The 72,089-nt window shown below is 46.5% G+C and overlaps 1 protein-coding gene across 1 annotated transcript; it reads right to left on the bottom strand.

The window, feature by feature from the left end:
* Nucleotides 1-13,587: 13,587 nt before the first annotated feature.
* LOC142312413 (uncharacterized) lies at nucleotides 13,588-46,025 on the bottom strand. Its single transcript, XM_075351350.1, has 4 exons — nucleotides 45,876-46,025; nucleotides 45,695-45,792; nucleotides 45,407-45,497; nucleotides 13,588-23,319 (listed from the first exon to the last, which is right to left on the bottom strand). The coding sequence occupies exons 1-4, from the start codon at nucleotides 46,006-46,008 to the stop codon at nucleotides 21,899-21,901; spliced, it is 1,743 nt and encodes a 580-aa protein (XP_075207465.1). The 5' UTR covers nucleotides 46,009-46,025; the 3' UTR covers nucleotides 13,588-21,898.
* Between the last annotated feature and the right edge of the window lie 26,064 nt (nucleotides 46,026-72,089).

Below are 72,089 nucleotides of genomic sequence, written 5' to 3'. Positions count from 1 at the left end.
CTTCGTACACAGGTCCGGACTGGGTCCCGACAGTCGGCACCGGGGGGCCACTACCCTGTCCCGGTCCACTTCGGGTCCCCACAAGCGGCTGGCCTATTCCTGAGGCCCTCACTGCCACTCTCCCTAGCCCCACACAGGGTCTACTTCCAGACCTCTCTCCTCCTGCAGACTGACTTCAGCTCAAACTCTGCTCTTTTCTAAGCTCCTCTCTCCCCCCTCCCGTTTCCTGAGGAGGGGGTGAGTGGGGCCTGATTGGCTGGTGTGTTTGTGTGTGGGAAACTCCCCAAGGGAGAGTGAGATCTGCACCAAAAAAAAGACAGATGCAGACTTCTGTAACACCCTGGTTTTGCCAGGGCGGCACACTCCCCCTTGGTAAAATACAGACCGTCCATGGGCTGTCCAGCTACCAACATTTATTATTTAACGGGAAAAAGAAAAGTTAAACATTATAAACATGCATCTTCCCACATCGGGAGGTACGTTTGCTCAAACTTTTAACTATCCTGCCACCCCCCACCTGCGGTGCAGATGCCTCCTCTGTGAACCTGAGGACATTCAACAGGGGTGACAGTCCATAAAACAGTTAACTTGAACTTTGAACTTGCGGGTAGCCGTCCATGTTCTGCTACCACTGCTGCTGCTGCCACTCCCAGTACGGGGCACGGGTTCCGTGCTCTGCCTCCTGCTCAGGAGCCAGGCCCACTCGGATGCCCTTGGCGCCGGCTACAACCGGCCTCGCTAACTTCCGAGGACCCCATCGCTCAGTGGCCTGCTCCTCCTCTCTGCACGTGCACCCCAGCTGCTCCACAGCCGGGACGGGGTACCTGGGAGCGGCTGGCGCCGTATCTGGGGCAGACTTCCGGTCGGGTGCCGCCTTCGTTGTGGCCGGGCGGACTGACGGAGCCGACATCATCACCGTTGCGGCCGGGCGGACTGCCGGAGTCGACGTCATCTCTGTTGCTGTTGCGGCCGGGCGGACTGCCAGGGCCAGGTATGATGTCATCAGGGTTGCAGCTCGCTTGTCCAGGAACGGAATTAGGCAAAGTCCTGGTGCCCCTGCCTTTACAGTCCTGGTTACATGAACTGCAGTCCCTTCCTGCTGCTCCCCCTTGGTACTCGGGAGCAGTCCTTCTAGCAACTTTTAAAGTCTCTCTTTCGCTTCCGGTTCTCCGGAGCTTCACTTCCGCCCGTGTTCTCAGGGGCCAGAGCCTTTTTTTTTCGCGCCCACCGCTCGGGGAAGAAGGCTTTGGTGGGAGTTTTAGCTCCAGAAGATGGCGACAAGATGGCGGATTTCACAACGGATCACCGCTGACTTCAAGGCGATCTTCCACCAGTAAGTGGACTTGTTCAATCCTGTTCGTGACGCCAATTTGTGTCGCCCAGGGGTAGGGTACTCAGATCCAGGCCAAGGGGTCACTTTTGTAGGTGTACGGTGGTGAACCCGGTCTGTGATCCCTGGCTCCACAGCAAAAAGGGGATTAGGTAAGGGAAATTGTCCATGACGCCACCCGTGGGTTGTGGTGAGGAGATGGTGGCACCGCCGCTGCCTCTGGGGATCGTGCCCAATTGGGAGTTGTTGATTGGGGAGTGACGGATGCAGTCCACGGCTTGGACCGGGTGCTGCAGGAGTACTCACAGTATAAAGCAATAACTGACACAAGTCCAGGAATTAACCAAGTTGCTGGTAACTGGTGCCCACGGATGCTGTGAGGACAGGTCCCACACCCGTGTGTGTACTTCAGGTGCTCTTCTCCTGCCTGAGGTCTGTGTCTGCTTCGTACACAGGTCCGGACTGGGTCCCGACAGTCGGCACCGGGGGGCCATTACCCTCTCCCGGTCCACTTCGGGTCCCCACAAGCGGCTGGCCTATTCCTGAGGCCCTCACTGCCACTCTTCCTAGCCCCACACAGGGGCTGCTTCCAGACCTCTCTCCTCCTGCAGACTGACTTCAGCTCAAACTCTGCTCTTTTCTAAGCTCCTCTCTCCCCTCTCCCGTTTCCTGAGGAGGGGGTGAGTGGGGCCTGATTGGCTGGTGTGTTTGTGTGTGGGAAACTCCCCAAGGGAGTGTGAAATCTGCACCAAAAAAAAGACAGATGCAGACTTCTGTGACACCCTGGTTTTGCCAGGGCGGCACAACTGCAGCCATAATGTGCCATATACAACATGTGACCGCTGCAGCCCATCACTGGCCTCACAGTATAGGTGATGTAACGCTCATGTGTGATATCGGGTTCACATCACAGCAGAGAAGTAGACTCAGATCAGTGTGGAGCACTAAAGTGTTAGACCTGACACAGCAATGGATTCAGCAGGTGAGTAATGCTTATTTCTACTATGTATCACATTCTCCCTTACCTCTTCTTCTTCTTTTTTTAACAACTCGATAAAATCACTTTACAAATTAATTTACAATTCAAGTTTTCCACTTTCTACAAGGTGGGAGCTTCTTCATACATAATGGCACTGCTCCTCCATCTGCATGTGGCTGTCAGGGATTGTGCCGGACAGACCCCCTAATAGCACTGACTGACAGGCTCATTTACGATTTTCCACTGAGGGTCTTACTACATAATACTGGTGACCGACGCTCTGAGACATGAACCTAGGAAGATGCGAAATACAACACTGCAGGGCCGTAACTACCGCGGTTGCAGCGGTCGCCATTGCGACCAGGCCCGGGAGGTTAAGGGCCCGCGGCTGTCCGGCAGATCAGCAGCCAGCTCCTTTCTGTGAGAGAGGAGCTGCGCTGTTCTGCCGCAGAACTCACGGCGCGGCAGCCGCTATATGATCTGGGCGCTGCTGACATCGGGCCACCCTGCCTGGTGTCAGCGGTGGTGTCACTGCGCTCCAGTCACCGCGCTCCCATCACCGCGCTCCCGTCGCCGCACACTGACTTGATATTGCATAGAGCGGCCGGCGCTGCTCTACGCATCATCTTCCCCCGTGCCTGCGTGGTGACGTCACTCCTGTGCGACTGCTGTGTGTGGTTTGAGCACAGAGCGCAGGAGGACAGGAGGATGCCGACTGGAGCCACGGGGGAACGAGGACAGAAGTGAGGACGAGCAGCGGTGAAACAAGTAAAGGTGAGGACAGAGCTGCGGTGGAAGGAAAAAACAGGTGAGTACTTGTTTTTTTATTTTTTTTTTTATAAATCAGTGAGTAAACGGGAAGGGTGGTTGCAGGACACATGGAGTCCTTGGGGGGGGCTGGCTGCAGGACATATGGAGTCCTTGGGGGGGCTGGCTGCAGGACACATGGAGTCCTTGGGGGTGCCTGGCTGCAGGACACATGGAGTCCTTGGGGTGGGCCTGGCTGCAGGACACATGGAGGCCCTAGGGGCTGGCTGCATGACACATGGAGGCCCTGAGGGGCTGGCTGCATGACACATGGAGGACTGGGGGGACTGGCTGCATGACACATGGAGGCCCTGGGAGAGCTGGCTGCATGACACATGGAGGCCCTGGGGGGAACTGGCTGCATGACACATGGAGGCCCTGGGGGGGCTGGCTGCAAGACATATGGAGGCCCTGGGGGGGGGCTGGCTGCATGACACATGGAGGCCCTGGGGGGGGCTGGCTGCATGACACATGGAAGTCTATGGGGCTGCATGATACATGGAGGTCTATGGGGCTAAGGACCACAGAAATAATACCTCTAACATTAAATATTTTATTTAACAAAATCTAAAATAGGACTTACAATGTCTCTCTTCAACGAACATGAAGGACAAAACAGTGCCAGTGAATATTGGAAAAAGATAGTTTCAGCGTGAGGAAAAATAGCGATAGGTAGGTAGTCAAAGATACGTCAGATCACTAATTTCATAGCCTTTATTGGCCCTTCCTATCGACGGAGGGTGTCGTAATTTGAGGGACACTCCCCGTTCCGGGTGGCTGTCCCTCCCTGTCCCTATCTCTAACCAAGGTGTGTCCACCACCAAAACCAGGTGATACAGTGAAGTAAATACAAACATAAAACACAATAGCGTTATGGATTTTGGTTTCTGACTAGACTAAATGCTTTAGTCAGAATTAGATGGTAGTTGTTAGGTGGAGCTGTAGGAGACCCGCTAAAGTAGCTGTCACCCCACGCTCTCCTGACGCGTTTCTCCCCCACTAACGCAATGCTGGGGGATCATCAGGGGTAAATAAAACACACCTGTGAATATAAAAAAAGAGAGGACAAAAAGTGTCTATCAATAAATCAATCAAGATGAAAAAATCATTGAGATTCTCTTGGATATATTACTCACAGGACAATAATAGTTGTCAATGGGGTAGGTACTAAGTCCACAGCAATAGCCTCTCAGTACACCGTACAGTCTAGGTTTTGATCTCGCTGTATGCTAACAAGTCTTCCCATTCAGAAACTTGTCTCTAAATAACACAGACAGAAGTATCCTGAGGGGTTAAATTGATACAATAGGAAAGAGGGAAGGTGGGGAGGGGGACCGAAGATGAATGGCCAGGGATCTATACCTTGTTGTCCCAAATTGTAAATCTATTTGAGAGCAGATGTTTCCACTAATAGATGGATAGACCTAAAAAGGTAATTGCAATTTAGTATAATATATTATATAGGGGAAGGACTCCTCAGATGTAAAGAGTGGTGCATTCCTACCCTTATTTTCATAGGCTTATGGGTGGACTACTTTCCATATAAAGGTCAGATAAGGGCAACAGGAGCACCTGCATAGGCAGAAAACAGGTGAGATGACACATACATGGAATAAGTTCCAGATGCCTAAAGTGTCCTAAAAAATCAAATAGATACCTATACAGTGCCTACAAGTAGTATTCAACCCCCTGCAGATTTAGCAGGTTTACACATTCGGAATTAACTTGGCATTGTGACATTTGGACTGTAGATCAGCCTGGAAGTGTGAAATGCACTGCAGCAAAAAAGAATGTTATTTCTTTTTTTATTTTTTTTTTTAAATTGTGAAAAGTTTATTCAGAGGGTCATTTATTATTCAACCCCTCAAACCACAAGAATTCTGTTTGGTTCCCCTAAAGTATTAAGAAGTATTTCAGGCACAAAGAACAATGAGCTTCACATGTTTGGATTATCTCTTTTTCCAGCCTTTTCTGACTAATTAAGACCCTCCCAAAATTTGTGAACAGCACTCATACTTGGTCAACATGGGAAAGACAAAGGAGCATTCCAAGGCCATCAGAGACAAGATCGTGGAGGGTCACAAGGCTGGCAAGGGGTACAATACCCTTTCCAAAGAGTTGGGCCTACCTGTCTCCACTGTTGGGAGCATCATCCGGAAGTGGAAGGCTTATGGAACTACTGTTAGCCTTCCACGGCCTGGACAGCCTTTGAAAGTTTCCACCCGTGCCAAGGCCAGGCTTGTCCGAAGAGTCAAGGCTAACCCAAGGACAACAAGGAAGAAGTTCCGGGAAGATCTCATGGCAGTGGGGACATTGGTTTCAGTCACTACAATAAGTAACGTACTCCACCGCAATGGTCTCCGTTCCAGACGAGCCCGTAAGGTACCTTTATTTTCAAAGCATCATGTCAAGGCTCGTCTACAGTTTGCTCATGATCACTTGGAGGACTCTGAGACAGACTGGTTCAAGGTTCTCTGGTCTGATGAGACCAAGATCGAGATCTTTGGTGCCAACCACACACGTGACGTTTGGAGACTGGATGGCACTGCATACGACCCCAAGAATACCATCCCTACAGTCAAGCATGGTGGTGGCAGCATCATGCTGTGGGGCTGTTTCTCAGCCAAGGGGCCTGGCCATCTGGTCCGCATCCATGGGAAGATGGATAGCACGGCCTACCTAGAAATTTTGGCCAAGAACCTCCGCTCCTCCATCAAGGATCTTAAGATGGGTCGTCATTTCATCTTCCAACAAGACAACGACCCAAAGCACACAGCCAAGAAAACCAAGGCCTGGTTCAAGAGGGAAAAAATCAAGGTGTTGCAGTGGCCTAGTCAGTCTCCTGACCTTAACCCAATTGAAAACTTGTGGAAGGAGCTCAAGATTAAAGTTCACATGAGACACCCAAAGAACCTAGATAACTTGGAGAAGATCTGCATGGAGGAGTGGGCCAAGATAACTCCAGAGACCTGTGCCGGCCTGATCAGGTCTTATAAAAGACGATTATTAGCTGTAATTGCAAACAAGGGTTATTCCACAAAATATTAAACCTTGGGGTTGAATAATAATTGAACCACACTTTTATGTTGAAAATTTATTAAAATTTAACTGAGCAACATAACTTGTTGGTTTGTAAGATTTATGCATCTGTTAATAAATCCTGCTCTTGTTTGAAGTTTGCAGGCTCTAACTTATTTGCATCTTATCAAACCTGCTAAATCTGCAGGGGGTTGAATACTACTTGTAGGCACTGTATATAATAATAAATAGGTTTGGTTTCTTAAATTGGTAGTGTTACATCAGTGTACACAATATCAGAGATGTACAGTCCTAAAAAAAGAACAATAATCGTAAGCTCATAAGTAGACTGCATTCAATGAGAGCTAGATCAAAAACAGCAAACAGTCCTGCAAAAGGATAAGTGACACATATACAGTTAGGTCCAGAAATATTTGGACAGTGACACAATTTTCGCGAGTTGGGCTCTGCATGCCACCACATTGGATTTGAAATGAAACCTCTACAACAGAATTCAAGTGCAGATTGTAACATTTAATTTGAAGGTTTGAACAAAAATATCTGATAGAAATTGTAGGAATTGTACACATTTCTTTACAAACACTCCCCATTTTAGGAGGTCAAAAGTAATTGGACAAATAAACCAAACCCAAAAAAAAAATTGTTATTTTCAATATTTTGTTGCGAATCCTTTGGAGGCAATCACTGCCTTAAGTCTGGAACCCATAGACATCACCAAACGCTGGGTTTCCTCCTTAATGCTTTGCCAGGCCTTTAAAGCCGCAGCCTTCAGGTCTTGCTTGTTTGTGGGTCTTTCTGTCTTAAGTCTGGATTTGAGCAAGTGAAATGCATGCTCAATTGGGTTAAGATCTGGTGATTGACTTGGCCATTGCAGAATGTTCCACTTTTTGCACTCATGAACTCCTGGGTAGCTTTGGCTGTATGCTTGGGGTCATTGTCCATCTGTACTATGAAGCGCCGTCCGATCAACTTTGCGGCATTTGGCTGAATCTGGGCTGAAAGTATATCCCGGTACACTTCAGAATTCATCCGGCTACTCTTGTCTGCTGTTATGTCATCAATAAACACAAGTGACCCAGTGCCATTGAAAGCCATGCATGCCCATGCCATCACGTTGCCTCCACCATGTTTTACAGAGGATGTGGTGTGCCTTGGATCATGTGCCATTCCCTTTCTTCTCCAAACTTTTTTCTTCCCATCATTCTGGTACAGGTTGATCTTGGTCTCATCTGTCCATAGAATACTTTTCCAGAACTGAGCTGGCTTCATGAGGTGTTTTTCAGCAAATTTAACTCTGGCCTGTCTATTTTTCGAATTGATGAATGGTTTGCATCTAGATGTGAACCCTTTGTATTTACTTTCATGGAGTCTTCTCTTTACTGTTGACTTAGAGACAGATACACCTACTTCACTGAGAGTGTTCTGGACTTCAGTTGATGTTGTGAACGGGTTCTTCTTCACCAAAGAAAGTATGCGGCGATCATCCACCACTGTTGTCATCCGTGGACGCCCAGGTCTTTTTGAGTTCCCAAGCTCACCAGTCAATTTCTTTTTTCTCAGAATGTACTCGACTGTTGATTTTGCTACTCCAAGCATGTCTGCTATCTCTCTGATGGATTTTTTCTTTTTTTTTCAGCCTCAGGATGTTCTGCTTCACCTCAATTGAGAGTTCCTTAGACTGCATGTTGTCTGGTCACAGCAACAGCTTCCAAATGCAAAACCACACACCTGTAATCAACCCCAGACCTTTTAACTACTTCATTGATTACAGGTTAATGAGGGAGATGCCTTCAGAGTTAATTGCAGCCCTTAGAGTCCCTTGTCCAATTACTTTTGGTCCCTTGAAAAAGAGGAGGCTATGCATTACAGAGCTATGATTCCTAAACCCTTTCTCTGATTTGGATGTGAAAACTCTCATATTGCAGCTGGGAGTGTGCACTTTCAGCCCATATTATATATATAATTGTATTTCTGAACATGTTTTTGTAAACAGCTAAAATAACAAAACTTGTGTCACTGTCGAAATATTTCTGGACCTAACTGTATGGATTTGCTCCAAAAACCCTGCTTTGTCCTGGAGACTCAATAAATACCTGTAGATAATATATAGGTCCAGTTTCTTTCTCACTTAGGTTATTAATATGCACAATCTCAGAAGTCTATGGGGCTACATTATACATGGAGGTCTATGGGGCTGCATAATAAACATGAAGGACACCTTATACATGGAATATAGTGGTGCATTATGTGCCGCCCCAAAGTCAGTAGCAGTCGGGCTGCTCTGATCCGGATCTGCAGTGTGGCTCGAGGGATTCTTCCGGACCCGGGGGTCGCGCGGACACTTCAAATAAAAGGGGACGTATTTGTACGGGATTTTCTGTAGACATTCTGTGACGCCACCTATAGTGTGTGGTGAAGTGTGGCACCACCGCTGCTGTTGTTGGGCACCCGGGGGCGATGGGATGGCAGCTGGATGTTAACCCCTCCGTGGGCAGGGATGGATGCCCCAGGAACCAGTGTCTCTGTACTGGGAAATGTTAGTTTACTCACGAATGACTGACTCACACAAGTCCAATGGTAAACCAAGGTGCTGGTGGCCGGCCGCCGCGGCCGGGTGTATTCTGGTCCCTCACCTGGGGTGATGGTCTGTGTCACTTCCCTCTGCACTGTGTTTTTGGTGTGGTGGACTTCCCGGTGTGGAACACGGGAGTCCGCTCCCGGTACTTTGGTTGGGAGCCTTGCCCGCTGACACTGATCCTTGGGATCTACCAGGCCCTGGCGGATGCCCTATTCCCCTTGGTGGGTGGTTGTCTGCTTTCGGGACTTTGGGTGGGACAGGACCTGTAATCCTGTCCTCAACTGGTTAATTAACAAAGCCGGTTGTTCCAGTCTCTGCTTCAGGGTCCAGGTACCCACTCTGTGCACGGTTTCCGGGTCAGTTCTCCGGTGTCGGTATCCGCGGGCTCCAACCCTGCCTCGGTCCACCTCGGATCGCCGGCAGCCGTCTTCCCGTCTCCTGACAGACACAGACCATCGTCTGCCGCCTAGCCAATAGGCCAAGGCTCCAACCCCGACGCCTTTCCTTTCTGGCTTTGCACTTGAGGTTCACTTCTCCTCTCCTCCTACTCCACTCCACTTCAACTCAAAAGTGAACTGAACTGACTCTTTTCCTGCCCCGGGTTCTCTAGACCCCTAGGTGGGTGTTCTCCATCCGACTGGTCCCGCCCACTGGTGTGCCTGTCCTGCTCTGGAGGGGGTGACTAGGGTTTTTTTGGCTAGGTGTAACCCTGTGAGGGAAGGTATTGTGCGGGGGGGCCTTTTCTGTGTGTCCACCAGGGTGTCACACATTATACATGGGGGAATATAGGGCTGCATAATACAATATGAAGGTTTATAGGGCTGCATTGTAATACATATAGGACTATGGGGGCTACATTATAATATATGGAGGACTATGGAGGCTACTTTATACATAAAGGACTATGGAGGTGTGTTATAAAACATTGAGGACTGTGGTGCAGTTTAATATATGGAGAAATATGGGGTGAATTATATTACATAGAGAACTATGGGAAATGCATTATAATACATGGAGGACTATGGAGGTGCATTCCAATATATGAAGGGTTATGTGGGACCCTTTATACTATATGGAAGGCTATGTGGGGACCATTATTGTATTTGGAGAACTATATAGGAGGGAGGATAAAGATACAAGTATAGGATGGGAATGTTTTGTGCTGAGGGAAAAAGGCTCTTACCCTCAGCACCCAGCTTTCCCATGCTCTAATGTACATCTCTCAGCATCTAGCTTTCCCATGCTCTGATATGGAGAAAACTGGGTGCTGAAGGAATGATGTATAGCAGAGCATGGGAAAGCTGGGTGCCAAGGACCAGATGGATATCAGATCATGGGAAACCTGGGTGCTGAGGGTAAAAGCCGCTTTACACGCTACGACATCGCTAAAGCAATGTCGTTGGGGTCACGGAATTTGTGATGCACATCCGGCCGCGTTAGCGATGTCGCTGCGTGTGAAACCTATGAGCGATTTTGAATCGTTGCAAAAACGTTTAAAATTGCTAATCGGTGACATGCCCCCCTATTCCCAATTATCGTTGCTGCTGCAGGTACGATGTTGTTCGTCATTCCTGAGGCAGCACACATCGCTATGTGTGACACCGCAGGAACCTCACCTTACCTGCGGCCGCCGGCAATGAGGAAGGAAGGAGGTGGGCGGGATGTTACGTCCTGCTCATTTCCGCCCCTCCACTTCTATTGGGCGGCCACTTAGTGACGTCGCTGTGACGCCACACGAACCGCCCCCTTGGAAAGGAGGCGGTTCGTCGGTCACAGCGACGTCGCTAGGCATGTAAGTAGTGTGACGGATCCTCGCGATTTTGTGCACCACGGGCGGGTATGCACGCTAGCGATCTTGCTAGTGAGATCGCAGCGTGTAAAGCGGCCTTTAGAGCCAAGTGTCAGCATCATTATCCTGTACCCCGAGTGTCAGTGTCACTATCCTGTACCCTAAGGGGTACTTTGCAAGCTGCGACATCGCTAGCCGATGCTAGCAATGCCAAGTACGATAGCTCCCGCCCCCGTCGCACATGCGATATGTAGTGCGAGCTGCCTTAGCGAACAATATCGCTACGGCAGCTTCACACGCACATACCTGGTTGGTGACGTCGCTGTGACTGCCGAATAATCCCTCCTTCAAGGGGGAGGTGCGTTCGGCGTCACAGCGACGTCACAAAGCGGCCGGCCAATTCAGCGGAGGGGCGGAGATGAGCGGGATGTAAACATCCCGCCCACCTTCTCCCTTCCGCATTGCCGGTGGACGCCGGGCGCAGGTAAGGAGATGTTTGTCGCTCCTGCCACTTCACACACAGCGATGTGTGGAGCTGCGGGAACGACAAACAACATCGTACCTGCGGACACACCGACATTATGAAAATGAACGATCTGACACAGATCACCAACGATTTTTGACTGTTTCACGCTCGTTCATCTTCTCTCCTAGGCTTTACACGTTGCGACATCGTTACCAGCGCCGGATGTGAGTCACTTTCGATTTGATCCCGACGATATCGCAGGTGCAATGTCGCAACGTGCAAAGTACCACTAAGTGTCGGTGTACGTGGAGGGGGGGGCCCCAGTCCAAATTTTGCACCAGGGCACATCAAACTCTAGTTACGCCACTGCAACACTTGTAAACTGCTAGAGCTGCTCCTGGTGCCTGATATCGTTATCTAGTGTCCTCGCTCCGTGGTCTTCACTTACAATGTGAACTGTTTTGTCACCATTACCTTAGTGAATAACCCCTTCACCCCCAGGCAAGCTTTCATTTACAATTTTTCCTCTCCTTCTTCCAAGAGCCATAACGCTTTTATTTTTCCGTCAATCTTGCCATATGAGGTCTTCTGTTTTACAGGACGAGTTGTAGTTTTGAATGAAATTGTTATTTTTACCATATAGTGCACTGAAAAATGGGGGGAAAAATCCAAGTGCGGTGAAATTGCAAACAAAGTGCAATTGCGCTATTGGTTTTGGAGTCTTTTTTCTCAGTGTTCACTATATGGTAAAACTGACATGTTGGTGTGAAGCCTCAGGTCGGTACGAGTTCATAGATACCAAACATGTTTACTTTTAGACTCTGTGCACACGTTGCTTTTTACATGCTTTTTTCCTTGCAGATTTTAATCAATACTGCAAGGAAAAAGCTTCCCAGCAAAGTTCATGAGACTCCTGAAGTGCTGTGCACACGGGGCTTTTTTCAGCAGCTTCTTTCTGCCAAGACATGCTTTTTCTGCAGAAAAAAAATCTGCTACATGTACACACAGTCTTACTTTTATCTAAGGGGTTAAAAAAAATTCAGAAGTTGTGCCTTTGTCGCCATTTTCCGAGCCCCGTTGCATTCTCATTTTTTGGGATCTGGGTCTGTGATGGCTTTTTTTGCGTCTTGAGCTGGCGTTTTTAATTATATCATTTTTGTGCACATGCTGTGTTTTGATCGCCTGTTTGTGGAAATAATCCCCCCCCCTCACAATTTTTGGTGTTTGGAATTTTTTTTCTCGCCACGCCGTGTACCAATCAGATTAACTAATTTTATAGTTTGATTGATCAGGCATTTCTGAACGCAGCGATACCAAATATTTGAGCAAAAAACTCCGTAACACCATACAAATTTGGATGTGGGCATGGATTCTGCCAAATCCCCACATATAGCACAAACTCAGAACCATGGTATTAAGAGAAAAGGGAACAAGAGTTTTATAGAGCTAAAATTGTTCAAAAAAATTTATTATAAAGAACGTGAACATCCATTTAGTCTAAAAACATATTAAAACACCAGGACAATACCCCGAGATAGATAGACAGCACTTAGAGATTAGAGGCACTTGTCCCCTGATGAAGATTGAAAACCGATGTATCGAAACGTGCGTTGGGCGTTTCGAGGTTCCATTTCCTGTGACCTGTTACCGAATTCAGCTTTACCACCGCCACTTTTGCATGCCCTACTCCAGTATTACATCTTGGTATGCTTTAGGCTTTTTGAGGGGATCTGACTTCATGTTGTCCGTAGTTATACTCCACTATGGAGATACTATATTCTGATATTATGATGATTGTGCCATCTGTACCCTCATAACATGTAATTAGTTTCATGAGTCCGTAAGTGGTGTCTATCAATCTCGGGGCATGGTCCTGGTGTTTTAATATGTTTTTAGACTAAATGGATGTTCACCTTCTTTATAAGAAATTTTTTTGTACAATTTCTGCACTATAGAAACTCTTGTTCTCTTTTTTCTTGATACCAAATATGCGTAGTTTTTTTTTATTTTTATTAACGGTTTTATTTTCAGGAGGGCAAAAGGAGGGTAATTTGAATTTTTAGGCTTTTTTATTTTTTTTTTCCTATTTTTTAAAAACTTAACATTTTTTATTTATTTTCCTAGTCCCCTAGAGGACGTTATCACTGCATAGTCCGATTTCCTAAGCATTTCAGAAATGCTGCGTCCTGTGAGTGCTGGCGATCTGTCGGCTCTCCCAGGAAGTTCACCATGGAAGTGTCAGGGGTCATCAGCTGACCCTGCGCTACCATGGAATGACATTGGCGCACCGTGATCATGTCACGGGACAGCCGATGGTGGTGGGAAACGGCACAATCCCCACTGCGGCCATTTAAGTCGTGCTGTCAGTGTTTTACAGCGCTATCTAAAAGGGTTAACAGGTGCGGGTGGATCTCCGATACACCAGAGCCTGATACCCACACATGTCTGCTGATCAGATCAGCAAACATATGCAGAGATTTCCTCGGGCTCACCACCAGAGCCCACAGTAACTGGAGATAGGCGACCAAAGACGTACCGGTACGCCCTTGGGCGTAAAGGGGTTAAAAAACAAAAGCAATTTATATTTCATTATATATAGAAAATAAAAGTTGTAAATTTATTTACACACAACACTGCTGCATGGACAGTATATGCACGCTCAGTTCTGCTACATAAGCACATTTACATAGCTCTACTAAATACAATGGAGATCAAAATTAGAGAACAATGCCGGATGACTTGCTTTTTTCAGAAACAATGTAATAACTTTGTCACCAAGGATGTTCCAGAGCTTTTCTATTGGGTTTAGATCAGGACACTGGGCAACCATTTCATTGTTTCAATGTTTTCTGTTTCAAGGAACTGCTTTACCCAATTTGTTGTGTGACAGGGGGCATTGTCCTGCATGAAAATTGCTGGCTGATTGAGGGATGAACGCAAGGAAGGAACCACGTGTTGTTGAAGAAGGTTTTGATACACACTTACATTCACTCTGCCATGTAGCTGTATGAGAGGTCCAAATCCTGCTGCAGAAAACATTCCTCAAACCATGACACGTCCTCCACCACCATTCACTGACTTCTTAACACACTTTGGGTTTAGTCTTTCTCCAGTTCGTTGACGAACATAATGTTTCCCATGAGACCCAAATAAATTAAATTTGCTTTCATCGCTATCTATGGAGCACTTCTTCTCTGTCCACACAACATGCTCCTCACAAAAGGTGAGTTCAGCCTTTTGATTCTTTCTGCTAATGAGAGGTTTGGTCACTGCAGAGTGGGCTTTCAGTCCAAATGCTCTTAAACATCGTGACATTGTATGACAAGAGAGATCCTTACCCTGTTTGGTGCTGAACTGGCGAGCAATTCCAGCTGCACTGCTGAAACAATTACCCATGGAGATTCTCCACATTATCCTGTCCTCTCTTGCGAGAGCGACCAGTCTTCTTTGCGGAATTGAAAGACTTTGTGATGTTGTAAAGATGCAGTATTCTCGAAATCACAGACTTGCAACAACCAAATTCTCTTGCTAGAGCTGTTAGGGTCACCCCTTTGGCATTCATATGGATAACCTGCTGCCGGTGTGTTTCAGTCACTTTGTAACGGCACACCATTTCTGCAAAGTCAGTGCAAGCTCAAAAGATAGGCTGCCAACAGGGTTTGTCAGATAATTAAGGAAATTAGCACTAGGTGCCAGATTAACACCAATAACTTGAAGGTATCTGAAAGTGTTCTCTAATTTTTTTTTTTTTCTTTTTCAGTAAATAATTTTATTAAGTTTAAGGCAAAGTGAACAAAGCATCGCTCATACCACATATAAGATGTAAATGTACATCGGTTAAAGTTAATTCAAACATGTGGATCAGGCAAATAGCACTGTATTGTGAATACTTTTACCAAGATAGGAATGGTAAAATAAGAAAAGAAAACAGAAAAAACAGAGAAAGCAAATCAATTCAGATTATACCGTGTCATGGTAAGACTTCTCAAAACAGTATTATGGAAACTATTTTAACTATAAAGACTGAGTGAAGATCAGAAAGAGAGAAGAAGGAAGAAAGAGATAGGTATAGGAAAGAGAAGAGGGTATGAGGAAGGGGGGGGGAATAGATAGATAGATAGATAGGAGTAAGTCGGGCGTCCAGAGAGCTCATACGCACAAATATACGAATCTTCATAAAGATTACAAATATCAGTTAAAGGAACCTGGGGGATAAACAACCACAGTATAGCCCCTTATCTGTGCCAAGACGAATATTCCGGAGTCTCTCGGAAAATGAGCCAGGAAGTCCACGTGCCAGCATGTGCATCCCATTTGTCACTATCATCTGCCATCAGGGATTCCATACGCTCCAATCTATCTCCTCCAAAAATTCCCTCAAAGAGGGGGTGGTAGTTGTCTTCCAATGTCTTGGAATAATCATACGAGCAGCGATGAGAAAAAAAACGCAAGATACCTCTTTTGGTCACAGAGAGAGATCCAGGAATTCTGGACAGTAAAGCTATTTGAGGAGTGGGGATTACTCGAATACCCGACAGTTGAAAGTACACTTCAAAAATTGAATCCCAGAATGACCTTATCAAGGAGCAATCCCACCATATATGTTTCATAGTACCAATTTCGACTCCGCATCTCCAGCAGGTATCTGGTACTGTGGGGAAGATCTTATGCAGTACGTCAGGGCATCTGTACCAGCGTGTAAGAATTTAAAAATTTTTCTCCTGTGCACTACAAGAAATGGACATTTTATGAGAGCGTGTAAAGATTTTGAGATGATCTTGTTCCGACAACGTAATCTGGAGCTCTCTTTGCCAGGCCTCCAGATACGTTGGGGTCCCTTTATACTGGGCTGTACATAAGAGGTTGTAGATCAATGCGATGGCATGCTGCGGCACGGCTTTTAATGAAATTAGGGTCTCAAAGTGTGTAGGTTTGGATAATTGAGCGTTTCCCGGGAATTTCTTTTTTAGAAATGTGGTCAATTGAGTATATTCCAGCCAGGATAATCTCCTCTCCGGGCATGACTCCTGCAAAGCCCCAAAAGACGCCGTTCCAGATAATTTCCTAGCCACCTGTCCCAGTGTAGCTCCGTCTGCGGAGTCCCAACATAAGAAGGTAGATCTCTTCAACGCAGGGGGAAAGTCTAAATTATTAAAAAGTGGGCTCATACTCCCCGGTCTGTGGGATAAGTTTAATGGCTCCAGCTGTCTGTCCCAGAAAAGCATAAACGCCTGAGTCAGAAGTTGAAACCCCGAGACCGCCGGTCCCATAGAAGCTGTGCCAAAGGGAACGGGGAGAGATGGGACTCAACGCCCACCCATTGTTTATTGAGATTGTTAAATCTCCAATCTAAGACCCTCGTGAGGAGGACACTCTGGTAATATTTTTCGAAGTCAGGTAAACCAGCGCCTCCCCTGGATTTGGGTCTCACCAGTGTGGCGTATCGAATCCGCGGTCTCCCCGTCCCCCAGACAAATCTGCTACACGCCCTCTGGAGCTGTCTAAAATACTGTTTAGCAATTTTTACCGGGACTGTTTGGAATAAATAAAGGAACCTTGGGAGTATGTCCATCTTGAGGGCATTGATCCAGCCAAACCAGGAAAGTCGGCCCCGGTTATATCTATTAAGATTTGCAAGAGTTCTAGTAAGCAGTGGGGAGTAATTAGCCTTAAACAACTCATCCGGATTGGCTGAAACAAATATCCCAAGATACTTGATAGATTGGGTCTCCCACTTAAATGGGAAGGCGGATTTTAGTCTATTGACTTGTGTGGTAGGAAGAGTAATATTAAGGGCCTCTGTCTTTGAGTAGTTTACTTTGAAGTTAGAAACCATGCCAAAGCGTTGAAATTCTTGGATGAGAACTGGAAAGGCGATTTCCGGGTTTGTTAGATATAGAAGGAGGTCATCAGCGTATAAGGCAAGTTTATAATCTTTCTGACATATCAAAGCCCTTTATATCGGGGGAGTTTCGAAGGGATATAGCCAAATGCTGCATGGCTTTCACATATAGAGAGGGTGAAAGAGGGCACCCCTGTCTAGTGCCATTATATATTTGCAGGGGAGAAGATAGAGTATTATTGGCTCGAACTCGTGCCGAGGGCTTATGATACAGGGCAAAGATTCTCTCCAACATAGTTTGACCGATTCCCAGCTGTCTGAGGGATGAGTGTAGGAAGGTCCAGTTAAGACGATCGAATGCCTTCTTGGCATTGATCGATAGAAGGCAGGCTGGAGTACCTTGTCTGTACATGTGGGAGGTCAAAAGTAGAGTTTTAATAGTGTTATCGCGCGCCTCTCTACCCCGGACAAATCCTGTTTGGTCAGTATGGATTGAGGCAGGCAACAGCGGGGACAACCAGTTAGGTATTAGTTTAGCGAAGATCTTGACATCTACCCCTATAAGAGAGATAGGGCGGTAGTTGGAGCATAGCGATGGGTCCTTCCTAGGCTTGGGAATCACCGTTATGGTAGCCGCAAGAGTTTGCGCGGCAAAGGGGCAAGCTGAGGATATAGCGTTAAAGGTCCTGGTCAGGAAGGGCGTCAGTTCCAAGGCGAATTGCTTATAGAAATTGGCCAGGAAGCCATCCGGACCAGGACTCCTACCATTGGCTAGACCCCTAATAACCTCAGTGACATCCTGTCATCTAGCATGAGAGAGTCCACATGGTTCAGTGGGGGGAGAGGGGTACCATCGACATACTCGTCCACTTTCGCTTGGAAATTTGTTGGGGACATGTCCGCCACTGGGCCACCTAGGTTGTACAACCCGTCATAATAGTCTCGGAATACATCTGCAATTTCATGAGGTTTATATGTTGAATGGCCAGATGGTGATTTAATGGTGGGGATAAATGTAGAGGGCAGGCGAGGATTAAGAAACCTAGCCAGAGCTCTGCCTGGCTTGTTAGAGAATTCGTACATAAATCTCCTACCTCTGTCTCGGTGACGGGCAGACGCTGCATCCAAGAGGGACCCCAGATCTAGTCTAGCCTTGAGCAAGTCTGTTAAAATCTGAGGGTCATGGGTCCGTTTATGGGCCTGTTCTAGGTGTTGGATGGAAGTCAGTAATCTATCTATTTCGCAAGCTCTATCCCTCATGAGTCTGGTTCCCTGTTGAATAAAAGTCCCCCGGATCATCCCCTTCAGGGCCTCCCATTGGAGCGGTAAGGATGTTGGGTCATTGGCGTGAAATTCGAAGAAGTCCGTGATGGTCTTCCTGATGGCTGACTGACATGTCTGATCTTTTAATAAGTGCGGGTTCAATGACCATACCCACTCCCCAGGGCGCAAGTCTGTCAAGAGGAAAGAAAGTGACACCGAAGCATGATCGGACCACACCATAGGGTCTATAGTACAGGCCGGGTCATGTGAGAGTAGGTGGTGGCTAATGAAAAAAAGGTCTATTCTACTGTACATATCATGGACAGGAGAATAGAAAGTGTAGTCCCGTGTTTTAGGGTGTAGGGTACGCCAGATGTCAATAAGCCTCAAGTCCAGTAATTTACTCCTAAGACCCCGCAGTTTTACTGCAGGAACAGAGGACCTACCCGAGGAGGAGTCAACAGCTCAATCAAAGATAAGATTGAAATCTCCTCCAAGAATCAAGGAGCCTTCAGCGAAGTCAGAGAGGGTGTTCAGGTACTTTTGGCAAGTCCTGGCCGGGTCCTGGTTGGGGAGATAGAAATTGGCAATGGTAAATAATTTGGTACAGATCTTAAGTTTGATAAAAATAAATCGCCCCTCTGGGTCGGACTTAACTGCTAAGAGCTGGGCTGGGAGAGATTTATGTAGAGCGATGCTAACTCCCTTGGATTTTGCAACTGAATTGGTACTATGAAACCAGGAATTATAATACCTATGCTTAAATGTGGGAGTGTGGTCCGTTTTAAAATGAGTCTCCTGAAGCAATAGAATATGGATTCTTTTTTTATGCATGTTATAGAGGATCTTGGATCTCTTCTCTGGTACATTAAATCCTCTAACATTTAACGAGCATAGGTTGAGGTTCGCCATCTTAGAAGCCCTATCTTCTGGGCACCCGAGAGAAGAGTAGGGAGATGGAGAGGGAGAAGAAAGAAACTGAGATTAAAGGAAAGAGAGGAGAGAAAGTAGTAGAACGGAAAAAGAAACCAGAATAATAAAGACTAGTATCAAAACCTGTCTTTACTTAGCCTCCTGAGTCCTAGCTCAGAAGGCAATTAAACTGAGAAAATACTCGTAACTAGTGTTCTAGGAACACACCCTAATGTGGGAGGTGACTGAAAATTATGTCGCCTGAAGGACGGCTGCTACACCACCTAACTAGTTAATACCGAAAAGGGGTAGAAGAAAAGGAAACCACAGATGGTCAGTCACCCGACCAAAATGAAAGTAACATATATAACAGCTAACAGCTCAAGTTCAATATAATTAATCACAGCAACAAGGTGAGGAATGCAGCAAGAGAGATAAACTCCCGTCTCCTGGCTCACAACTCGTGAGGCTTTTAGGAGAAGCATAGATACCCATAGGGGTTCAGGCGTCCAAACTCAGCATTGGAGCATGCCGGGAGGGATGGCAGAGAATCCCAACATTATTAGAATTAGTGATGCCCAGGGGAGGGGGGGGAGGGGAGAGAGGAAAGGAGAGGAGGGGGAGGAAAAAAAAACAAAACAGACGGACAAAGGGCAATATTGGTTAGGCATCAGAGTAGGCCATAACAGCCCTCATTCCTCCTTCAAACTACATGTATAACCCAGTAGTCCCGAGAGTTCAGGTCTCCGCCGATGAGGATCTCGGCGACTTCTGGGATCTTGGTCGCTGAGTACGGTGTTGATCAGGTGGGAAGGGACCTCCACGACGGACCATTCTCTGGGGTGGAGGTGTAGTATACGGCCAGTCCAGCAATTTTATCCCAGGGAGATCCAGAGCCGAAAGAAAATCTGGCAGGTCAGCCGGAGACCTCAAGATGATCAGGTTGGGACCTTTCCTGACTTGTAGTTGAAAAGGATAGCCCCAGGAATAAGCAATATTGTTGTTACGTAGAACCTTCAGTAGGGGTCTCAGGGCTCTCCTTTTTGCAAGTGTTGATCGGGAAAGATCCGCTAGAAGTTGTATGGGAGTTCCTTTAAAATCCAGGGTACCTTTATCTTTTGCTTTTCTCATAATATTCTCCTTGACGTGGAAGAAGTGTACCCTGCAAATAATGTCCCTTGGCCTCTCTGGGTCCGGGTTTCTAGGCCCCAGTGCACGGTGTGCTCTGTCCATCTCAATGCGTGTTTCAAGGGGACGTTCCAACAAGGAGTTAAACATCCTCTGCAGTGTAGAGGTCAGATCCTGAGGCCCGACTGACTCCGGCAAACCACGAATGCGCACATTATTTCGCCTGTTGCGGTTTTCAGCATCTTCAATCATGTTAAATAAGAGGTGGATCTGTTGAGCCTGCTGATCTATAAGCTGTTGTTGTGAGCTTTGCTGAGAGTATAAATCCTGGGTGGACGATTCAAGGGCCCGCACGGAGTTAGTTAGTGATGACATATCCTCCTTCAAGGAGCGAATTTCAGTTTTACACACAGCCTCCAGGCGGGCAATGTATCCCTCCATATCCATTTTGGTTGGCATAGCATTGATTTGAAGCCTTAAAGCTCACATTTCAAGGCCTTGGTCTTCCCCATAGTGTTGCAAGGGAGTAGCTGTGTTCTCCCCTCCATGGCAGGGGAGGGCGAGCAAGCTCTGCTCCATAGCATCTCCTGAGCCAGCTGCTGGGGTATTTGAGTGCTGTGGAGCAGGGGACGACCGCAGGGTATCTGGTGAGTTGGAGCAGCCAGGAAGAGAGGCAGAAGATCCTCTGCTCTGTGAAGCCCCAGGGGGAGAAGCGCGCCCTGCAGCCAACTTCCCACTGCTCACCCCTCCCCTATCAGTCACCACAGGCCGGTCTCCGGTGTTTTCCCCAGGAGCCATCCATCCAGGAGCCTGCAATGCCGGGTCAGTCTGCAGCCTCTCACCGGGTTGCTGTGCAGAGCGGGTGAAGCAGGAGAACGCTCAGGACGCGTCCCGGTCGCCATTACAGGCCTGGGAGGACGCTGGGCCTCAGTCAGGTATGGCACGATACCTTGCCCCCCACGGCTGGGAGTCCCTCTGGCAGGCGTCTGCGACTGGAGACCCGCTTTCCCTCTCATCTGACCCCGGTGCTCGCTCTTGATAGCTGGTGGGTGGTGGTGTTTGCAGCCGTTACTGAGGAGCTCCTACAGTGTGTGTCTTGCCGGCACCATGTCCAGGCCACCGTGTTCTCTAATTTTGATCAGTGTTCTTTTACATTTATTTCATTTAGATTTTTATGTGCTTTTAAAAAAAACAATTTATGAAATAAGTTTAAAATACTGTGAATTTCCTCATATTAGCATATAATCACGTAGTACTACACAGTGATCGCAACATTTAGAAAATTGTGATCTTCACTGTATATACATTTATACACACACACACACTGTGTACACATCACCCCATTTTACAGTCCCTTACAGGGTATGTGATTGATCCTATGACTTGAAAAGTTTTTGTTAGAAGTGTATCTTATAGTCCAAAAAATATGGTAAGTTACAAAGTAATTTCCCTTCCTCATTTAATTATACGACTGTCTGGGTTATGTGATTTTTGGACAATCTGTCAATAAAATATTTATTTTGTCCCTGTGCAAGTTATTATTGATGGTCAAGAAAATATGAGTTTCCTTGTTTTCATTTTTCCCATTCTAGGTATGATAATTGATACTCCCTGTGTGGGATTTTTGATGTTTAAGAAAGTTCCACTTGTGTTTAAAACATTCTGAACATGAAAAAGGCTTCTCCCCTGTGTGAGTTATTTGGTGTCTAATAAGAAGCAATTTCTGGGGAAAACAATTCCCACATTCTGAACATGAAAAATGCTTCTACTCTCTGTGACTGCTCTGGTGATAAAGAAGAGTTGATCTACTTGCAAAACATTTCCCACATTCTACACATGAAAACGTCTTTTCCCCTGTGTGAGTTCTCTGATGTCTAATTAGATCTGATTTGGTGTTAAAACATCTCCCACATTCTGAACATGAAAAAGGCTTCTGCCCCGTATGAGTTCTTTGATGTGTAACAAGACTTGATTTCCGCTTAAAACATTTTCCACATTCTGAACATGAATATGGCTTCTCCCCAGTATGAATTATCTCATGGTTAACAAGACATAATTTGTGGCTAAAACTTTTTCCGCATTCTGAACATGAAAAAGGCTTCTCACCTGTGTGAGTTCTTTGATGTATAACAAGTTCTGATTTCCAGTTAAAACATTTCCCACATTCTGAACATGAAAAGGGCTTCTCCCCCGTATGACTTCTTTGATGTGTAACAAGATGTGATTTCCGGTTAAAACATTTTTCACATTCTGAACATGAATATGACTTCTCCCCAGTATGAATTATCTCATGGTTAACAAGACTTAATTTGTGGCTAAAACTTTTACCGCATTCTGAACATGAAAAAGGCTTCTCACCTGTGTGAGTTCTTTGATGTATAACAAGTTTTGATTTCCAGTTAAAACATTTCCCACATTCTGAACATGAAAAAGGCTTCTCCCCCGTATGAGTTCTTTGATGTGTAACAAGTTCTGATTTCCAGTTAAAACATTTCCCACATTGTGAACATGAAAAAGGCTTCTCCCCCGTATGAGTTCTTTGATGTATAACAAGTTTTGATTTCCGAGTAAAACATTTCCCACATTCTGAACATGAATATGGCTTCTCCGATGTATGAGTACTTTTATGTGTAACAAGATTTGATTTCTGGTTAAAACATTTCCCACATTCTGAACATGAATATGGCTTCTCCCCCGTATGAGTACTTTTATGTGTAACAAGATTTGATTTCAGGTTAAAACATTTCCCACATTCTGAACAAGAATATGGCTTTTCCCCTGTGTGAGTTCTCTGATGTTGTACAAGGTTTGATTTATGATTCAAATATTTCTTACAAATGGAACAAAAAAATCTATTCTCCTCTGTGTGAATTTTTTGATGTTTTACAAATGATGTTTCTGGAGGAAATCTATTTCCATTTTTTAATTGTGAAATTGTCTCCTTTTCTTTAAGATCAGTTGGTTTTCTAATGCCTCTTTTGTGACTTTTATTAATTTTAGTAGTCTGTAATGATTCAGAAGAGAGGACCCGTTTCATAGAATCAGATGATAGATCTTTGCTGTGAAAGAAAGATGGGATATCTGGAATAATGGCATTTGCTTTAGTTGAATCTTGTGTGATCTCAAAGTCATCTGATTTATAAATTGAAGATGTCAGTTGTCCCAATGGTCTTGTGGTACAGTCATCTGTAAGAATAAAACCTGTTATTTTTTTCATAAAATATGCTTGAAATTAATATTTTTAAACATTTCTACTTAAAACGTCTATAGAAACAGCAAGTTATGTAGTAAAATAGAATTATTTGCTAAGACAATAACAGCTCACAGTCTAATAGAAGATCTCATGGCATGAACCAGTAGAGTATGGTACACCACCTAAAATGTTATGTAGAGGAATATGATACCAATATAAACTTCCTCTCCCACAAAAACAAGCCCCCACTCAGTTCCATCATCTGTCAATGGCAAAACAGAGTATTCCAACATTATAACGACGCCAAACACACCTCCAAGACGACCACTGCATTGCTAAACAAACTGAGGGTAAAGGTGCTGGACTGGTCAAGCATGTCTCCAGACCTGAACCCTATTGAGCATCTGTGGGGTCTCCTCAAATGGAAGGTGGAGGAGCAGAAAGTCTCTAACATTCACCAGATCTGTGATATCATCATGGAAGAGGATACAGCGGCTCCTGTGACGTTCTAGTGAACTCCATGCACAAGAGAATTAAGGCAGTGCTGGAAAGTAATGGTGACCACACGAAATATTGTCATTTTGAGCAGTTTGGCAATTTCACTTAGAGGTGTACTCATGTTTGCGGTCAGCAGTTTTGACATTAATGGAAGTGTGTTAAGTCATTTAAAGGACACACCAAAATTACACTGTTATACAAGCTGTACACTGACTACTGTGCATTGCATCAAAGTGTCAGATCGTCAGTGTTGTCCCATGAAAATATATAATTAAATATTTACAAAAATATGAGGTGTGTATTAACCTTTGTGATATACTGTATTTGCAATTTTCACTCCAACATCCACTGCGTCACTGAAGGCTATAATTTGCAAAATGGAGTCCCTTTATGGGACTTTATCCTGCTCTGGTTTTCTGCTGTTCTGTCATATCAAGTCTTCTGCAAATGTGTCACATCTTATCTGGGATCTGCTCCAGTGATGTCAGCTTCTGTTGTTGAGGGTATGAATTGAGTAACCTGAAATACTTGATTCAGCCATATCCCAGACCCAAATATGTGGTTTAGTTGATGTAGCCTAATATATTTATGAATGTTTTTGTTTCCTACTGACTCATATATGAATAGATTCAGTTATTTTCCTTAATACAAAATGCCAGCTATGGACTCTCTAATATCGGGAAAAGTTTTGAAAGAGCACATCCCATCAGGTTAATGTCTCCATGGTCCAGTCTGCTGAGCACTGGCAGTGACACGCGAGTTAACGTCACATCTCAGATACCGATGGACCTGAAACAACTGAAGCAGAGAGCGGCTGCCATTCCACCAATGATCTCAGAAGGCTTCTCTGAATCAGCGTCACAAACTGTTCACATGAAGCCTCATCACGCTTTGGCTCTTTATCAAGAGCAGATCACCAAGGTTCACGAGGTGGCCCTGGATAGACTTGCACCAACCAAAATTAGAATTTTTACATTATTCCCCTCCCCATGTACATTTACCCATACGGACTCTACATTGTTGCAGTTCCCCCCAATGTCACCCAAAACCTGTGTTGAATGATGACATTGGGGGAAACTGCAACAATGTAGAGTCCGTATGGGTAAATGTATGTGGGGAGGTGAATAATGGAAAACTTCTAACTGGAGTTTGCTATAAGCCTCCTAACATACCTGAACAAATAGAGGGTGAAATGCTGCAACAAATTGAAAAGGCAGCTAATAATAATAATAATCAGGTTCTTATTATGGGGGATTTCAACTATCCAGACATGCAGTGGGACAATGACATTTTTGTGTACTCACCGTAAAATGTCTTTCTTGGAGCCTTTCATTGGGGGACACAGACAGTGGGTATTATGGTGTCTCCAGGGAGGCTTGACACTAGATTTGCAAAAGTGTTAGCTCCTCCCCCCACAGCATATACCCCAGCTAGGCAGGAAACTAGCTCAGTTTGGTGTAAAAGCAGTAGGAGAAGGACAACCAAAACCACAAGGGCGGGAGCTGTGTCCCCCAATGAAAGGCTCCAAGAAAGACATTTTACGGCGAGTACACAAAAATGTAATTTCCTTTCTCGCCTTTTCATTGGGGGACACAGACAGTGGGACGTCCCAAAGTAGTCCCTGGGTGGGAACTGAACTATCAACAGTGTATAACATCAGACTAAGAGCTGACTAACAACTGCAACTGCAGTGAACATATATCAAACACTGTCAACAAATCGAGCAGTGGCCACTTATAAATGGGACACTGCCGCCTGAAGGACTTGTCTTCCAAGAGCAGCATCCGCGGATGCATGCGTATGCACTCTGTAGAATTTCGTGAACGTGTGCACACTGGACCAGGTAGCGGCCTTGCAAAGTTAGGCCGCCGAAGCCTGATGGCAGATAGCCCAGGAGGCACCCACTGCTCGTGTAGAGTGGGCCTGCACAGATTGAGGGGGAACGACACCTTGTGCTTTGTAAGTTTCACAGATGGCAGTCCTGATCCATCGAGAAATCGTGGATTTGGAAGCCCGGTCGCCCTTTTTGTGTCCTTCTGAGAGGACGAAAAGGGCATCGGACTTGCGCAACGGCGCTGTTCTGGAGATGTAGATCCGCAAAGCCCTGACAAGATCGAGAGTGTGAAGGGCTTTCTCAAAGGAGTGGACCAGGGCCGGGCAGAATGACGGCAACACAATGTCCTCGTTCAGGTGGAAAGAGGATACGACCTTTGGAAGGAAGGCGGGGGAAGGCCGAAGGACCACCTTATCATGATGGAATATCAGGTAAGGTGAGCGACAGGACAGAGCTGCCAGTTCGGACACTCGCCTGATAGAGGTAATAGCGACTAAAAAGGCAACTTTCCAAGACAGCTGTTGAAGAGAGATTTCTCTCAAGGGTTCGAAAGGAGGAAGCTGAAGAGCTCCGAGAACCAAATTCAGATCCCAGGGATCTAAGGGGTGACGATAAGGGGGGACCAAATGCGCCACCCCTTGAAGAAAGGTACGGACCTGAGGGTGAGAAGCCAGCTGCTTCTGGAAAAAAATTGACAAGGCAGAAACTTGTACTTTAAGGGTATTGAGAGCAAGACCCGAGTCCATACCATCTTGCAAAAAGGCAAGAATATTAGGAATTGAAAAGGTAAGAGGCGACCGATTATGACGGTCACACCAGGACAGATAGGTCTTTCAGGTCCTGTGATAAATGCTGGCGGAGGAAGGCTTGCAAGCATTAAAGCATGGTATGAACTACCCTGGAAGAAAGACGCGATTTGGCTAGAATCAAGGATTCAAGCGCCACGCCGTCAAATGCAGCTGTGCTGTATTCTGGTGGAATATTGGACCTTGCGACAGAAGATCCGGGCGGTCGGAAAGACGCCAGGGAGTGTCGCCGAGAAGGTGGAGGAGCTCTGGAAACCAGGCTCTTCTGGGCCAGTCCAGGGCCACGAGGATCACCGGGAGTCCCTCAGCTTTGATTTTCTTGATTACTCTCGGAATGAGAGGGAACGGAAGGAAAACATATGGCAGGCGAAACTGCGACCACGGGAGGACTAGAGCATTGGAGCCGAGCGCTAGCGGGTCTCTCGACCGGGATACGAAGGGATGTACTTTGGCGCTTAGCCGAGACGCCATGAGGTCCACATCTGGGAGCCCCCAACGAAGAGTGATCTGATGGAACACCTCGTCATGGAGGGACCATTCCCCTGCCACTAGACCCGGAATATGGACAGCTGAAATAATGGGAATGTGCATCTCTGCCCAAAAAAGAATCCTGGAGACTTCTTTCATCGCTGCCCTGCTGCGAGTTCCTCCCTGACGGTTGATGTAAGCCACAGCCGTGGTATTGTCTGACAGGATCCGAACCGGGAGAGGCCCAGAAGCAAGGGTTGAAAGGTCTGAAGGGCCAGAAATATGGCCCTGATCTCCAGAACGTTGATATGAAGGGATCGCTCGGGGTGAGACCAGCATCCGTGAGCAGTGTGGTGGAGAAACACCGCCCCCCAGCCTAACAGGCTGGCATCTGTCATGACTGCGTGCCAGTGGACAGGGCGGAAGGACTTCCCCTGAGATAGGGATGAGACCTGAGTCCACCAGACGAGGGAGCTGAGGGCAGTCCGAGATAAGCGGACTGACCGGTCTAGAGAGGCTGGATTCTTGTCCCAAGAGGACAGAAGATCCAGTTGTAGAGGGCGCAAATGGAATTGGGCAAACGACACGGCTTCCATGACTGCTACCATCTTGCCCAACACTCTCATCCCACTCCGGAGGGATGTGTAACGGCGGGAGCGGAGGGATTGGGCGGCCCGGATCAGGGAAGACCTCTTGTCTTCTGGAAGAAAAACCCCGGGCCTGAACCGTGTCTATCAGCATACCTAAAAAGGTGATGCGCTGATGAGGAATGAGGGATGACTTGTTGAAGTTGAGAAGCCACCCTAGCCTTGAGAGCGTGTCTGGGCAAATTTGCACGCTTTCTGAGCAAACTTGAAGAGAGCTCCCTTTGATAAGTAGGTCGTCCAAATAGGAAACGACCAGGGCGCCTCTGGAGTGTAAAATGGACATGACGGCTGCCATGACCTTTGTGAAGACCCGAGGCGCAGTAGCCAGTCCAAAGGGAAGGGCCCTGAATTGGAAATGACGGTGTCCTACGGCAAAACGAAGGAACCGTTGATGCGATACACATATGGGAATGTGTAAATAAGCATCTTGAATGTCTATGGAAGCTAGGAATTCTCCCGGTTCCATAGCAGCTAGTATTGCTCTCAATGACTCCATTCGGAAGGTCAGACTCCATACGGACCTGTTTAGCCTTTTGAGGTCCAGGATAGGACGGACAGAGCCATCTTTTTTGGGAACGACAAAGAGGTTTGAATAGAAACCTTTGCCGCGCCGTTCCAGGGGCACTGGAATGATAACGTTTGCTTTTTGCACAGAGGCTATGGCCTGACATAAGGCCTGGCTTTGCGTTGTGGACTTTGGAAGCCGAGAACGCAGAAACCTGTTGGCCGGTAGGGAATGGAAATCGATCTTGTAACCTGAGGTGACGATTTCTCGAACCCAAGCATTGTGAGTATGGTCTAGCCAGATATCCCGAAAAAGCAGAAGCCGCCCTCCAACAGGAGTCGGCTCTGAGGGGTACCCGGCGTCATGCTGAAGGGGCTTTCGCGGGGCGAGGTCCCTTGGGTTTAGATTGCCTGGAGTGGGAACGCCAGGAAGAGTCCCTTGAGGGACCGGATCCCCGATCTGAGCGTTGCGACGACCCCTGTGATGGTTTCTGGGGGGGCGGGCCGAAAGGACTGCCAGCGCCAAGAAGACTTTTTAAAATTTTTGGATACAGGCCGCTTTTGGGGTAGAATGGTACTTTTACCACCAGTCATCTCAGATATAAGCTTGTCCAGGGATTCTCCAAACAGACGAAGAGCCTGGAAGGGGAGTGTGGACAGGGATTTCTTGGAGGCACTGTCCGCGTTCCATATCTTTAGCCACAGGACTCTGTGGGCAAAAACAGCGTTGGCTGCCGTTAGGGCTGACAAACTAGCTGCATCTAAAGGAGCCGTGAAGCAAGTAATTAGAGGCTAGAGAGAACAAATTAAGGATCTCGAGAGCCTCTGAAGGAATATTGCAAGAGCGAAGCAACTTGCGCAAGTTCCTACTCCACACACTCATAGCTCTCGCCACCCATGTCAAGGCAAACAGGGGGCGCAGAGAGGAGCCTGAAGCCTGGAAAATAGATTTGACCGCAGCATCAACTGCACGGTCAGACGAGTCCTTGAGACGCGGTGTCTGAGACAGACATAACCGTGTGTTTAGCCAGCCTGGATACTGGCGGATCCACAACGGGGGGTGCTGACTAGAGCTTAACCAGTTCCGAAGGAATGGGTTAAGCGAATGAAGAGGAGGAGTTTTTATTAAACCTCCTATCAGGGTGATCCCACCGTTTAGATATGATTTGATGAAAAATCGGATCCTGGGCAAAGGACTTAGGAGGCTTCTTGGCCCGCTTGATTGCCGACTGAGAAGTCGGGTCCGAAGGCTGATCAGAAATCGACAGAGTGATTGACAGCCGAAATTAATGTGTCTTCCAAATGTCTAGACTCAGAAGGGACATCTGAACCAGAGTCAGAGTCTTGGGAATCGTGACTACTAAAGGTTACGGAGCCTGAGTCAGACTGATCATCGTCCGAGTCGGACGAGACGTAACGGTCGCAATGGCGCCTTATGGAGACAGCCTTTTTACGTACTGGGAATGAGACACCAGACGAAGGCGGGCTCCCCTGGGGGAGCTGAGCCGGGGGGAGGCTGTGAGAGCCTGTGGAAGGCTGGGATATCTGAGGGGCCAGGTCATCTAACCTCTTAGGCATTAGAAGAGCCCAGGCAGGAATAACGTCATCAGACTGGGGTACTGCCTGGATAGTGGCCGCAGCCAAATCCACAGACTGCACGACCTCCTGGTCCGGCAGCGGAGGCTGTTGTGACACGGTAGTAGGGGCATCACAGCCCCGGCATAGTGGATAGCTTCGGCCATTACAAAAACGAGCGTCCACAGGTGGTACAAGCATAGTACAGGTCCGTAGAGGACGCCTAGGAAGCTTTATCACCCTTGCTGTTACGCATGTCAGCAACAGTTCCACAATAAGTACAGTGAGCCTCTAGCAGTATTATAAAGGGACTGCTGTGGGTGAGGAGCTGCTAGCAGTATTATAAATGACTGCTATGCAGAGCCGGTGTATACCGAGCAAAGTAGCACACCCTGTCAAACAGTCGGTATATACCTACAGGCACAGTTAGTATATACTGCTAAAAGCTGAAATACACCGCCAGCCAGCAGACACACACCGCTAGAAAGACAGCGATATACCACTGAGCAGAGCGGTATATAGTGCTGCAGAATCGCAGAGCCAAGGAGGCGATCTCACCCATGTCTGCTCCCCACATGTAATGGCGTCCAGTGTTCTCTGGCAGCAGGAGGGGAGAGACGGCCCACTGGAGGGAGCAGCTTCTAGAGCAGTGAGAGGGGGCGTTGCTAGAATGCAGGCCGACGCCGGGAGCTAAATTAATGATGCTTCCCCGGGATCACGGCCTGCATCGCCCCACCGGTGCCTTTTCAGGCGGCGGTTTGGATGCAGGGGACAGATGACTCATCGTCTCCCTACCTGCTCCTGGCTCCGTCTGAAGACGCGTCGGTCCTGGGATGCGAAGATCTCGGGGACGCATCTTCGGCTCAAGGCTGAAGCAGGTCCTTTGCTCTGCTAGCCCTCTGGAGCTACCTTGGTGTGAGGTGCTTCCAGGGAGCCTGGAGGGGTACGCAGACCCAACCACTTGGGCACGAGGGAAGACTGACGGCTTGTGCACGCCAGGTTTCCTCTGCCCGTACACGGGGGGAACGGAGGTGGCAAGGCACCCTGGTATTGCCCCTATCAAAAATAGAATGAATAAAAAAAGAAAAACAAAATAAAAATAAGCTGGGCTGAGGCACCTCTGGTGGAGCTCAGTCCAGACATGTCAGCCTCCCTGCTGACAGTAGGAAAAAACTGAGCTAGTTTCCTGCCTAGCTGGGGTATATGCTGTGGGGGGAGGAGCTAACACTTTTGCAAATCTAGTGTCAAGCCTCCCTGGAGACACCATAATACCCACTGTCTGTGTCCCCCAATGAAAAGGCGAGAAAGGAATAGAATCTTCTGGTTGTGCTAAAAGCTGTAAGTTCTTATCTACAATTAAGACCATTTCTTCTCTCAGATGGTAGATGAATCGACCAGGGGAGATAATTTTCTTGATCTGGTCCTGTCAAACACACCAAATACAATTTCAGATCTACAGGTCCAGGAGCACTTGGGCACGAGCGATCATAATATGGTAAGCTTCAACGTAATATTCAATAGAACATTTCAAAGGGGAAATGCCCTGGAATTTTAGGAAAGCTGATTTCAACAAATTAAGGGAAGAGCTTAAATGTGTAGATTGGGACAAAGTCATGGTAACTGGGGATACTGAACATAAATGGGGTAAGTTTAAGGATATACTACTAGAGTCCTGTAAAAAACTTATACCCTCTGGTAATAAAATGTCCAGGAATAAAAAGAAACCACTTTGGATAAATAAGACTGTACAAAGTATAAAAAAACAAACAAAGGGCGTTTAAAATCTTAAAGGCTGAGAATACATAAATAGCATTTCAGAAGGATAAAGATATCAATAGGAAATGTAAAAAAGAAATCAAGCAAGCAAAATTAGCTACTGAAACAAAAATTGCCAAGGATATTAAAATAAATCCCACAATCTTTTATAAATACATTAATGCCAAAAGGAAAACAAAGGATAGTATCGGCCATTTAAAATATAATAACTAGTTAGTTATACAGGACAAACAAAAGACTGAGATATTAAATAGTTATTTCTCATCAGTGTTCACCAAGGAACTGACTGTACCAGGGATCATTCAACAAGTGAAAAATCAAAGTTCACCACCCGATATAATTAATTTAACACAACAAGAAGTACGCCTGCGTCTGAGTAAATTAAACAGTGACAAATCCCCAGGGCCAGATGGCATCATCTACGAATATTGAGGGAATTGAGCTGTATCTCATCTTTTTAGACTCGCTTGTAACAGGGTTGGTTCCTCAGGATTGGAGGATTGCTGATGTGGTACCGATATTTAAGAAAGGTAAGAGGCTGGATCCAGGCAACTACCGTCCAGTAAGTCTGACATCAGTAGTGTGCAAAGTTTTTGAGGGTATTTTAAGGGATAACATGCAAAAATATATTGCAGAAAATAATATAACAACTCATAAACAGCATGGATTCATGAAAGATAAGTCATATCTAACCAACATGTTGGGGTTCTATGAGGGGGGGGGGGGGGAGTTTAAACTTGGATATTGGTAATGTGATTTATTTGGACTTTGCAAAGGCATTTGATACTGTACCACGTAATAGCCTTAAACTAAAGCTCCAGAAGCAAGAACTAGGGGAAACTATATGCAACTGGGTAAGGCGTTGGCTACAAGATAGGAAACAAGAGTAGTCATAAATGGTACTTTCTCTAAATGAGCTATAGTCAACAGTGGGGTGCCGCAGGGATCTTTGCTAGGAGCGATTCTTTTTAATATCTTTATTAATGACGTTGTGGATGGGATTGATAGTAAAGTGTCAGTCTTTACTGATGACACCAAACTATGTAGGATATTATAAACTGACCTATATAGTACAATATTACAAAAAGATCTGGATAAGATGTCAGAATGGGCAGATACTTGGCAAATGAGATTTAATGTTGATAAATGTAAAGTAATGCACCTAGGATGGAGTAATCCTATAACTGCGTATACATTAAATGGAAGTAAACTTGGGCCTACAGAACAGGAGAAGGACTTTGATATTCTCATTAAAAATAAGCTGAGCAACAGTACTCAATGTCAAGCAGCAGCTGCTAAAGCAAACAAGATTTTAGGGTGTATAAAAAGAGAGATTAGATCCCGTGATCCCAACGTATTGTTACTCCTCTATAAATCACCTGTAAAGCCACATCTGGAATATGGGATCTAGTTTTGGGCTCCACATTTTAAAAAGGACATTCAGAAGTTAGGCCTTGTGCGCACTAGGCGTTTTTGCTGCGTTTTTAGCGGCGTTTTTTACCGCGTTTTTGTGCTGAAAACGCAGTGACATTGCTTCCCCAGCAATGTCTATGGGTTTTCAGAAGTGCTGTCCACACACAGCGTTTTTTTGTAGCTGCGTTTTTGTGGTGACCACAAAAATGCAGCATGTCAATTATTTCTGCGTTTTTCACTGCGTTTTTCACCCATTGAGTTCAATGAGATGTTCAACAACGCAATGAAAAACGCATATAGCTGCGTTTCTAAGACTAAAAACGCAGCTATAAATGCAAGGGGTGGGCAGTAAAGTGACGTGTACAGGAAGAGGATTCCGTCTGTTGGTAAACACAGAAGCATGAATCCTCCCAATACCGTCACCGCTGCGTCCACAACCCGTCCGGTGCCATGTCAGCTCCGTGCGGCGCCACGTCTGGGCGGGAGGTGGAGGCAGCGGCGAAAACAAAAGTGAACAGTAGAGAAAAAAAAAATGTCATATATACTCACCTGTCTGCAGACTCCCGGTGCCATGCCCGCTCCCAGCTCCTGTCCCGGTACCGCCGCTTTGGCTGTGTGCAGTCTCCCCGGGGCACGTACGAAGCTTGCAGGACCTGGCGGAGGATCACCTGATGCAGTCACCTGACGCATCAGCTGATCGTAATTCTCGCGGTGTCGCCGGCTTTCTCGCGCCCGGCCGGCTACCAGCTGATCCTGCCGTCAGGGGACTTCATCAGCTGATTACCGGCAGCTCCTGCAGCGATGGAACAGGGTCAGACTCTCATCCGATCACTGCAGGAGCTGCCGGTAATCAGCACAGACGTGAGTATTTATTTTTTTTTTTTTTTTGCACTGATGCATCATCTGATTGTATAAACGGCTTTTATACAATCAGATGATGTGTGATGTGATTCACGTCCTTTAACCTGACACATCATCTGATCGCTTTGCCTTCCAGCAAACCGATCAGATGATATTGGATCCGGATTGGACGGCGCGGGACCCTTGACCCAGGATTACTGCGGAGGAGGGTTCTTTATTTCAATAAAGATGGAGTCACTAATTGTGTTGTGTTTTATTTCTAATAAAAATATTTTTCTGTGTGTTATTTTTTTTTTTATCATTACTAGAAATTCATGGTGGCCATGTCTAATATTGGCGTGACACCTTGAATTTCGGGCTTAGGGCCAGCTGATAATATACAGCTAGCCCTAACTCCATTATTACCCAGCGATCCACCCGACATCAGGGCAGCTGGAAGAGTTGGATACAGCGCCAGAAGATGGCGCTTCTATGAAGCGCCATTTTCTGGGGTGGCTGCGGACTGCAATTCGCAGTGGGGGTGCCCAGAAAGCATGGGCACTCTGCACTGCGGATTCCAATCCCCAGCTGCCTAGTTGTACCTGGCTGGACTCAAAAATTGGGCGAAGCCTATGTCATTTTTTTTTTTAATTATTTCTTGAAATTCATGAAATAAAAAAAAAAAAAAAAAAAAAGGGCTTCCCTATATTTTTGATTCCCAGCCGGGTACAAATAGGCAGCTGGGGATTGGGGGCAGCCTGTACCTGCCTGCTGTAACTGGCTAGCATACAAAAATATAGCGAAGCCCATGTCATTTTTTTCTTTTTGGGCAAAAAACTCCTGCATACAGTCCTGGATGGAGGATGCTGAGCCTTGTAGTTCTGCAGCTGCTGTCTGCTCTCCTGCATACACTAGTTCTGCAGCTGTCTGCTCTCCTGCATACAATGAACATTTTGAAGAAGGAAATGACATCAGACCTTTTATTTTTTTTTTTCATCAACAATCTTTAATGGCATTGTGCACTGATTAAAAACGCAGTGAGCAAAAACGCAGCAAAAAACACACCAAATTGCGGTAAAAACGCATGCGTTTTTGTCGCGGTTTTTAGCCGCGGGTGCGTTTTTTGAGACAAAAACGCACATAAAAACGCAGCGTGAAAAAAACGCCTAGTGCGCACATACCCTTAGAGTCAGTTGAAAGGTGGGCAACTAGACTACTACAAGGAATGGAAGGTCTCCCATATGATGACAGGTTGAAAAAGTTAGATATGTTTAGCTGAGAAAAAAAGACGTCTCAGAGTAGATCTCATTTATTTGTATAAATACATGTGTGGTCAATATAAAGGACTGGCACATGACTTATTTCTTCCAAAGACAATACTATGGTCCAGGGGGCATACACTGCGAGTGGAAGAAAAGCGATTCCGGCAGCTAAATAGGAAAGGGTTCTTTACAGTTAGAGCAGTCAGACTGTGGAATGCCCTACCACAAGAGGTAGTAATGGCAGATACTATAACAGCTTTTAAAAAAGGGCTGGATGATTTCCTCAGTACACACAACAGTGTTGGTTATAAATGACTTAGTGGGGGGCGTGGCCAGCAGGCAGCATGAGCGGTCGCATCTGAGAGCAGCTCCGCAGTCCAAAGCTGATATACGTTATTAATCCTGCCGAAATTGGTGCCTAAATACACCTCTGGATTACCTGTGGTGCGGTGAGCATTTGGATCGGTACCATGAGCAGAGGTCGCAGCGCAGCAGCGGCTGAGAAGCTGAAGAAGTTTGCCCGGGACTCCCAGCAAGATGGCGCCGGCAAGCAGGCAGAGCGGGAATCCAGCGAGGCGGAGGAGGAGGAGAGCATGGAGGCCGGATCCAAGGAATCGCAGGAGCTAACCTTACAGCAGGTTACGTCGCAGTTACTTGCAGCGATCCAGGATTCAAAGGTGTCGCTGACGGGTAAAATTGAGGAGGTTAAGATCGATGTGGGTCTCCTCCGGCTGGACTTGCAAAACCTGAGAGAGCGGGTAAAGGAGACCGAGCAGCGGATCTCCACGCTGGAAGACGACGCAAGAGCGACGCCGGGCAGACTGGCCTCTCTGGAGAGCGCGGCAAACAACTGGGCGCAGAGGGCAGATGACCTGGAAAATCGCCTGCGTCGCAATAATTTGAGAATTCTGGGGATGCCGGAGAGGGAAGAAGGGAGTGACCCATGTAAGTTCATGGAAAAGTGGCTCTCCGAAACTTTCCCTGATGCGACGCTGTCAGCGGCATTCGCTATAGAAAGAGCTCACCGGGTACCGGCCAGGCCTCCTCCTCCGGGAGCGCAGCCTAGACCTCTCCTGGCCCGACTGTTGAGCAGCAGGGATAGAGATGCGATCCTTGGTGCGGCGCGGCGCAAGGGCCCGATTCTACACAACAACGCCACCATATTGATCTTTCCTGATTTCTCTGCGTCGCTCCAGAAAACGAGGGCTTCCTTCATTCAGGTGAAGAAACGTCTCAGAGAGCATCAAATTGCTTACTCCATGATCTTCCCAGCCCATCTTAGAGTGGTTCATCAAGAGCGATCCCTGTTCTTTACTTCTCCTGCGGAAGCGGATGACTGGATCAACACATTGAAGAGGAAACACTGATGCGTCACGGTCTTGGGCGCTGCCTGACGGGTCGCGGTTGTGATAGCGTCGCGGTTCTGATTCACTTATTTCATTCTCTTTGGAGCAAGGTCGGTGATGCGACTCCAATCCTTGGGACGTTGTGTTTGAAATCACTGTTGAGATCGCTTCAGGATCATCCTATGCAGGTACTCGGCGTCCCTCGATTCTGAAGGCGCGAAAGATTCTTGTTTGTTTCATCCCTCCTGGCATGTGAGTGGAGCGAGACCGCAATTGCGTTCGCGTCCTGATCCTGATCTTATGGTCCCTGTTGGTTGAGATGCTAGTGATCTCATCTGGTGCGCCTGTGGCCTTCCTGGAGGCATGAGAGTTTCCAGATGCGTCCATTATTGGTTTCCCAATGAACCGGCCTCCGGGCTTGGCCCTCGTCGAAGGCGGGTGGCCTGGGGCCGCGCCTGTGTATGGAACGGCTGCTGCGTTCTCCGGGATCTTTGCTTAGCCCAGCCTGTGCTCCGGATTACTCGTCGCTGATGGGACCGGACCTAGGTGACACCAGACGGGACATGGGTCAGACCGCTGTTGCGACGCTCTGAACTCCTTCATGCGATCTTGTTTTATCCTATACCTTTTTGGATCCAAATTGGAACTCTACTTTGGGCTCGCAGTATTTGGCATCGCACTTCAGTTCATAACGTTGTATTTTGCTCTGTTAGTGCTATATTAAGTTCTGAGGTTACCATATGTCATAATATTCTACAGTCTAAGATTTCCTGCCAATCCTTCTTCTATCTCCTTTACACTCCCATCTCTTCTCCCCCTCTAACCCCCTATCAGCTTATTCCTCATCCCTCTTCACCTCGCCCCCTTACTTCTTCATTGTTCTTTTTTCCTCTTCCTTCAGTCCCCCACTTTTTCTCCCTCTCATATCTCTATACTTCTCTTGTCCCCGCTTTATCTTCTATTCTAATCTCTCCCCTTTCTCTTTCTCTCTTCTACCTTATTTCTCTTTCCCCCTTCTTACCATCTCTTCCCCCCCCCTTCCCCCCCTTTTTTTTTTTTTTTCTTCTCTTCTTCTCTCTCCTTCTCTCTTCCTCCTCTTCTTCTCTCTCTCTATTCTCTTCTCCCTCTCTCTTTCTCATTTCCTTCCCATCTATTCTTAGTCCCCTCACTTATGCACGATTAAAGGCTAAGCTGCAGGATAATTCATTTATTGGACTGCAGGAGAAGCTCAAGTCCTTGTTTGAGGACACCCCCATACCATGTACACCATCTAGCCACGTTGGTTCAACCTAGTCGTTGCTAGGGAAAATCTTTCCTGGTCGTACTACTGGACCAGTTCTTGTCGATTGTGTGTGCGCAACCGACATTTTGTATTTAAGGGTACGTTTACCCAAGTTCTACTGTAGGTTAAGTTTTTGATATTCTTCTAGCAATTCAGCAAGCGGCATCTTTCAATGGCTTTAAGCGTGATGACATGGAATGTTAGGGGACTGGGCACATCCAGGAAACGGGCGGCAGTATTTGCTCATATCAAAAGATCCAAAGCTCAGATTGTATGTTTACAAGAGACCCATTTATTGTTGGAGACCACTAGAGTGCTTCAAAAGCCTTGGGTTCAATGGTCAGCTCATTCTGTTCATTCATCATATTCTAGGGGAGTATCGGTACTAGTCCACAAAGCTCTGCGGTGGGACCCGGGTAAAATTTTAAAGGACACTGATGGGAGGTATGTGTTTTTCCAGGCTCACATCGATGGGGTCATGATAGTGGTCTTGGCCATATACATTCCCCCTGCAACGGGAATCTCGATTCTATATGAGGCGGCTAAGTTCGCCTCACAATTCCCACAAGCCTTAGTGCTCTGCATGGGGGACTTCAATTTGATTAATAACACGGGACTGGATAGATTCAGCACCCGACAGGTCCCGATCTCCCCCACGATACAAACTAGATTGAGTATATTCTTACAGGAAGTGGGATGGTACGATATGTGGCGGTTTTTTAACCCAGTACTGAGAGAATACACATGTTATACTCCGGGGAAAAACTCATTATCTCGAATTGATTATATCTGTGGAAATGAAAGAGTCTGTGCCCATATACAATCGGTATGTCATTTGCCCAGATCAGTATCAGATCACTCACCGGTATCTGTAGGCATTAAATGGGAAGGTTGTAATTCTCATAAATTGTCAAGGAAAATTAACCCTTGGTGGCTGTCACTCTTTGAAGCCAATGACAGGATTCCTGATCAGCTTGGGGCATACACGGAAATGAACTCCGTTGAAGAGAATCACTCGGCTTATTGGGATGCGCTCAAGGCGTATCTGAGGGGATGCTGTCACTCCTCTATTTCCTATCTCAAGAAACAGGCGGCCAGTGAGGAGGAGGAATTGGCCACCCAAAATAGAGTGCTTGAACATAGATTCACCTCGGACCCCTCTGAGGAAAATAGATCTCATTGGCTTCAGGCTGGGAGGAAATATCTCTTGTATTTGCAAGACAAGGCTAAGAGACATGTATTCTTCACGAGCCAGAGGTATTTTGAGCAAGGGAACCAATCCAGTAGCTTACTGGCGTTCCTGGTGCGTCAATCCAATAGCTCACCTGCTGTCCTTAAGATTAGAGACCTCCGTGGAGGAACAGTTACTTCCGTCAATGGTATATTGGAGGTATTTTTGGACTTCTATAGGAACCTGTATGAGTCCAGGCTGACCGTGTCAAGGGAGGAGATTGCTGAGTACTTACGAGATTTGGAGTTTCCCAGGTTGACTTTGGCTCAGAGATCGGCCTTGGATGAGCCCATTAGTATGGAAGAGATGGTGGAGGCGATGAAGACCCTCAATAAGGGTAAGGCGTCTGGGCCAGACGGACTCCCGATTGAGATCTTTGACAAATATCAGGGGGTGCTGCCCCCAGCCCTCCTGGAAACGGTTGAAGCCTCGTTCAGCAAAGGACGGTTGCCTGATTCCTTCTATGAGGCAACCATTGTCCTGCTATTGAAACCAGATAAGGACCCATTGGATTGTGGCTCGTACAGACCGATCTCTTTGTTGAACTCCGATTACAAAATTCTCACCAAAATTCTAGCAAATAGACTCAAAAAAGTGGTCTCCTCTATAGTACATGAGGATCAGTCAGGATTCATCCCGGGTAGGAGTACCTCGGATAATCTGAGGAGGGCGCAGGTGGTCTTACAGATGGGCACCAAGTTAGAGGAGGATTGGGCTCTGCTCTCCCTGGATGCGGCCAAAGCCTTCGACTCTATAGAATGGCCATACCTGCTGGAGGTGCTGCGGGCATTTGGTTTCGGCAACGAATTTATCAGATGGATTGAGATCATATATAAAGCTCCGTCTGCTAATATTCAGGTGGGTGGTGGTGTGTCGGAAACTTTCTCTTTGGGGAGGGGAACCAGACAGGGATGTCCTCTATCCCCTCTCTTGTTCGCTCTTGCCATGGAACCGCTGGCGGTGCACATCCGGGCGGACCCAGTCTACCGGGGGGTGAGACATAGTAAGGGAGATGAACGTTTATCTTTGTACGCAGACGATTTGTTACTGTTTGCATCTGATCCGGATTCCTCCATTCCCAGAGCCGTGCAATTGATTGATCGATTTGGGGAGTTCTCAGGTCTGTCAATAAACTGGTCAAAATCGTACCTCCTCTTTCTGTCTCGGAACAGAGAGGATCTGGGGTACGACCACATATGCAGGGTTCCGGTGGTGGATCATTTCAAATATCTCGGAATTATACTGGCGGGAAGCCCTGCGGAGATGATAGCGAGAAATATAGCCCCCTTACTAGCGTACTTCGGGGAGAAATTTAATAGATGGAGCCAACTCCCACTGTCAGTGGTGGGAAGGATTAACCTCCTTAAAATGATAGTGCAACCAAAGTGTCTCTATATTACCCAGCATGTATTCGTGCAGATTCCTCGCTCTTTCTTCCGGCCCCTGGAATCTCTAATGATTACCTTTGTCTGGGGTTCGTCCAGATCAAGGGTCCAATTGGCCAAATTACAAAGACCCAAGGATATGGGGGGTATGGCCCTTCCTGATCTTTATATTTACTATCTGGCCGGACAGTTGAAATATTTGGGTCCATGGACACTTCCCCGAGTTGGGGGTTCTCCGGAGGGGCTCCTGGCAGAGTTCACAGGTGTGGATCTCCTGTGGCCGTTACTGACGGATCACAGGAGGTCCCCTGAGGGTCGTGTCCTCCCGATACACAAATTGGGGGCCGGGATCTGGAAAGAGGCTAAAGCCGTATTTGGATTTTATGATGTACCAACTGAGACGCCCTTATGGGATAACTTGGACCTTCCACATTTTTGTGGGTTGCCGGGGTTTGGTGAATGGAGGAATCGCGGAATAATCTCCCTGGGATCACTGGTCCGGGATGGTGAACTCCGCCCCTTTGCACAACTGCGGACAGAATTCGACTTGCCGGAATCTCATGGGTTTCAGTATCTCCAGATTAGGCACGCCTTTCGAGCTCAGTTCTCTGGTCGTGGGGTTAGATTCTCTTCCTTCCCAGTCATTGGAATTATTAGATCACAGGGCCCTGGTGGTCTTATTTCTAAACTATACTCCTCCCTCATTCGGGCCAAGGCCATGAATAATCCTCTTTCTGTCCGTGAGAGGTGGAGTGCCAGGATCCCTGAAATTGATGATGTAGTGTGGGACGACATTGTCGAATCCCACACATTGGTCTCTCCCGCTGTTAACAATAGACTGATCCAATTATATATAATACACCAAAGTTATATTACTCCCCAGAGATTGAACAAAATGAAAAAGCTGAATAATTCGGTGGGGATGGGCTGTCCGAGATGCGGGAGAGACGGTGCTGATTTCTGGCACATGATATGGGATTGCCGAGTCATTCTCTCCTATTGGAGTGAGATTATAATGACTCTTTCCGCCATATTTCAAAAAGCGGTTGCTATGTGCCCAGATCTGTGTCTATTTGGGGTGGTAGATGTACACTCCTGGTCCCAAGATGAGAATCTATTAATAAAGAAGGTCCTTTTTCTGGCCCGGAAGGGCATTATACTAAATTGGATGAGCACTCATTCCCCAACTAGAGCCTCTTGGATTGCATTGGTAAATGCAATAATCCCGTCAGAACAATTTGTTTACAAGACAAGAGGCTCTTCAACTAAATTTGACAAAATCTGGGGTAGATGGATGAGGTCGCCCTTGACTGGCGGATCTCCTGGTTCTCTTGCTGATAACCTACAATCGGTATTATCGCAATAATAGCCAGTAGTGTCCCGGTAGGCAGAAAGGAGACACATGTGATTCGTGATACACGATATGAGGGATACCACGAGTTCCCCGAAGCTTGGGTTGCACTCTCCTTGACGATATGGGTTCTTTTGCCTTAAGTTGGATGTGTCTCGCGAGCTAACACCTTTGCTATGTTTGATGTTCTTTGGATATGCTGAAAATAATGGACGCTGATTTGATTGTTGTTATTTTATTATCCTGATGACCAACCAGTTTACATGTACACTGTCTCACTGAACAATTTGCTGATTTATTCTCCTATGTAATGTTTTACTTAACTTTCAATAAAACGAGTTTAAAAAAAATAAATGACTTCGTGACCAAATGTAGCAATGGTGGAGGAAGGTTGAACTAGATGGACCTAGGTCTTTTTTCAACCTAAGTAACCATGTAACTACCGTATTTTTCGCTTTATAAGACGCACTTTTGTTCCCCCAAGTTTTGGGGGAAAGTAGGGGGTGCATCTTATAATACGAATATACGGATTATATACTGCAGGGTCCAGGGAAGGTGGGGGCCGCTCTGGAGCGGTGGTGGTGGCTGAGGGAGGCTGGTAGAGGCTGGTGAGCTGATGACGGCTGCAGCCTTAGATCTCCTGCTCCTGCTCATATAATATGCACAGCTGCTGTCCATCACCGTGGTGCTGAAACCGCACCGCGGTGAAGGGCTGGGGGAGCGGCACATATTATATGTGCATGTGCTCCCCTTTTATCGCACATGCCCCCCTGTGTTAGATATGGCCCCCATGCTGCTGCCCATAGTAAAATAAAAAACTCTTTCCTAACCTCCTCCAGCGTGTCTCCCCGGTCTCCCTCCTGCTGCTGTGATCAGGCACGCAGAAATGTCACTCTGCTGTACCGATCACATGACCGGCACTGAGAACCAGGAAGTGCAGGAGGCCGGAGCTCAACCCCACGGAGGGAGACACGAGGGAGGACAGTGCTGGAGAAGGTAAGGAAAGAGTTTATTTTACTATAAGCAGCAGCATGGGGGCGATATCTAACACAGGGTGATGTATGCCAGCCACAGTGGGCCATGTGCAGCAATAGGGGGCTGTGTGCCAGCCACAGTGGGCTGTGTGCCAGCCACAGTGGGCGATGTGCAGCAATAGGGGGCCTTGTGCCAGCCACAGAGGACGTGTGCCTGCCACAGGGGGCCGTGTGCCAGCCATAGAGGACATATGCCAGCCATAGGGGACATGTGGTATCACTGGGGGCAGTGTGCCAGCCACAGGGGGCCGTGTGCCAGCCACAGTGGCCGTGTGCCAGGCATAAGGGACATGTGGCATCACTGGGGGACGTGTGCCAGCACAAGGGGGCTATATTCAATATAAGGTGGCCATATCCAGATTAAGGGGGCTAATTTTAGGACGGGGGGGCTATGAGGGACATATAACCTATATGATTTGTTAGACGGACACTGGCATTATAAGATGGACCCCATTTATTAAATTCTCTATTCCTTCACCAAATTTGGGGGTACGTCTTATAATCAGGTGCGTCTTATAAAACGGAAAATACGTTATGTAAGTATCCTCCGTCTCGTTTAATATCTGGAAAAATAACCACGGACAATCTGTAGCAGATGTTTTTTGGTTATGTGCTGATCTCAAGGTGCCGCATCATGTGACCGCATCAGGTGATCACTGCCAGGTCCTGCATCCATCGGACGTGCTGCCTGGGAGCCAGCACACAGCTGGAGCAAAGGTGGCGGTATCGGGAGAGGAGCAGGGAGCGGACCTGGCACCGGGAGTCTGCAGACAGGTGAGTATGACTTTTTTTTTCTACTGTTCACTTTTGATTTCGCAGCCGCTTCCACCTCCTGCCCGGCCATGGCGCCGCACGGGAGCAGACATGGCACCGGCGGGAAGTGGAAGCAGCGGTGGCGGTACCGGGAGGATTCACGCTTCTGTGTTTAATGACAGAAGGAATCCTCTTCCTGTACATGTCACTTTACTACCCACCCCTTGCGTTTATAGCTGCGTTTTTAGTCATAGAAACGCACTAAAACGCAGCTATATTTGCAATTTGAGTTTTTCATTGTGTTTTTAAACATCTCATTGAACTCAATAGGTGGAAAACGCAGTGAAAAACGCAAAAATAATTGACATGCTGCGTTTTTGTGGGCACCACAAAAACGCAGCTAAAAAAAAAATGCTGTGTGCAGACAGCAAAAATGAAAACTCATAGACTTTGCTGGGGAAGCAAAGTCATGCAGTTTTCTGGGCAAAAACGCACCTGAAAAACGTGCAAAAACGCCGTAAAAAACGCACTGTGTGAACTTACCCTAAGGGGAAACTATTGTACAGAAATTCACACTTGGATCTCACTGGACATTTAATGTTGTCCATCATAAAAGCAAAGTTTGATCAAAAAGACTGGACCTGGTGTTGTAGGGACTAAATTATCACATTCAGCAGCACAAAATACAGAGAAGGTAGATTCATCTTATATAATGCCAGGAATCTAGGAAGGAAACAGTATCATCACCCTCCGATATCTTCTACAGGCCATCATAATATCATTCTACAAGTGATTTTCTAACTTGTACGAACATTCTATGTACGCTAATGTAGCGAACTTTAATCCATCGGGGTGCTACAAAGTTCTGCATACCAACCAGGATGCAGGGCCTACACCCTTAGAGACCCAGAACCTCAGTGCCAGTAACACCAAGAACCCAGGTAATCCCAAACTGTGGAGAGGAGTCAGGACACAGAAAGGAGAAGGAAGTCTGCAGTGAAAGGGAGCAGACATAGTCAGAACTGCGGTGACTGTTGAAAGTTGACAGTGAAAGTGAGAGGTGTGACTGAGCAACATCCTGACTCAGGTTGACGATGACCTGGTACCCAGGAGAGGTGGTTGCCGGTGAAGTATTCCCGGAACTACGCACCGACGGGGTACAGGACCCTAGGACAGGAAAGAGCTTCAAGCCGACCTGTTAACACCTGCACAGCAAAGGGGACCATCAAGGACCTTGCTGACCCTAAAGAATTTGAAGACTCAGTAGCAAAGAGAGAACTGGAGAAAGGACCAGAGACTGCTACCCCACAGGGTTCACGCTACTGTCAGGCGGACAGAGGTGGACAAACCACAGACCGGGGACCCCCAGTGTTCCATACCAGGGGGACCCACTTACCAGAGACAGGTGCAGGGGAAGAAGGTACCAAAGAACCAGACTGGCACTGGGACGAAGGGGACCTGGAGGCAAAACCAGCCGGCCTCGGGCAACCAGTTAACATCCCAACGTGAGTAAACCAGTTGCACTGAATCAATATCTGGACTCCTTCTTCCGACGCTCACTGCACTATACACCCACTGGGGCAATAGCCTACTTGTGGAGGGACTATCATACTAGTTGCTCATACCAATCAGCCCCAGTAGAGAAACTGTAGCGGCGGCTTCCTACACTTAGCTGCAACACCGCAAGTGGTGTCACGAATAACCTCTATTCAAATATCCCCTGTAAAAATCCCCCATTACAAAAAGGGCCCAGGGCACGGAACCGGGTAACGGCCACCATCGTGACATCCCCAGAGCGTACATAACCCGGAACCGAGTACCCCATATCCCTGGGTGCTACACTGCCATTTGGCTTTGTAGTTTAGAGATCTGGGCAGCTGTGAGTACGCAACCTCTAACTCCAACAAAAGGACCTCCAATGCCCAAGTAATGGGGACAATTTCAACACATTGGCTTAGTGGCAGATTGGGGACCACTTGATTGTGATATGGCCAGACTACACCACGGATAAAGCAGCCACAGCCGGTGACTGAGAAGAATCTGTGACTTCTCTGCATTTAGTGGTCACTACTCACCTGGGCGGTTATCTGTAGGAATCTCCTCTTTACTCCGCTCATCACCCCTCACATATGTCTCTGTAGTATTAATATGGGGCAGATCTTCACCCTGAAACAAATATTGTAAAAGTCACAGACAGATGGAGAAGTCACATCTATGATCAGCTCTAATCCTGCCATCTCCACCGCTCTCATTACACAAGTATAACACATATAATACTGGAGGATAAAACAAGACTGAGCACAAGACCTTCACAGCCGTCTACACATCATAGGGAGATTTCATGGCACCTTCTCTCCATCTACCTGATGATCCTGAGGAACATCGGGATCTTCTTGTTTACAGTCCTGTGGGAGAAGAGGACGGGGACATCTCTCTGGTGTTGTCCTCTTACTGGATAGATCTGGAGGAGACACATACAGGGACTGAATTCATTCCTTACATACAGATAATTATAGGCCGTGTGTATTTAGTCCTGTCTTTTACCTGGTGATGTGAGGGACTGGGGATCCTCCATCATGACGTCCTTGTACAGATCTTTGTGTCCTTCTAAATACTCCCACTCCTCCATGGAGAAATAGACGGTGACGTCCTGACACCTTATAGGAACCTGACACATACAATGATACCGTCACCCCCGATCCCTTCATAGCGTTACTGTATAATGTCCCAGCATTCCCAGCAGTGTTACCTCTCCAGTCAGCAGCTCAATCATCTTGTAGGTGAGTTCTAGGATCTTCTGGTCATTGATGTCCTCATGTATCGGGGGGTGAGGTGGAGGCCCCGTGATTGGGCTCAGGGGTCTTCCCCATCCCTCAGACACAGGGGCCTGACAGCGCTCACTAGAGGTCTTCTTCACTACTGTGTAATCCTGGTTATGGAGAGACACAGTAAGAAATCTCACTCCAGACATTTCCAGAGTCCTCACCTCTCCAGTTCTGCCCATCTGTTATTCCCATCTATATATATATAATTGCCTTATTCTGTCTGTCTTGCTCCAAAATAACATCATTACAGTGACAACCGTCGCATTGGCCGCTCGGCCCCGCCCCCCCTCGGCCACGCCCTTGAACACTGTGCCTGCTCGGCCACGCCCCCCCGCACACTGTGTCCGCTTGGCTATGCCCCACGCACACTGTGCCTGCTTGGCCACGCCCCCCGCACACTGTGCTTGCTCGGTCACGCCCCCCGCACACTGTGCCCGCTCGGCCACGCCCCGTCACACTGTGCCCACTCGGCCACGCCCCCCGCACACTGTGCCCGCTCGGCCACGCCCCCCGCACACTGTGCCAGCTCAGCCACGCTCCCCACACACTGTGCCCGCTCGGCCACGCCCTCCGCACACTGTGCCCGCTCGGCCACGCCCCCCGCACACTGTGCCCGCTCGGCCACGCTCCCAGCACACTGTGCCCGCTCGGCCACGCTCCCCGCACACTGTGCCCGCTCGGCCACGCCCTCCGCACACTGTGCCCGCTCAGCCACCCCCCCCGCACACATTGGGCACCTGTACACCTCCCCCTAGGACTATTTCACCTATTAGACACCTCCCCCCACGACTACTCCACCTATTATAGACACCTCACCTCCAGGACTACTCCTCCTATTATACTCCTCTCCTCTCAGGACTACTCCTCCTATTATACTCCTCTCCCCCCAGGACTACTCCTCCTATTATACTCTAATAAGACAACACCCAGAACATTTATAGAGCTCTACACAAACACTTGGCAACTACACACAACAACATCTATATATATATATATATATATATATATATATATATAAACAAAAATCATACATTAACTACACAATAAATTCTAGAATACACGATGCGTTAGAATCTCGCTACCTTCTAGTAGATAAGAATGATGTAATGTGACGTCATCAGAATTTCTCACCTCTCCAGTAAGCCGGAAGAGGATCTCTAGGGTGAGGTGTAATATCCTCTCCGCCATCTTGTCCCTGTCCATATCCATCCTTCATGGGGCAATCAGGAAAATTCTCTTCTATAGAAGATCTCCACTGAGAGGATCCGATATTGTAGAGACCTGAATGGGAAGGAGAGGAGCCGATATAGAAAATTAATGGAGATAATAAGGGAGGTGAGATCTCATGTGGATAGGTAAAAAAATTCAACATGAAATGTGTTATGTAAGTAGTAAAACCGACCGATAAAAGTAGCACATTATTTTTATAAAAAAAAACCACAATCCTTCATACGACAATGTGAACATAAAAATAAAAGAACAATTGCTCCCGAAATAAGAGTAGGAAAATACAAGAGAGCAAAAACAAAAAATTTCCCAGTTTTTTGGTTAAGAACAGGGCAATGGAATTAGGATTCGATGTTTTCTTGTTTCTAACAGAAGAAGAGGGGCCACACATGGCGTACGGATCTGTGCACTCGCTGACACGCACAATTTACCACCCATTTCTTGCTTGAAGGCAGAAATATAGTGGAAATATTCCCAATTACAAAATGTTCCCACATTATATTTCCCTCCTAAACTAGAAAAATTATGTAAATAAAGTTTATATATTCTAAACTGGTTTCGGAGATGGTAGACTTTAACCCTTTAATGACCGCGGACAGTAAAATTATGTCCTAGCGGTCAGTGTTAATTCCCTCCCGCTGCTGCCGGCAGCTGGCGGAGATAGGCGCACAGCTCAGCTGATTTGTACAGCTAAGATGTGTGCCTAGCAGGTACAAGCAGATCCGCAATCTGCCAGTGTCTGTTAACCCCTTAAATGGCGCTGTCAAAATGTGACAGCATCAGTATAATCGCAATCGCCATAAAACTTTACTCACAGGCCTCCACTAGACGTCACGTGACATGATCATGTGGATCTGATGGTTGCCATAGTAGTACAGGGTCATATGAGGAGTCCTGTAGCTCACATGACTTAAGTCCTGTAACAAGCAGCCAAATACTGCAGGTTACAGGAGGGTTGTGGCTAAATCAAAGTGGGTAGGACCTGTGGGTGTGACCAGCTTCTGTAGTGGGCTTGACGGCTTTGGTGGGCGTGGTGATGTTTTCTTCAGTCCATTATACTCATGCAAGGGGGGGCTTCACCCCCCCTGCACTCCACCATCTGGAGGTCTTATCCCCAGACCCTCGCTTCTATTATAATCAACTCTATGCCGATGTGGACTTAGAAGAATAATGTATCTTTTTGGTATGAACAATTTCGTGGAGGCCCCATCCCTTTCTGGTCACATGTGCGTGATGTCAGCAGAGGTCCCGCTAGCCACTGGGATTTAGATGTTACTGTTACAGGAGATAACTATTTTTCCCGATCTATAAAAATAAAAAAAAGTTACAGCTCTCAGAAGAAGGAGAGCGAATAAAACAATATAAAACCCCGAAAAATCGGCTGGGGGTGAAGGGGTTAAATATCTGGGCCATCTGACTCCTACTCTGCAGTGATGTTCTACAATGTCATTACATAGCAGTGCATCTATACGCAAACATGTAGAAACGGAGAGGAAATCCGTCCATCTTTACATAAGGCAGAGATGGTTTATTACTGCCTCTGCCTTCTCTGTCACTGTATACACAACTCTGCAGTGCAATGCTGCGGGAACGGCAAGGGACCGGACAGCGGCACAAAACTCTGTGTGAGAGCCCATCCACCATCGGTACTTGCCAATTGTAATTGTTTGGGGTCTGGTAAGTGCGATTTTTGTTTTTTGGGGGGGGTCGGTCTGCTTTCTTTTCGGGATGTCTGCTTTCTTTGATGAAGAGTCCTGCTGTATTTTTTTAACTTTTTTAAATGCTTGGACACTTCCCTATGGAAAAGCAACTAGGGCTTATTTTTAGAGTAGGGCTTACATTTTTATTACAGTATAGTCAAAAAAGCTCCAAATATCCTACTAGGGCTTATTTTCCGGGTAGGTCTTATTTTCAAGGTAGAAAGAGCTGGCTGTGCTTCCTCCCCCATACACAGAGGCCATGTGGTCACTGCTAAGAAGTAAATTAAAAATACTTAAATACGGAACTGATCCCCCCCACCCCCCTCCTTGGAATATGTGAAATATAGGAAAATACCCCTGTGAACCCAAATCTCTGTTATTAGCCCCAATCAGGTAAAAAAACAGCCATATATACAAAATAATAAGTGTTACAAAATAGCTAAGAAATATTTACATGAGGTCATAAACATATAATATGAGTGTCCGGCTTTCAGTCATATAAATGCATACAGTTGCACACTGAAAAAGCCAAAAATGTACAAGGGAAAATATGGCACTGCATTACTGCAAAAGAGAGATATTTAGTTTATGTATTGGCCAATGCATATAAGCCCAGAAACGAAAGGCAAGGTATATCTCTATTATCCGGGAACCTACCTACCTTGCCGTTGGTTTCCGGGCTTACATGCATTGGCCAATACATAAACTAAATATCTCTCTTTTGCAGTAATCCAGTGCCATATTTTCCCTTGTACATTTTTGGCTTTTTCAGTGTGCAACTGTATGCATTTATAGTTACTATGTTTTTGCAGTTAGCACCTGTTCACATTTGTTGGATGTGCGGGTCAGTTTTTTGATATTTCCGTCTTTCAGTCATAGGGATGGCCCCAATGAGGTTTTAGTCTTTGCTTTACAGTGATCAGTGGTTGTATACGCGCTCTCAGCACTGTCTGACAGCAGGTTCTAATGCTGAGCGGCTGTCAGTCACTGCGGGGGATCAGGGTATACACTGTGTGCAGCATTATTAGGCAAGTTGTATTTTAGAGGACTTTTTTTATTATTGCTCAAGAACTATGTTCTCAATCAACTCAAAAGACTCAAATATCAAACCTTAATATTTTTGGAAGTTGGAGTGGGTTTTTTTAGATTTGGCTATCTTAGGAGGATATCTGTTTGTGCAGGTAACTACATTACTGTGCAAAATTATTAGGCAACTTAATAAAAAACAAATATATTCCCATCTCACTTGTTTCTTTTCACAAGGTAAACCAATATAAATGCACAAAATTTAGAAATAAACATTTCTGACACGCAAAAACAAAACCCCAGAAAATTAGTGACCAATATAGCCACCTTTCTTTATGATGACACTCAACAGCCGACCATCCATAGATTCTGTCATTGCTTGATCTGTTTACGATCAACATTGCATGCAGCAGCCACCACAGCCTCCCAGACACTGTTCCCAGAGGTGTACTGTTTTCCCTCCCTGTAGATCTTACATTTTATGAGGAACCACAGCTTCTCTATCGGGTTCAGATCAGGTGAACAAAGGGGCCATGTCATTATTTTTTCATCTTTTAGACCTTTACTGGCCAGCCATGCTGTGGAGTAGTTGGATGCATGTGATGGAGCATTGCCTGCATGAAAATCATGTTTTTCTTGAACGATACCGACTTGTTCCTGTATCACTGCTTGAAGAAGTTGTCTTCCAGAAACTGGCAGTAGGTCTGGGAGTTGAGCTTAACTCCATCCTCACCACACCAGAGATTGTCTGTCTGCTGTCTCTCAAAGCATGTCCTCCCTCTATCTGAAACTGAATCTCTCCAAAACTGAGTTTCTTGTGTTTCCTCCCTCTACTAACCAACCTACACCCGACATCTCAATTACCTTCGATGATTTAATCAGTATTCCCAAGCAGCATGCTCGCTGTCTTGGGGTCATATTTGACTCAGAACTCTCCTTCATTCCCCATATAAAATCACTCACTCGCACATGTCGCCTACATCTCAAAAACATCTCCAGAATCCGACCATTTCTTACTTTGGAAACTGCAAAAACCCTTACTGTCACTCTTATTCATTCCCGCCTAGATTACTGCAACTCTTTATTGATTGGTCTCCCTCGGACCAAACTCTCCCCTCTCCAAGCCATCTTGAATGCAGCTTCCAGGGTCATATTCCTGTCCAGCCGCTTCACCGATGCCTCTACCTTGTGCCAGTCACTACACTGGCTACCTATCAGCTACAGAATACAATACAAACTCATATCCCTCACCCACAAAGCTCTCCACAGCTCTGCACCACCATATATCTCATCCCTCATCTCTGTCTATCATCCTACTCGCCCCCTTCGTTCAGCAAATGATCTTAGACTAACCTCCTTCATAATACGAACCTCACACCTCCGTCTCCAAGAGTTTTCTCGTGCCGCGCCAGTTTTCTGGAATGCGCTACCCCAAAGAATGCGACTAATATCCAGTCCCCAAGTTTTTAAGCGTACATTAAAAACACATCTCTTCAGACAAGCTTATCATAATAACTTACTAACCTAACTGTCCCCCGTCCCACCTTCTAAATGCTACTCAAAACCTTCTCTCTCCCATTTCTGTCCTCACATCCTACATACAACCAATAGCACGTAAGGGCACCCAAAAGGGTACTGTCTAAAGACCAGATCATTCATCTTTATATGTAACTAATTAACTAGCATAACAATAGCCAGCCAGATCTACAAGTGTGCTTCACCTCTTGTGTCTGCCTTCTTCCCCATAGATTGTAAGCTTTTGAGCAGGGCCCTCATTCCTACTGTAGCTGTTGAATTATGTACTATTTTGTTTTGTATGTCTATACAACCCCCCACCGGATTGTAAAGTGCTGCGGAATATGTTGGCGCTATATAAATAAACTTTATTATTATTATCCTCAACTTGAAAAGGTCCCACAAGTTCATCTTTGATGATACCAGCCCATACCAGTACCCCACCTCCACCTTGCTGGCGTCTGAGTCGGAGTGGAGCTCTCTGCCCTTTACTGATCCAGCCTCTGGCCCATTCATTTGGCCCATCAAGAGTCACTCTCATTTCATCAGTCCATAAAACCTTTGAAAAATCAGTCTTAAGATATTTCTTGGCCCCGTCTTGACGTTTTATCTTATGTTTCTTGTTCAAAGGTGGTGGTTTTTCAGCCTTCCTTACCTTGGCCATGTCCCTGAGTATGGCACACCTTGTGCTTTTTGATACTTCAGTAACGTTGCAGCTCGGAAATATGGCCACACTGGTGGCAAATGGCAACTTGGCAGCTTCACGCTTGATTTTCCTCAATTCATGGGCAATTATTTTGCACCTTTTTTGCCCAACACGCTTCTTGCGACCCTGTTGGCTTTTTGCCATGAAACGCTTGATTGTTCGGTGATCACGCTTCAAAAGTTTGGCAATTTCATGACTGCTGCATCCCTCTGCAAGACATCTCACAATTTTGGACTTTTCAGAGCCCGTCAAATCTCTCTTCTGACTCATTTTGCCAAAGGAATGGAGGTTGCCTAATAATTAAGCACACCTTATATAGGGTTTTGATGTCATTACACCACACCCCTCCTCATTATAGAGATGCACATCACCTGATTTACTTAATTGGTAGTTGGCTCTCAAGCCTATACAGCTTGGAGTAGGACAACATGTATAAAAAGTATCATGTGATCAAAATACTCATTTGCCTAATAATTCTGCACACAGTGTATATGTGGTAACAGACATTTCCCTCATTTTTCCACCAGTATCACTTGACATCAGCAATAAAAAACTCGATGCTGAAGTTGGTTTCTTATTTGGATTTTTTTTCTGTTTTTTTACAGGTTTAACAAACGTAAAAAAAAAAAAAATCACAATAATAAAGTACAATACAGCAAGGAGCCCGGATGTGAATTTACCTAAAAGCAGTTACAAAAATTATAAAACTGGCACAAAAATGGGCATCAAAATGGGTACCAAAGGGTGTTTCTGAAAGGGTTAAATGACCTTGGGTCACTAATCTGATCCCACCATTATATAGTGATGTCTCGCATCAGATTCAGGTCACCTCAGCCCGGCCCAAATGGGTTCTGGGCATCAGAACTGGCAGCAAAGTGAGCAAATAGGCAATTCACCCAGATGTGAATAAGTAACTGGTGTTCTGTAAAGTTCCCTTCCGGCTGATGGAAATGGGTTTCTGGCATTAATTTGCAATCACAAAGGGAAAGCCGCCATTGTTCTCGGATTTCAGTCTATGGGCAAATTATTATGGTTTTACCTATATAGATCAGTGGCCCAAGGTCATATAACCCTTTCCATAAAGCAGGCTTTACACGCTACGACATCGCTAATGCGATCTCGTTGGGGTCACGGAATTTGTGACGCACATCCGGCCGCATTAGTGATTTTGTTGCGTGTGACACCTATGAGCGATTTTGCATCGTTGGAAAAACGTGCAAAACCGCTCATCGGTGACATGGGGGTCCCTTCTCGAAAATCGTTGCAGCTGCAGCTAGCGATGTAGTTCCTCGTTGCTGCAGCAGCACACATCGCTATGTGTGACGCCGCAGGAACGAGGAACTTCACCTTACCTACGTCCCGCTCATCTCCGCCCCTCCGGTTCTATTGGGCGGCGGCTCAGTGACGCTACTGTGACGTCGCTGTGACGCTGAACGAACTGCCCCCTCAGAAAGGAGGCGGTTCGCCAGTCACAGCGACGTCGCAGAGCAGGTAAGTAGTGTGACGGGCCGCACAATGTTGTGCGACACTGGCAGTGATTTGCCTGTATCGCACAACCGATGGGGGCGGGTACGCACGCTAGCGATATCGGTCACGATATCGCAGCTTGTAAAGCAGCCTTAACGCTCTTCGGAGCCACTTTGATGCCCATTTTTGTTCCAGATTTATCATTTTTGTTGCTGCTTTTCAGTGTATTCACATCCGGGCTCCGCACTGCAGTGGATTATATTTTTGTCATGTTTTATTTTTGTTACTAAAAAACGTTAAAAAAAAAAAAAAAAATTGCCAAACAAGAAACCGACTTTAGCATCATCATGAAAGCAAAGAAATGATAAAGACGACGACAGTAACAGGAAAATTAAGCCGAGGAAATCACGAGAAAAGTTGCAACATTTACTTGAATGTCCGAACAAAGAAAAAGATTGTCACAGATCTTTAACCCCTTTATGACAGCCTTACGGATTGAAACTGCGGCAGAAAAAGGTACTTATTCTGATCCGCTGTTTTAAAACGGTGGCAAGAAATAAAGTGTACACCGGCCCCCAGCATAGGAAAATTTCAGTGGTTTCAGCTACCGGAGGTAGCTCAGACCCTGGAGAGCACGATTCAGGCCGAAAAAAAGGATTTCTCTCGCAACTGGCATAGATGGCTAGATAAATAGATGTCCAACATATATAGAATGTTCCACCCCCCTGCATATTCTAAACTGGCACTCTTTAGTAACTTTCATGTGGCACTAAGGGGTGTTTAACCTTGTATTTAGCAAAAAAAACAAAACAGCTAAGGTAAAGCAGACGGCTGCAGACCACAGCTGGCAGCTTCACCTTGGCTGGTAAACCAAAATGGAGGTCTCTCCATGCTGTTTTTTTTAATTATTTAAAAATAATTAAAAAAAAAAAAAAAGTGGGGTCCCCCCAAATTGAATTACCAGCCAAGGTAAAATGGACAGCTGTGGTCTGGTATTCTCAGGGTGGAAAGAACCATGGTTATTTGGCCCTTCCCTGCCTTAATATAGCAGGCCGCAGCCGCCCAGAAGTGGCGCATCCATTAGATGCGCTAATCCTGGCGATTCGCACAGCTCATCCCGTTGCCCTGGTGTAGTGCCAAATGGGGTAATAAATGGGGTTGTTGGGGTTAGGGTTAGTGATATCACGGTGTCTATCAGATACCCGATATCACTAGCCTAGTCAGTAATAATAATAATAATAAAAAAAAAAAGATCCTCTCACATTCCCTCCTTCACTAATTTATTGAAATGAAAAAAAAATCAGGTCCGCCGTAATCCATTTTGGAGGTCCTACACGACTCTGGACCTTCCAGAATATGGGGGCACACTCAGAGAACGTATCCCCCATTTTCTGGAAGTGCAAACCCTGCATGTGAGGACTGTGGATACAGTGATACTGCACTCACACTCCTCTGGTCCACAGCACGGCAGTGTGAGCTGCAATAAGCTCAGTGTCACTATTAGCAGGGAGCCGGCTGAGAGCCGCTCTGCACATGTGGCCAGGATCTTCTGAGAAGGAAGAGGATGGATCGTGGGGACTCGTCACTGCTGGAGGTAATGGGAGGCCAGGGATTGACAGGGGGTGATTTGGCTGGACCTGGGGAAAACTTTATTTATTTATTTGTCAAACTTGTATGCAGCGCTTCTCCAAAGACTCAGAGTGGCTCACAACATATAAATGCAAATTACAAAGCCTTTAACAAATAAAACAATTAACATAAAATAAATATGTTTTTTTTTTTTATATACCTTAAAAATTATAAAACCCCCAACAGACATACTCCATTTATACCCATCTTAACACAGTCATAAATTATTAGCTTTATTAGCTGTATCCGACACTAACAATCCCAGGCCTGATGGCATAGGTGAGTCTTGAGAGAAAGCCAGTAAGGTAGGGGCAAGACGAAGACCTGGGGGGAGATTGTTCCAGGGCTGTAGCCTGGGAGTCACCAGTCGACAGTGAGTTATCGGCGGGACTCGAAGGAGGCCTTCCCTATGGGCTCGAACTGGTCACTGAGACACATCAGGTAATAGACGATCTCGAAGGTATGCTGGTCCTATAGCATGTAGGGCTTTATAGGTGATCACCAATACTTTGAATTGTACTCAGAGACTAATCGGTTGCCAGTGCAACTCGCTGAGTGTTGGCAAAATGTGGGAATGCCTAGGAAGTCCCACAATGGCTCTTGCGGCTGCATTCTGGACTACCTGCAGTCTCCGAATACTTTTCAAGGGTAGCCCCATGTAGAGAGCGTTGCAGTAGTCAATCCTCAAAGTAATAGGGGCAGGGGCCACTGTGGTGCGTAGAGCCTCACGATCCAAATAAGGGCGCTACTGGTGCACCAGGTGAACCTGGGCAAACGCACCCCCTCGCCACAGCCGATATATGGTGGTCTAATGTTCGACGTGGATCGAGGAGGACTCCCAAGTTGCGAACCTTCTCTGAGGGGGTAATAAACTCCCCCCCCCAAGCTAATGGAGGGATAGTTTGAATTATCCCTAGGAGGCAATACCCACAGCTACTCCGTCTTGTCGGGATTCAGCCTGAGCCTATGATCACCCATCCAGACCATCACAGCCTCCAGACACCGACACATCACTTCTGCTGCTTCATTGACTTGACATGGGGAAGAAACGTACAGCTGTGTATCATCCGCGTACTGGTGGCAACGTACCCCGTGTCATTGGATGATCTCAGCCAGTAGTTTCATATAGATGTTAAATAGCAGGGGCGAGAGGACTGACCCCTGAGGCACCTCACAAAGAAGAGACCTAGGAGATGACCTCTGACCCCCCACTAATACCGACTGCGACCGATCAGAGAGATAGGAGAACCACCATAAAACAGTGCCTCCCACTCCCAATCCCTCTAATCGGCGTAGGATACCATTATCGATGGTATCGAAAGCCACTGAGAGGTCAAGAAGCACCACAATAGAGGACTCATCCCTATCCCGGGCCCGCCAGAGATCATCCATCAATGCAATCAAAGCAGTTTCAGTGGAATAGCCAGGCCTGAAACTGGACTGTAAAGGGCCTAGGTAATCGGTCTCATCCAAGGGCCGCTGTAGTTGGAGCCCCACCACCTTCTCTATAACCTTCCAAACAAAGGGAAGGTTGGAGACCGGACGATAGTTATTAAAAACGGCTGGGTCCAGGGAAGGCCTCTTGAGGAGGGGACGCACAATTGCCTCCTTGTAGGGAGCTGGAAAGGACCCTTCCCTCAAAGAAGCATTCACAATTTTCTGGATCCAGCACCGTGTTACCTCTCTACCGGCCACAACCAGCCAGGAGGGCCACGGATCCAGTAAACAAGTAGCAAAGCTCACAGCTCCAATGCTCTTCTACTTCATCAGGAGACACTAGATCAAACCTATCCCAGATAACCTGCTCAAGACGTGCCCCAGTACCTCGACTGAATCATTATCAGTTGACACTGCATTCTAATTGGAGTCCAGATCCGCCCGAATCTTTGAGACCTTATCACAAAAAAGTTGTTAAAATCCTCGGCACTACCCTGCAAGGGTTCTGCAGCCCTCTTGATGTTAAGGAGGGTGTGTGGTCACCTTAAACAATGCGGCCGGGAGATTTTCCACAGACGCAACCAGAGCGGAAAAGTACAAAGACTTTGCCGTTCTGAATGCTTTAAGATACCTCTTAGTACAAGATATTAGTCTGGTTCGCGCAGATTCAGACATACAGCGCCTCCACTGCCTCTCTAGACATCTACATAGATGCTTCATTCCCCTGAGTTCCTCAGTAAACCAAGGAGATCTCCTGGGTTCATCGCCGTGGAGAGGCTGGATAGGCGCAATCTGGTCAAGAACCTCCTTGGCATCCATATTACAGGCTGATGCTAGAGACTCCGCCGAAGTATGGACAAACAAATCCGGTAATTCCCCAAGCGCCATCTGAAAGCCCTTCGGATCAATCAAGCGTCTGGGGCGGAACCACTTAATCGGTTCCGCCTCCCTGAAAGGAAGGATTGGCATCTGAAAGTCAAGCCGTAGCAGAAAATGATCCGACCATGACAAGGGCGAAGTACCTAAGCCCCTTACATCGAGATCATCACTCAATTGCCCCGAAAAGAATATCATATTAGGGGTGTGGCCCCCCCTGTGAGTTGGACCCTGTATTACTTGATTCAGGTCCATGGTTGTCATGGAAGCCATGAACTCCCGTACCAGCCCAGAGGATTCACCGAGCGACGGTAAATTAAAGTCCCCCAGCACCATCAATCTGTGTAACTCAACCGCCAACCCAGCTATCTCCTCGACTAGCACTGGCAGAGCTGTTGCCACGCAGCTGGGAGGCAGGTATGCAAGCAACAAGCCTACCTGAATCCCTAGGTCCAACTTCACATGGAGGAACTCACACCCCCGGAACTCAGGGGTAGAGAGTCTGCGTAGGCCAAGGGACTTCCGGGCAATAATAGCCACTCCTCCTGCTCTTCCCTGGGGTCGCAGTTGATGCCACACCTCAAACTTGGCCGGGCAAATTTCCGAGAGAGGAACCCCTCCCTCGGGTTCCAGCCAGGTCTCGGTGATACAGTCCAGGTCGGCCCCCTCATCTAAAAGAAAATCATGAACAAGGTGGGGCTTTATTTTTAACCGATCTGGCATTAAACATTAAAAACCTGAGCCCAGGGTCTGAAATGCGTCTATCTCCAGAAAACCAATAAGTTGAGCCAGAATGTTTCTGGGGAGCTGAACAAGGGACCAGTATCATGCAGCAGCCCCTTGTTCCCCAAGAGAAGTCCATCCCCTGGCTCCCACCATATCTGCCCCTACCTAATACGACCAAAATATTTTGGCCCTCAACCGCCATAGGATCATCCTCCCTTCCCCCGCCATTTCCTCCCTGGACAAGCCTGCCAATTCCCACTCTTCATTGATACATCTATCATACTCAGGCAAATTATTCCCACACCTATCATAATAATCAAAAAGCATTATCTCCCCCCACAAAAAATTAATACTTAAAAATTAAAACAAGATTAATTAATTAGGTTAAAATCAACTAAAATAAAAATTGTATATTATATGAGGTATCTTTGGCGGAATCCGGCAGCCTATATCTCACTGTATGAACTCTCGCCCCCTCAAACAGCAATCCGAATAGCCCGAAGCAGAAGGCTGTTTATCTGTGGCCAAGCCTGTGTACTGAGCTCCAGCTCAGTGATGCCAGTGGGAAGAAGGAGAAGCCCCAGGTCCAAATCCTGGCAGCAGTCCCCTCGGGAGCTTCCACAACTACACCCCCTCTGCACCCCCCCCCCAGCCAAGACACCAGGGTGGATAAAAATCAATGTTTTTTTAAAAAAAAATAAAAAAAAAATCAAAAAAAAAAAAAATCGTATTTTTTTGATTTAAATCGGATTTTTTTCAATAAACTGCTTTTTGAGGAAAATATTTTACCATCCAAAGGTTCTTCCATCATGAGATAAAGCTGAGTTGTTTAACTCAGTAGAATAAAGGCTGTATATGTGTAACATTCACAATGCCATGCTCTTCCAGAGGTTTCTGTAGGATTAGTGGGCAGTTTCTCTCCTATATTATCACAGACACTCGCTTTACTTACGCAGTTCTCAAAACTGAATTTGACTCCGCAGAGGTCCCAGCCGCTTCTTCACGGCAAAAATATTACAACATGAACAGAGTTGAGAAAAAGACCTTAATCCTATTGTTCTACAAACCTATCAATACAGAATCAACCCCTTCAGTGCCAAGTCCAAGAAGTTAGACAATATGTTTCTGATTGTTTGGAGTGGAATAGATCTGCACAACACAAGAAGAATGTGAATCTAAGTGTGAGGAGGAGGAAGGGCAAGCAGACAAGAAAATGAAAGTGAAACTTTGAGCACAATACTGCAGCATAGCCACAGACAGACAAGTCTGGATCTGTTTGTGTGTACGATCTGAGGTTTATTACATTCTTTCCTTATAATGGCAGCAGGCCGTAAAAGAGACCCAGTTTGGGAATATTTTAATGAAGCTCCTTCGCCTATCGGTAAGGTAGGCATGCGTGCAAAATGCAAACGATGCAACAAAGAGATGCAAGGCCTGGTGGCGCGAATGAGGCAACATCATGAGAAGTGCGGTGATGAAGATGACCAAAGAAACACTTCTGAACAGGCAGGATCTTCAGGTTGGTAAACATTTTTATTGAATCCTATTTCTAAAGACTGAACTGTCATGTGTGAGAAAAATTATATTTATTATTATTACTGCATGTTACTGTCATTTGGTACAGTTATGAAGAAAAACAATATTCCTTTTGGGGCAGGGGCAGTGATGTGTTGTGTACAATAAGCAGAAATTATATAATAAACAATAAAATAACAGCATTGACTTTTTTTGTTTAGGGGAATTCATGGATTCTGGAAACTATCCACCTCCAAGATCACCATCATCCTGTTCTACAGTTTCAGAGTTATCCATCCAGGATAGTGCTTCATTAGCAGCAGCATCATCATCAGACACCCACAGCCACATATCACCATCACCCAAAAGGAAGAAAAAACCTTTACCTCCTGGAACCACCATAGATAGGTTTGTGATAAGAACTAGCAGATTAGAAAAAGAGTTGATTGATGAAAAAATTGCCCAGTTTATTAATGCAACGAACTCTTCTTTCCGTCTGACTGAGAACCCACATTTCATTAATATGGTTCAGTCACTGAGACCAGGATACAGTCCACCCAGCAGAGCTGATGTTGCAGGGAAACTGCTGGATCAAGTGTATGACAGAGAAATGGAGCAATGTGCAACAGCTCTGGAGGGTAAAATTGTTAACCTAAGTATTGATGGGTGGAGTAATGTCCACAATGATCCTATTGTATGTGCTTGTATAACAACAGAAGAAGGTAAAGTCTTCCTTGCACAAACAACTGATATGTCAGGAAATGCACACACAGCAGAATACTTACAAGAAGTGGCAGTCAAAGCTATAACGACATGTGAACAAAAATTCAAATGTCTAGTACGCAGTTTGGTCACTGACAATGCTGCAAACGTATCCAAGATGAGAAGAGATTTAGAAGAGCAGGGAGGGAATACAAAGCTGCTAATAACATATGGTTGCAGTGCTCATTTGCTGCACCTCTTAGCCAAAGACTTAAGTGTTCCAGAAATAAAGGCTAATGTTGTTGAAATTGCTAAATACTTCCGTAATAATCATTTTGCTGCAGCAGCTCTGAAAAGGATGGGTGGAACCAAGCTAACGCTCCCACAAGATGTTAGATGGAACTCTGGTGGACTGTTTTGAGCAGTATATCAAAAACTGGCCTATTCTGATGACACTTTGTGAAGAAAATCGAGATAAAATAGATGGCACTGTCACGGCCAAAATCCTGAACATTGGGCTTAAGAGAAGTGTTGAACATATGCTGAGCTTCCTGAAACCCATCTCTCAAGCTTTAAACAAAATACAGAAAAATAGCTGTTTTATTGCGGATGCTGTTGAAATTTGGAAGGAACTGAGTGAACACATAAAAACAGAACTACACATTGACAGAATTAAATTACAAGCAGTAAACAAACGAATGGGACAAGCACTGACTCCAGCTCATTTTTTGGCAAATATTGTCAATATCCAATATCAGGGTCAAAACCTAAGTGCTGAGGAAGAGGAGTTGGCTATGACATGGGTATCCAGCAATCATCCATCTTTAATGCCAACTATAATAAACTTCAGAGCTAAGGGGGAACCATTCAAGAAATATATGTTTGCTGAAGATATTTTAAGGAAGGTCACACCAGTAAACTGGTGGAAGTCACTTAAGCGCTTGGATTTAGAGACTGTTCAAGTAATGATTTCACTTTTAACAGCAGTAGCTTCTTCTGCAGGCTTTGAAAGAATATTCTCTACCTTTGGACTCATTCATTCTAAATTGAGAAATCGGTTGGGACCCAATAAAGCAGGAAAGCTTGTTTTTCTTTTCCAGATTATGAATAGGAACAAAGAAGAAGATGATGATGAAGATGACGACAAGTGAGTACAGAGGACAGCAGGGACAGTAGTATTTAAGTTTTTCATGTGTCGGCTGGGCTGACAGTCTAAGTTTCTTAAAATATATATATATTTTGTTTAGCCAAATTAGTTAACAAACATGGATGTTTGTTTAAGCAAATAACGTGCTGTAATGTTGTTATTGTTTCAGTTGAATAAATCTATTTAAATTGTTATTAAGGTCAGGACTATTTTTCTCCTTCCTAAGTACAACAGAACAGTGGTGTCCAAATATGATTAACCCATTAAACTGGGGAGAAAAAAGTAATATAAATAGTGATTCTAAAAATCTTCATCTACTTGCATGTTAAAGTAGCAAGAACTAGTTTAGGTAGAAACTTTGATTTAAATCACTGATTTAAATCAAGCCTTACTGACTAGTGATTTAAATCGTGATTTAAATCAGTTAGATTTAAATCAAATCCACCCTGGGGCCATGTCATTATTTTTTCATCTTTTAGACCTTTACTGGCCAGCCATGCTGTAGAGTAGTTGGATGCATGTGATGGAGCATTGCCTGCATGAAAATCATGTTTTTCTTGAACGATCCCGACTTGTTCCTGTACCACTGCTTGAAGAAGTTGTCTTCCAGAAACTGGCAGTAGGTCTGGGAGTTGAGCTTAACTCCATCCTCACCACACCAGAGATTGTCTGTCTGCTGTCTCTCAAAGCATGTCCTCCCTCTATCTGAAACTGAATCTCTCCAAAACTGAGTTTCTTGTGTTTCCTCCCTCTACTAACCAACCTACACCCGACATCTCAATTACCTTCGATGATTTAATCATTATTCCCAAGCAGCATGCTCGCTGTCTTGGGGTTATATTTGACTCATAACTCTCCTTCATTCCCCATATACAATCACTCACTCGCACATGTCGCCTACATCTCAAAAACATCTCCAGAATCCGACCATTTCTTACTTTGGAAACTGCAAAAACCCTTACTGTCGCTCTTATTCATTCCCGCCTAGATTACTGCAACTCTTTATTGATTGGTCTCCCTCGGACCAAACTCTCCCCTCTCCAATCCATCTTGAATGCAGCTGCCAGGGTCATATTCCTGTCCAGCCGCTTCACCGATGCCTCTACCTTGTGCCAGTCACTACACTGGCTACCTATCAGCTACAGAATACAATACAAACTCATATCCCTCACCCACAAAGCTCTCCACAGCTCTGCACCACCATATATCTCATCCCTCATCTCTGCCTATCATCCTACCCGCCCCCTTCGTTCAGCAAATGATCTTAGACTAACATCCTCCATAATACGAACCTCACACCTCCGTCTCCAAGAGTTTTCTCATGCCGCGCCAGTTTTCTGGAATGCGCTACCCCAAAGAATGCGACTAATATCCAGTCCCCAAGTTTTTAAGCGTACATTAAAAACACATCTCTTCAGACAAGCTTATCATAATAACTTACTAACCTAACTGTCCCCCGTCCCACCTTCTAAATGCTACTCATAACCTTCTCTCTCCTATTTCTGTCCTCACATCCTACATACAACCAATAGCACGTAAGGGCACCCAAAAGGTTACTGTCTAAAGACCAGATCATTCATCTTTATATGTAACTAATTAACTAGCATAACAATAGCCAGCCAGATCTACAAGTGTGCTTCACCTCTTGTGTCCGCCTTCTTCCCCATAGATTGTAAGCTTTTGCGCAGGGCCCTCATGCCTACTGTAGCTGTTGAATTATGTACTATTTTGTTTTGTATGTCTATACAACCCTCCACCGGATTGTAAAGTGCTGCGGAATATGTTGGCGCTATATAAATAAACTATTATTATTATTATTATTATCATCCTCAACTTGAAAAGGTCCCACAAGTTCATCTTTGATGATACCAGCCCATACCAGTACCCCACCTCCACCTTGCTGGCGTCTGAGTCGGAGTGGAGCTCTCTGCCATTACTGATCCAGCCTCTGGCCCATCCATTTGGCCCATCAAGAGTCACTCTCATTTCATCAGTCCATAAAACCTTTGAAAAATCAGTCTTAAGATAAGTCTTGGCCCAGTCTTGACGTTTTATCTTATGTTTCTTGTTCAAAGGTGGTGGTTTTTCAGCCTTCCTTACCTTGGCCATGTCCCTGAGTATTGCACACCTTGTGCTTTTTGATACTTCAGTAACGTTGCAGCTCTGAAATATAGCCAAACTGGTGGCAAATGGCATCTTCACGCTTGATTTTCCTCAATTCATGGGCAATTATTTTGCGCCTTTTTTGCCCAACACGCTTCTTGCGACCCTGTTGGCTTTTTGCCATGAAACGCTTGATTGTTCGGTGATCACGCTTCAAAAGTTTGGCAATTTCATGACTGCTGCATCCCTCTGCAAGACATCTCACAATTTTGGACTTTTCAGAGCCCGTCAAATCTCTCTTCTGACTCATTTTGCCAAAGGAAAGGAGGTTGCCTAATAATTAAGCACACCTTATATAGGGTTTTGATGTCATTACACCACACCCCTCCTCATTATAGAGATGCACATCACCTGATTTACTTAATTGGTAGTTGGCTCTCAAGCCTATACAGCTTGGAGTAGGACAACATGTATAAAAAGTATCATGTGATCAAAATACTCATTTGCCTAATAATTCTGCACACAGTGTATATGTGGTAACAGACATTTCCCCACCAGTATCGCTCGACATCAGCAATAAAAAACTCGATGCTGAAGTTGGTTTCTTATTTGGATTTTTTTTCTGTTTTTTTACAGGTTTAACAACAAACGTAAAAAAAAAAACCCAATAATAAAGTACAATACAGCAAGGAGCCCAGATGTGAATACACTTAAAAGCAGTTACAAAAATTATAAAACTGGCACAAAAATGGGCATCAAAATGGGTACCAAAGGGTGTTTCTGAAAGGGTTAAATGACCTTGGGTCACTAATCTGATAATCTGACCCCACCATTATATAGTGATGTCTCGCATCAGATTCAGGTCACCTCAGCCCGGCCCAAATGGGTTCTGGGCATCAGAACTGGCAGCAAAGTGAGCAAATAGGCAATTCACCCAGATGTGACTAAGTAACTGGTGTTCTGTAAAGTTCACTTCCGGCTGATGTAAATGGGTTTCTGGCATTAATTTGCAATCACAAAGGGAAGGCCGCGATTGTTCTCTGATTTCAGTCTATGGGCAAATTATTATGGTTTTACCTATATAGATCAGTGGCCCAAGGTCATTTAACCCTTTCCATAAAGCGGGCTTTACACGCTACGACATCGCTAATGCGATCTCGTTTGGGTCACGGAATTTGTGACGCACATCCGGCCGCATTAGCGATTTTGTTGCGTGTGACAACTATGAGCGATTTTGCAAGGTTGGAAAAAACTGCAAAATCGCTCAACGGTGACATGGGGGTCCCTTCTCGAGAATCGCTGCAGCTAGCGATGTAGTTCCTCATTGCTGCGGCAGCACACATCGCTATGTGTGACGCCGCAGGAACGAGGAACTTCACCTTACCTACTCATCTGGTATTCTCAGGGTGGAAAGAACCATGGTTATTTGGCCCTTCCCTGCCTAAATATAGCAGGCCGCAGCTGCCCAGAAGTGGCGCATCCATTAGATGCGCTAATCCTGGCGCTTCGCACAGCTCATCCCGTTGCCCTGGTGTGGTGGCAAATGGGGTAATAAATGGGGTTGTTGGGGTTAGGGTTAGTGATATCACGGTGTCTATCAGATACCCGATATCACTAGCCTAGTCAGTAATAATAATAATAAAAAAAAAAAAAAAGATCCTCTCACATTCCCTCCTTCACTAATTTATTGAAAGGAAAAAAAAAATCAGGTCCGCCGTAATCCATTTTGGAGGTCCTACAACATTGATGGCGAAACTATGGCACGCGTGCCAGACTGGGCACGCAGAGCCCTTTCTGCCGACACGCGCGCTGTCGCCACATTCAGCCATTTTGAACTGTCAGTGTGATCGCGCCGGCAGTTCAAAGTTGTATTGGAGCAGAGGAGAGATTTCGCCTCCCTCTGACACGCCTCCTCTTCTAGGCCGCAGCCTGTTGTCTAGGAGACAGCAGAGTGTCAGTAAGCGGCGCCGGTGTCTTGAAGCCGCGCGAGAACTGAGGACCCAGCGGCGCGCAGCAGTGGAGCTGGTGCTGAAAGGTGAGTTTTTGTTTCATTTTTAAACTGTGTGCGGCTGTGCCAAGGTGTGGGGGGACAGTGCCAGCACGGATGGGGGAAACATGCACCGCACGGATGGGGGAAACATGCACAGCACGGATGGGGGAGAAACATGGCTGCAAGGATGGGGGAGAAACATGGCTGCAAGGATGGGGGAGAAACATGGCTGCAAGGATGGGGGGAGAAACATGGCTGCAAACATGGGGGGGAAACATGGCTGCAAGGATGGGGAGGGAAACATGGCTGCAAGGATGGGGAGGGAAACATGGCTGCAAGGATGGGGAGGGAAACATGGCTGCAAGGATGGGGAGGGAAACATGGCTGCAAGGATGGGGAGGGAAACATGGCTGCAAGGATGGGGAGGGAAACATGGCTGCAAGGATGGGGAGGGAAACATGGCTGCAAGGATGGGGAGGGAAACATGGCTGCAAGGATGGGGAGGGAAACATGGCTGCAAGGATGGGGAGGGAAACATGGCTGCAAGGATGGGGAGGGAAACATGACTGCAAGGATGGAGGGGAAACATGGCTACAAGGATGGGGGGGAAAACATGGCTGCAAGGATGGGGGGAAAAACATGGCTGCAAGGATGGGGGGGAAACATGGCTGCAAGGATGGGGGGTGAAAAAGGCTGCAAAGATGGGGGGGAAACATGGCTGCAAGGATGGGGGGGAAACATGGCTGCAAGGATGGGGGGGGGGGAAACATGCCAGGATGGGGTACATTTAGCAGGAAGGGGAACATGCCAGGAAGGGTGACATTTAACAGGATGGGATACATGTACCAGGATGGGGGAAAACATGCCAGGATGGGGGTACATGAACATGCCAGGATGGGGAACATTTAGCAGGAAGGGGAACATATCAGGAAAGAAGACATTTACTAGGATAAGGGAGCATGCCTGGATGGGGTACATTTACCAGGATGGGGGGGGGGGACATGCCAGAATGGGGTACATTTACCAGGATGGGGGAACATGCCAGAATGGGGTATATTTACCAGGATGGGGTCATTTAACAGCATGGGGGAACATGCCAGTGATGAAATACATTTACAATAATGGGGTACATTTACCAGGATCTGGTACATTTACCAGGATGGAGGACATTTACCAGGAATGGGGTACATGCCGGAATGGGGCCATGATGGGGACAAATATACCAGAATGTAGGAAATATATATCAGGATAGGGGACATGTTTAACAGGATGTGGCCCAGGAAGGGAGACATAATTACACAATGAAGGGGGAGGGGAGCAACTCGGACGTCTTTATGGGTTTTCAAGATGTTCAGACTTTGAAATGTAGATGTGGATTACAGGGTGAAATCTGATTGCATTCCATGCTAAAATCTCAGTTTAATATGCTGCATTTTTTTCCAGAAACATCAATCCAACTGCTGTGTCTGGAAAGGGCAGTGGTAGTGGCTCAGTTTCAATGTGTGGTAAGCATGATGCCCCCTGCTGAAGAGAAGACTGCAAAGGTAAGGTTAAAATCAATTATTTACATAATAGGATTGGTTGGCACTTCGGAAAAAAAATTGGGTTTAGGGCTACAGTTTGGGCACTCGACCTCTGAAAGGTTCGCCATGACTGTCCTACGACTCTGGACCTTCCAGAATATGGGGGCACGCTCAGAGAACGTATCCCCCATTTTCTGGAAGTGCAAACCCTGCATGTGAGGACTGTGGATACAGTGATACTGCACTCACACTCCTCTGGTCCACAGCACGGCAGTGTGAGCTGCAGTAAGCTCAGTGTCACTATTAGCAGGGAGCCGGCTGAGGGCCGCTCTGCCCATGTGGCCAGGATCTTCTGAGAAGGAAGAGGATGGATCGTGGGGGATCGTCACTGCTGGAGGTAATGGGAGACCAGGGATTGACAGGGGGTGATTTGGCTGGACCTGGGGAAAACTTTATTTATTTGTCAAACTTGTATGCAGCGCTTCTCCAAAGACTCAGAGTGGCTCACGACATAAATGCAAATTACAAAGCCTTTAACAAATAAAACAATTAACATAAAATAAATATGTTTTTTTTTATATATACCTTAAAAATTATAAAACCCCCAACAGACATACTCCATTTATACCCATCTTAACACAGTCATAAATTATTAGCTTTATTAGCTGTATCCGACACTAACAATCCCAGGCCTGATGGCATAGGTGAGTCTTGGAGGTCTTTACAGAAAGACAGTAAGGTAGGGGCAAGACGAAGACCTGGGGGGAGATTGTTCCAGAGGGATGGAGCTACTATGGAGAAGGCTGTAGCCTGGGAGTCACCAGTCGACAGTGAGTTATCGGCGGGACTCGAAGGAGGCCTTCCCTATGGGCTCGAACTGGTCACTGAGACACATGAGGTAATAGACGATCTCGAAGGTATGCTGGTCCAATAGCATGTAGGGCTTTATAGGTGATCACCAATACTTTGAATTGTACTCGGAGACTAATCGGTAGCTAATGCAACTCGCTGAGTGTTGGCAAAATGCGGGAATGCCTAGGAAGTCCCACAATGGCTCTTGCGGCTGCATTCTGGACTACCTGCAGTCTCCGAATACTTTTCAAGGGTAGCCCCATGTAGAGAGCGTTGCAGTAGTCAATCCTCAAAGTAATAGGGGCAGGGGCCACTTTGCGTAGAGCCTCACGATCCAAATAAGGGCGCAACTGGTGCACCAGGTGAACCTGGGCAAACGCCCCCCCTCGCCACAGCCGATATATGGTGGTCTAATGTTAGCCGTGGATCGAGGAGGACTCCCAAGTTGCGAACCTTCTCTGAGGGGGTAATAAACTCCCCCCCCCCCAAGCTAATGGAGGGATAGTTTGAATTGTCCCTAGGAGGCAATACCCACAGCTACTCTGTCTTGTCGGGATTCAGCCTGAGCCTATTATCACCCATCCAGACCATCACAGCCTCCAGACACCGACACATCACTTCTGCTGCTTCATTGACTTGACATGGGGAAGAAACGTACAGCTGTGTATCATCCGCGTACTGGTGGCAACGTACCCAGTGTCATTGGATGATCTCAGCCAGTAGTTTCATATAGATGTTAAATAGCAGGGGCGAGAGGACTGACCCCTGAGGCACCTCACAAAGAAGAGACCTAGGATATGACCTCTGACCCCCCACTAATACCGACTGCGACCGATCAGAGAGATAGGAGAACCACCATAAAACAGTGCCTCCCACTCCCAATGAGGAAATAGAGCGAAAGAAGGGTGGATCCAGCACAAATCCTCGTGGTTAAAAGTAAAAAAAACATCCTTTATTTCAAAAGTTAAAAAGATCTTCAGAGACCGAGAGTAGGGAAAATATTTACAATGGACGCATAGGTAAACTTTACGCGTTTCGGACTTGGGGGGTAAAAGAGGATCCCAGCAGTGGAGTCGGCAGGTGAGCTGAAATATCTTCATTTTCACTCCCACTCCCAATCCCTCTAATCGGCGTAGGATACCATGATCGATGGTATCGAAAGCCACTGAGAGGTCAAGAAGCACCACAATAGAGGACTCATCCCTATCCCGGGCCCGCCAGAGATCATCCATCAATGCAATCAAAGCAGTTTCAGTGGAATAGCCAGGCCTGAAACTGGACTGTAAAGGGCCTAGGTAATCGGTCTCATCCAAGGGCCGCTGTAGTTGGAGCCCCACCACCTTCTCTATAACCTTCCAAACAAAGGGAAGGTTGGAGACCGGACGATAGTTATTAAAAACGGCTGGGTCCAGGGAAGGCCTCTTGAGGAGGGGACGCACAATTGCCTCCTTGTAGGGAGCTGGAAAGGACCCTTCCCTCAAAGAAGCATTCACAATTTTCTGGATCCAGCACCGTGTTACCTCTCTACCGGCCACAACCAGCCAGGAGGGGCACGGATCCAGTAAACAAGTAGCAGAGCTCACAGCTCCAATGGTCTTCTACTTCATCAGGAGACACTAGATCAAACCTATCCCAGATAACCTGCTCAAGACGTGCCCCAGTACCTCGACTGAATCATTATCAGTCGACACTGCATTCTAATTGGAGTCCAGATCCGCCCGAATCTTTGAGACAAAAAAGTTGTTAAAATCCTCGGCACTACCCTGCAAGGGTTCTGCAGCCCTCTTGATGTTAAGGAGGGTGTGTGGTCACCTTAAACAATGCGGCCGGGCGATTTTCCACAGACGCAACCAGAGCGGAAAAGTACAAAGACTTTGCCGTTCTGAATGCTTTAAGATACCTCTTAGTACAAGATATTAGTCTGGTTCGCGCAGATTCAGACATACAGCGCCTCCACTGCCTCTCTAGACATCTACATAGATGCTTCATTCCCCTGAGTTCCTCAGTAAACCAAGGAGATCTCCTGGGTTCATCGCCGTGGAGAGGCTGGATAGGCGCAATCTGGTCAAGAACCTCCTTGGCATCCATATTACAGGCTGATGCTAGAGACTCCGCCGAAGTATGGACAAACAAATCCGGTAATTCCCCAAGCTCCATCTGAAAGCCCTTCGGATCAATCAAGCGTCTGGGGCGGAACCACTTAATCGGTTCCGCCTCCCTGAAAGGAAGGATTGGCATCTGAAAGTCAAGCCGTAGCAGAAAATGATCCGACCATGACAAGGGCGAAGTATCTAAGCCCCTTACATCGAGATCATCTCTCAATTGCCCCGAAAAGAATATCATATCGGGGGTGTGGCCCCCCCTGTGAGTTGGACCCTGTATTACTTGATTCAGGTCCATGGTTGTCATGGAAGCCATGAACTCCCGTGCCAGTCCAGAGGATTCACAGAGCGACGGTAAATTAAAGTCCCCCAGCACCATCAATCTGGGGAACTCAACCGCCAACCCAGCTATCTCCTCGACTAGCACTGGCAGAGCTGTTGCCACGCAGCTGGGAGGCAGGTATGCAAGCAACAAGCCTACCTGAATCTCTAGGTTCAACTTCACACGGAGGAACTCACACCCCCGGAACTCGGGGGCAGAGAGTCTGCGTAGGCCAAGGGACTTCCGGGCAATAATAGCCACTCTTCCTGCTCTTCCCTGGGGTCGCGGTTGATGCCACACCTCAAACTCGGCCGGGCAAATGTCCGAGAGAGGAACCCCTCCCTCGGGTTCCAGCCAGGTCTCTGTGATACAGTCCAGGTCGGCCCCCTCATCTAAAAGAAAATCATGAACAAGGTGGGGCTTTATTTTTAACCGATCTGGCATTAAACATTAAAAACCTGAGCCCAGGGTCTGGAATTCGTCTATCTCCAGAAAACCAATAAGTTGAGCCAGAATGTTTCTGGGGAGCTGAACAAGGGACCAGTATCATGCAGCAGCCCCTTGTTCCCCAAGAGAAGTCCATCCCCCGGCTCCCACCATATCTGCCCCTACCTAATACGACCGAAATATTTTGGCCCTCAACCGCCATAGGATCATCCTCCCTTCCCCCGCCATTTCCTCCCTGGACAAGCCTGCCAATTCCCACTCTTCATTGATACATCTATCATACTAATAATCAAAAAGCATTATCTCCCCCCACAAAAAATTAATACTTAAAAATTAAAACAAGATTAATTAATTAGGTTAAAATCAACTAAAATAAAAATTGTATATTATATGAGGTATCTTTGGCGGAATCCGGCAGCCTATATCTCACTGTATGAACTCTCGCCCCCTCAAACAGCAATCCGAATAGCCCGAAGCAGGAGGCTGTTTATCTGTGGCCAAGCCTGTGTACTGAGCTCCAGCTCAGTGATGCCAGTGGGAAGAAGGAGAAGCCCCAGGTCCAAGCCCTGGCAGCAGTCCCCTCGGGAGCTTCCACAACTACACCCCCTTTGCACCCCCCCCAGCCAAGACACCCAGCAATAAACGGGGGTGTCCTGTGTTACTGCCTCCAAGATCGTTCACATGGGGATTATGAATCCTGAGATCCTGGGTAGCGGACCTGGTGGGTACAGAGCTCTCATGGGGGGAAACCCTCCCTCGAGCACATGCAGCAGATCAAGGGGACCAACAGCTGTTCGGAGCACAGAACTCCAAGCTGGCAAGCGTCCAAAGCAGCGTCCAATGAAGCAGACCACTGCGGCGGACCCGGTGGGCAAACAGACAGGCAGCACAGGCAGGCAGCACGGCGAACACTCCACGCTC

The sequence above is a fragment of the Anomaloglossus baeobatrachus genome, chromosome 5 (assembly GCF_048569485.1).
Source record: "Anomaloglossus baeobatrachus isolate aAnoBae1 chromosome 5, aAnoBae1.hap1, whole genome shotgun sequence".
NCBI lineage: Eukaryota > Metazoa > Chordata > Amphibia > Anura > Aromobatidae > Anomaloglossus > Anomaloglossus baeobatrachus.
Note: the sequence above shows the minus strand (reverse complement) of the source record. Positions and strands in the feature narration are given on the sequence as shown.

Excerpts from the sequence above, each read along its gene's own strand:
- LOC142312413 (XM_075351350.1), bottom strand. The coding sequence starts at position 46,008 with ATGTGTCAGGTTCCTATAAGGTGTCAGGACGTCACCGTCTATTTCTCC. Across the intron at positions 45,793-45,875 it reads CCAGTCCCTCACATCACCAG|ATCTATCCAGTAAGAGGACA; the intron begins GTAAAAGACAGG and ends TGTCTCCTCCAG. Across the intron at positions 45,498-45,694 it reads ATGTTCCTCAGGATCATCAG|GGTGAAGATCTGCCCCATAT; the intron begins GTAGATGGAGAG and ends TATTTGTTTCAG.